Genomic DNA, 72,089 nt, shown 5'->3' with positions numbered 1-72,089 from the left:
AAGTTTGGTGCACTCCACTTTGGTGGTCCTGGTTTGGTTCCCGGGCAAGACCTATACCACTCTGTTAGCGGCCATGCTGTACTGGTGGCCCACTACTAACAAATAGAGGAAGATTGGCATGGATGTTGGCTCAGGATGAATCTTCCTCAGGAAAAAAAAAAGTATCTCCATCATACCTACCATGGAGAACTTCTGGGCGATTGTCTTTTCCTTTCAATTTTCAAACTCCAGCTATTTTCCTGGGCTCTCTCTCGGCGTCTTATCCTACCCCCCATTCCCTATTCTGGGACCTGCTATCCTCCTTCGGGGCATTGTCCTGGAAACCTAAGCCTGGGCTTGTGAGGCAAAGCAGCTTGTTTCTCTCTGCCTCACTCGGACCTCAAGTCATGCTCTATGAGGTCTTTTTACAACAAAATGGCCCGTTAAGGCATTGCACAAAACAAAGACAGATTTGCCTCTGACAAATTCTTCTGCCAATTTTGAAATTAATCTTTTTTCCCAAACACATACGTGCGTGTGTGTATTTTCTGGTGCTTATTTGATGAGCCAATTGACGGTCCTGTAGGCACAATTGCACCTTGGCTTTAGCTTGGAAGTAAACTTTCAAGAAACACCTTTGGCCAATTTTGTACTTTTGCCAGTGAGAAGAGTAAAGGCAAGGCTGGGGATAAGAACTAGAGAGTTCTAATTTTCACATCAACACCTATTTTTAAAGCAGGAAGATGGGGATGATTTAGACAAGTCTCAACTCCATTCCTGCCCTGGGGGAGCCGGGGAGGAGATGATTAGGTGACTTTTTGTTTTTCTGAACTAGTCTTGTCACCTAAGAAAAAGTCAACAGTCCCCTCTCAGGGCCCCTTTATGTCATCACCAAATCACTCCTGCCTCCATAAGAAAAACTGAGCAGGACTCCAATCTGCTGTACAGACATGACCTCACAGGGGCTCAGATATAGGGCCTCATTTTATGTTAAACGATATTCTTTTTCCTTTTTGTCTTGCCACACAAGAAATCTGCTTTTAGAATGCATGGGAGAGACTGTCTGCTCCTTCTTATTAGTGTAAGTTCTAAGAGACCTGAAAAAACACGATTACGGCCATTGTTCAAACAAAGAAAAACATCAGATCTAAAAACAGTAAAGGCAATGTTTTTGACCATGTTAACTGTTTTTAAAAAAATGTCAAAAGAGACTGAAGAGAATTGATCAGTAAGATGGCAGCTAAAAGGATTTTAAATTAAAAATGTATCCATGGATACAGCCTATGGCTTCCTAATTTTTTAATTCAGCATTTCCCTGCCTTTGGTTCTGTAGCTGATGGAGTTTCCCTAACTATGCTTTCTCAGTTACGAAGGGAAGAAGTTTGGGATTGGTTGAGGTCCATGTGTTAAACAGGTTTATTGTAGATGATAAATCAGAAGTCTGTGAGGGTTTTTTTTTTATATTTTTCTGTAATCTTTCTTGGGAGGAAAATATGCATTTTTCTACAATTTGTTTATCAGTTTTTATTTCGGAAGTAAATTCCTTGACAATTAAGAATTGCAAAAAATTCCTATGGGAAGAACCACAGACCAGAAATAGATCATGCAGCACTTGGAACTCAGCAAGGCACTATGAAAGATAGTGTAATAGGATACATAAGGGTTTGCTAATTGGACTGGGAATTCGTGAGGGAGAGGAGTTGATAACTCTGAAGTGATTTGAGAGAGAATAACATGTCAGCATTAGAACAAAATGAAAATATGAGTCAGCGTAAAATAATTTTGGAGATCATCCGTTGTGAATATGCTTATATGGGATGCTATTTTTGCCAACTATTGCTATTATTTTACCTTAATAAATATTTATAAATTGTTTCAAAAATCCTTTATCAACTGTCTGGAGTGAGTATACAATGTGAGTATTTAGTTTGGGCATATTTATGTATAAGAGTGTGTAGGAGGAGGTGTATATGGTAAGAAAAAACAGCAATGTGTCTTCATTCAAAATAAATGCCCTAGACTCTTGCAGGATTCTAAAATAAATTCTAGTACTTTAAAAATATGCTAGGAATGGAGTTCTAGATCAAAATGGTGTTAGCCAGTAGCTCTATCTTTAATATCATCTAACTTCTCAATAAATTAAACAGGAATACCAAAAAAGAGATGAAATGTAGAATGATACTGCATTTTATACCACCACTGACTCAGTCTCCAGTCTGTCCCAACCAGAAAATTGGGCATAAGTCTTTAACTCAATGACTGAACACAGCTGGATTAGTCTTCCAACTGCCTACAAACCTCTCTGCTCTATCTAACATCTTCCTACAGACAAAAAGCAAATGCCAGATATCATTTGGGTAGAAAGCATAGGTGGGAAACTTTCATTTGAGCATTGTACATGAGATAGGCAACCACCATGAGAAACCATTATAGATATGTGCAGACATAGGAAGAATGTTGATAGCCATGGTATTTATGCTTGTTCATGCATTTCATCAGTTCACAGTACCAGACAGGTGGACATCAGACATAGGGAGAGATGTCAACTTAATTGAAAAGAAACATATTAGTTGAAAGCCTCAGAATTATATTGGAAACTGTGCACATCAAGTAGCCTGCAGCTGTAGATCTGAAATTAGACCATTACATAAGCAGGGTGAAAGCAGGGCTGAGGGCAATTCACAGACCCAGTCTAGAAAGATTTCACCATCCTCACAATTCATTCATGAAACAAATGTCCATTGAACCTCTGCTGTACGCCAGGCCCTGTTCTAGGCAACGACTGAGTAAAGAGAAGAAAATCAACACTTTTTTTTTTAAGTACTGTAAAACAAAGTAAAAAAGAACAATGTAATAAAGACTCAGAAGAAAAGCATAAACCTAGGAAATATCTACTGCAAGATTCAGAATAAAATTTTAGAAAACTAACTAGCATATTCAGAAAAGTGCAAAGGGAAAAAACCCCAATAAATAGAAACAAAAAAAATCTAAAATCAAGAGAATAATATGAGATAAAAAAAGGTAACAAAATAAGAAGATATTATAGACTGCAGAGAAAAAAAAACAGTGAAAACCGTTGAAAGTCAATACATATACAGGATATGGAATGACCAATCACCATTTGAATAACAGTACTTACAGGGAAGAGATCAGAACTGTTACATAACCAGGAATATTACATACAGCAATAATCAAATATATCACCTAATACAACTTTTTCTGAGCTGAAGAAAGACCTCAAGATTAAATGAACTCACTACATTCCAAGTAAGAATTATTGAAAATTGGGCCATACCTCTTGGCAAAACTTGGAATTACAAAAATAAAGAAAAAAATCTCTGCTAGCATGAAGGAAAATCAGTTTCCTGTGATAGAACACAAATCAGTGTAGCCTCAGGCATCTCTACTATCAAATTTTAGATGACAGTGAAGCCACATCTATATATTTTTGAAGGAAAATTGTTATAACCTAAGAGTTTTATACCTGGCTAAGTTGGCTTCCATGTATCATCAACATAGCAATTTTAAGGGAGTTGAGAGTTCAAAAAATTATATGACGTATGTAGCATTTTTCTTAAAGATAATTAGTTGAAGACATACTACAACAATTTAAGAGTTGAAATAAAATGAAGTGACTAAGTTTTGAGATGTAATAGCATAAAAATTAAAATAGAGATGTCAAGTAGAGGAAACAACAAAAACAAGACCAGAAATCAATGAAGTTGAAAAGAGAAAAACAACAAAGAACATCAAGAAAACCAAAAACTGATCCTCTGAAACATTGATTATAATTATTGGTAAACTTATAGACAGATTGACAAAGAAAAAATAGAGAACACCTTAATTACTGACATCAGAAATGAAATAGGGAATATCAATATGGATCCCATAGACATTAAAAGAATAATATGAGAATACTATAAGAACCCAATGAATAAAAATTCAACGACTTAGATGAAATGGACCAATTCCTTGAAAACTATGAAATACCAAAACTCACCCACAAAAAAATAGATAATCTGTCTAGCCTTATATCTTTTAAAGAAATTGAAAATTTAGTTTAAACTCTCCCCAAGAAGAAAGCTCTAAGCCCACAGGGTTTCATTGGTAAATTCTAACAACAGTTAAAGGAGTAGTAACAGATATTCTATACTATGTCTTCCAAAAGATAGAAGAGGAGAAAAAACTTCCCAAGTCATTTCATGGAATCAGCATTATTAACCTGATAAGAAACCAGATAAAAATAGTACAAGAAAAAAAACCCTAAGAACTTATATCCCTTATGAATACAAACATAAAAATCCTTAAGAAAACATTATCAAATCAATCCCAGCAATCTATAAAAGGACATCACAAGTAATGGGTTTTATTGCAGAAATGCAAGGCTGGTTCAACACTCAAAAATCATGGGATGTAATCTACCGTATTAACGGACTTCAGAACAAAAGCCACATGATCATATATCAACTGCTGCAGAAAAAGCATTTGACAAAATTCGACACAAAAAAGACCCTAGGACTAATAAGTGAGTTTAGCAATATCACAGGATACAAGGTCAACAAACAAAGTCAATTGTTTTTCTAAATATTTGCAATCAACAATTGGAAACTGAAAATTTTTCAAAATACCATTTAAACAGCTCAAAAAGAGAACACTTAGATATAAAATTAACAAAACATGTTTAGAATCTGTACCACGAAAACTGCAAAATCCTGATAAAATATCAAGGAAGACCTAAATAAATGAAGATACCCACTGTGTACATGCATAGGAGAAGTCAACATAGTTAAGATGTAAGTTCTCCCCAAATTGATCTGTAGGTTTAACTTAATTGCAATCAAAATCTCAGCAGGATTTTTGTAGATTTAGACAGGCTGACTCTAAAATTTATATGAAAAGGCAAATGAACTAGAATAGCCAAAACAATTCTGGAAAAGAAGAATAAAGTTGGAGGACTCAAACAGAAATAGACCCACATAAATATGGTCAATTTATTTTTGATAACTAATCATCTTTTCAAAAAATCCTGTTGGAACAATTGAACATCCATATGCAAAAAAACCCCCACAAAAAACCTATAAACATTAACTCAATCATTGCTCTAAATTTAAAATCATAAAACCTTTAGAAGAAAACCCAGGAGAAAAATTTTTGTAACCTTGGGTTAATGAAGGACTTCTTGGATATAACATCAACATGATATGGAAATTTTTAATTTTTATTTATTTTTATTTTTTTTTTAAGATTGGTACCTGAGCTAACATTTGTTATCAATCTTTTCTTTTCCTTCTTCTTCTTCTTCTCCCCAAAGCCCCCAGTAAACAGTTGTATATTCTAGTTGCAGGTCCTTCTAGTTGTGCTATATGGGACACCACCTCAGCATGGCCTGATGAGCAGGGCTAGGTCTGCACCCAGGATGCGAACTGCTGAAATCCTGGGCCACCAAAGTGGAGCGTGTGAACCCAATCACTTGGCCATGGGGCTAGCCCTGGAAAGTTTTTTTAAATGATGTTAGACCTTATTAAAATTAAAATCTTTTCCTCTGCATACAATGTTAACAGAATTAAAAGAAATATTTGAAAATCATCTTTCTGACAAAGGAATTATATCCAGAATACATAAAGAACTCTCAAAACTAAAAAGTGAGAAAAGAAACTATTCAGTTTTTAAAAATGGTCAAAAATTTGGGCTGGCCCGGTAGTGCAGTGGTTGGGTTGACATGCTCCACCTCGGTGGCCTGGTGTCCACAAGTTTGGATCCTGGGTGCGGACCTACACGTTGCTCATCAAGCCACGCTGTGGCATTGTCCCACATACAAAATAGAGGAAGATCGCCACAGATATTAGCTCAGGGACAATATTCCTCAAGCAAAAAGAGGAAGATTGGCAATGGACATTAGCTCAGGGCCAATCTTCCTCACTCAAAAAAAAAAAAAAAAGGAAAGAAAGAAAAAAATGGGCAAAAATTTGAACAGACATTTAACCAAAGAAGGTACACAGATGTCAAATAAACATGTATTGAGATGCTTAATTAATATCATTAGCCATTAGTAAAATGGAAATAAAACTACAATGAGATACCTCTACACACCTATTAGAATGGCTAAATTAGAAAAAAACAAAACCTGACAATAAAAAATGCTGACAGGGATGCAAAGTAACAGGAACTCCCATTTGTTGCTGGTAGGAATGAAAAGTGGTACAGCCTCTTTGGAGGGCAGTCTAGCAGTTTTTTTAATAAAGTTAAACATACACTTACCATATGGGTCAGCAATCGCATTTCTAACTGTTTACTCTAGAGAAATGAAAACTCTGTCCACACAAAAACCTAATTACGGATGTTGATAAGCGCTTTATTCTTAATAGACAAAAACTGGAAATAATCCAAATATCCTTCAATGAGTGAATAAACAATCTGGTACATTCATAAATTTGAACACTACTCAGCAATTAAAAGGAATGAAGTACATGTAGCAACTTGGAAAGATCTGAAAAGAATAATAAGTTAAAGAAACCAGTCTCAGACAGCTATACACTGTAGCATTCTGTTTCTATGACATCCGGAAAAGGCAAAACTACAGGCATGGAGAAGAATCAGTAGTTGCCAGGGGTTAGGGGTCGGGTAGAGATTGACTACAAAGGGAAACAACAGTAAATGTTTTTAGGTGATATAACTATTCTGTCTACCGATTGTGATGACGGTTTTACAAACCTATACCTTTGTTAAAATGCATAGAACTGTACTCTAAAAAAGTTAATTTTATTGTTAATTTTTTTAAATGTTAAAAATTGAGACCAGCAAGCACTATGAAAATAAGTTAATAAATAAAATTTACACATCAAGCTTAGTCTAGAATGCAAGGATGTTTCAATGTTAGGTCATCTCTAAATGTAATCCATTTCCATTAACAGAAAAAAGTGGCAAATGCTCAAAATATATGATAAAATTTAAAACTCATTCCTAATAAAATTATTTAAAAATGTAATTCTTATAAATTGTAATAGATTTTCTTCAAGAGATAAAGAACATCTACCTAAAACCTATAGCAAACATTTTACATAACAACGAACAAGAGACATTTCTCTCAAAGTTAGAAATAAGACAGTAATGCTCACTATCGTTAATATTACTAATGTTGGACTCAAAATGATAGCCTGCCAAGGGTTGGGTCCTCTGGAAGCAGATGCCAAGTCAGGACATGGGGTACAAAATGTTGATAGGGGTCGATATCTGTGAAGAGAAAGGGGAGGAAGACGGAAAGTGCAGAGGACAAAGTACAAGGTCACAGTCCCAGAAAGCTCAGGCTGGCCTGGAAGTAGCTGTGAAGAAGTGATGCCTATAGAGTGACCCTCGTGGGTTGAAATGGACCTTTATGCCCCACCTCGCTTGGTTACCTATTTTATTTAGGGCTGCCCCAGAAGGGTTTTTCTCCCGGGAGCTGGTTACCTGCAGCTAAGAGCGACGGTGGAGGAGCCACCAACTGGAGGCTCTTTGCTGCCCGCTCGCTGTGGCTGTGTAGCTTCTTCCCCTGCAGGGGGGTCTGGAGGGTGCATTTCTGAGTTTGCGGCAAGGGTCACCAAGCTTTTTCGATAGAGGGCCAAATAGTAAATATTTTAGGCTTTGCCGCCAAGAGAGAACACGGAGGATATTATGTAGGCACCTATATAACAATCATTTTGAAATGTGAAAACCATTCCCAGTTTGTGGCTCAAGCAAAACTACATGGCGGCTGGATCGGGACCGTGGGCCATAGTTTGCCAACCCCTATTCAACAGCGTAGCCAGTGTAATAAGAGAAAGAAAGAAATAGTCACAGGAACTGAAAAGAAGAGGAAAAGTCATCATTCTTTCTGATGTTATGATTGTCTTTTAGGAAAACCCAGAGTCAAGTATGCAACTTTTAGAATTCAGGAATATGGGTAATTATAGGTAAATACCTATGTTATATAGGTGTTATGGGTAAAATACCTACAAATTATAAAATACCACGAAACATGAACCTAGAGCCATTTAAAGCCAGCAGTTCTCAAGTTTTAAAGTATATCATCTGGGAGGATTTTTAAATGTAGATTCTGGAGCTTCCACTCCAGGTTTTCTAATTCAAGAGTTCTGGGTTGCAGTTCAAGAATCTGTTATTAAAAACCAGCTCCCCAGTTGATCCTAACATTAGTCTGCAGGCCATAATTTAAGAAATACTGTTTTAATCCTTCATATTAATCTCTTCTAACTTGATGCTTCTTAACCTTTGGAGGTTTTACATACCTGTGAGAATCACATGAGAGTTGTGGACATCCTCCCAACCCCACCCAAATTCACCTGTATACCAAGGAGTGAAAGAAAAGCCTCTTACTGCAATGGGATCTTTAAAGGACAGGTTTTAGCATGGCTTCTCTTGAGTACGGGACTTGGGCTAAAATACTCGGTTATATTTGGTTGAATTTTGAAAAAAAATTAGCAGAAATTTGGGAGGGCAGTGAAGTGCAAATATAGGGAACCAGCCCACACCACATAGTTGAGTTGAAGTCTTTCTGTGTGGACCAATTTGGGTCTTCAGGAGGCAGCTTTCTCTACCTTCTCTCCTCGGCACCAGCCCTCCTCCCCTGCCCCATTCACAACCACAGTATCTGTGTCCCATCTTGTACCTTGCAATTACCTTCCCAAACTTTCTGTCCCCGGGGCACGTTCAGCCTGTGAGCAGAAGGTCCAGGAGGAGGAAGTGACAAATACAACAGGAAATCTTAGTTAGGGGTAGAAAATCAGGGGGAAGGTTTTGAACTTTATCTTAAAAATAATGGAGAACATTTAAATGATGGGGAGATTGAGGAAAGTAAAATGACAAAAGGCAAGTTTTCATGTCAATATAATGTCTTTTTAAATGAGTACAGGGACATTGCATTTTTTTATGACTATTACTTAGGACTTCGTTCACATAATCTCACAGTTGACTGAACACTCCCCTCTGACCTCTCCCTCCTCCGGGACCAACTCAGGTTTAATTGAAGCTTTTGTCTCTATCTCTGCCTTTGACAGCTGAGAGATTAGCAAGGACTTGGCTAATTAGTATTTAACTGTTTGCTAATGTTCCAGTGGATTTGTCGATCACAATCTAGTTTAAAATGGATTCAAAGTTTTCAAATTCTTGAAAAAGGATGCTGTGTCAGAACTGATTCAATTTAAGGATTAAAGGATTAAAGCAAGAATCAGATCTACCTTTATGATCTTTTCAGTCACATTTCCTAATAAAACGATATTTTGAATTGCAAATAATGCCACAGTCCTCTTTAGATGTAGGGGCTGTGGAATGAGAGTAAAGGGTGAATTGAAGGGTCTCCATGGAGACACGAGATCTTACGGGTCTCTGTTTAAAGTAACCGTCCAGTGACATGCTCCCATATGCTTCCCAGGTGGCTTAGGAGACACACGAGGAGATAAGCCTCATTATGAGATATTTAGCCCTGAGTTTACTAAAAGGTACGATTCAACTTGATTGCCTTTTATTCATTCAGGCAGTCAGTCATTCAATAAATATTTCCTTTTTTGTGTCAGGCCATGAACTAATGCTGAGAATACAGAGATGGAAAGATTTGGCCCCTAAAGAAGCTGACATTTTAGCGGAGAAACGGGCATGTAAACAATTACCATGCTGTAGGTGACATAATATCTTAGTAAGGCAGAGCAGGGAGCAATAAGAGCACAGAAGAAAGAAGACCTACATCATGAGACAGTTGTTTAGGAAAGACTTCAAAGGAGGCAGCACTTCGACTGGGTCTTAAAGGATGAATAGGAGTTTCCCAGAGGAAAAATAGGGGCAGAGAATTCTAGGCAGAGGGAACAGCATTTTCAAAAGCATGAAACAAATGTAACACTTTATTGGAGTATAGAAAAAGCAATTGATTTTTGTAAGTTGATTCTGTACCCTGCAATTTTACTGTAGTCGTTAATTATTTCTATTAGTTTCCAATGGATTTTTTTTTTTTGGTTTCTATCTATAAGATCATGTCATCCGCAAACAGCAGGAGTTTCACTTCTTCACTCCCTATTTGGATTCCTTTTATTCCTTTCTCTTGCCTAATTGCACTGGCCAAAACCTCCAGTACTATGTTGAATAAGAGTGGTGATAGTGGGCATCCTTGTCTTGTTCCTGTTCTCAGGGGGATGGCACTCAGTTTTTGCCCATTGAGTATGATGTTGGCTGTGTGTTTGTCATATATGGCCTTTATTATGTTGAGGTAATTTCCTTCTATCCTCATTTTGTTAAGAGTTTTTATCATAAATGGCTGTTGGATCTTGTCAAATGCTTTCTCTGCATCTATTGAGATGATCATGTGGTTTTTATTCCTCAATTTGTTGATGCGATGTATCACGTTGATTGATTTGCAGATGTTGAACCATCCCTATGTCCCTGGTATGAATCCCACTTGATCATGATGTATGATCCTTTTCATATATTGCTGAATTTGGGTGGCCAAAATTTCATTGAGAATTTTTGCATCTATGTTCATCAGTAATATTGGCCTGTAGCTTTCCTTTTTTGTGCTGTCCTTGTCAGGCTTTGGTATCAGGGTGATGTTGGCCTCATAGAATGTGTTAGGAAGTGTTCCATCCTCCCTAATTTTTTGGAATAGCTTGAAAAGGATAGGTATTAAATCCTCTCTGAAAGTTTGGTAGAATTCCCCAGGAAAGCTATTTGGTCCTGGGGTTTTATTCTTTGGGATGCTTTGATTGCTGTTCCAGTCTGCTTCCTTGTCAGTCTGTTCAGACTGTCTGTTTCTTCTTGACTCAGCTTTGGGAGGTTGTGAAAGTCTAAGAATTTATCCGTTTCCTCTAGGTTATCCATTTTGTTGGCATATAGTTTTTCATAGTATTCTGTTATAATCCGTTGTATTTCTGTGGAGTCTGTTGTTATTTCTCCTCTTTCATTTCTTTTTCTTCTTTTTTTATTTTTATTTTTTAAATTTTATTTATTTATTTATTTGAGGAAGATTAGCCCTGAGCTAACTGCTGCCAATCTTCCTCTTCTTGCTGTGGAAGACCGGTCCTGAGCTAACATCCATACCCATCTTCCTCTACTTTATATGTGGGATGTCTACCACAGTATGGAGTGCCAAGCAGTGCCACGTCTGCACCTGGGATCCGAACTGGCGAACCCCAGGCCACTGAAGCGGAACATGCACACTTATGCTGTACCACTGGGCCGGCCCCTCCTCTTTCATTTCTGATTTTGTTTATTTGAGGTTTCACTCTTTCTTTCTTTGTAAGTCTGGCTAGGGGTTTGTCAATTTTATTTATCTTCTCAAAGAACCAGCTCTTTGTTTCATTGATCCTTTCTACTGCCTTTTTTGTTTCGATAGCATTTATTTCTGCTCTGATTTTTATTATTTCTCTCCTTCTGCTGATTTTGGGCTTTGTTTGTTCTTCTTTTTCTAATTAAGTTAGGTATAATTTGAGATTGCTTATTTGTTAAGGTGTGCCTGTATTGCAATGAATTTCCCTCTTAATACAGCTTTTGCTGCATCCCATATGAGTTGGTATGGCATGTTATAATTTTCATTTCTCTCCAGATATTTTTTGATTTCTCCTTTAATTTCTTCAATGATCCATTGTTTGTTCAATAGCATATTGTTTAGTCTCCACATCTTTGTCCCTTTCTCAGCTTTTTTCTTGTAATTAAATTTCTAGCTTTATAGCATTATGATTGAGAAGATGATTGTTATTATTTCAATTTTTTAAAATTTATAGAGGCTTGCCTTGTTTCCCAAAATATGGTCTATCCTTGAGAATGTTTTGTGTGCACTTGAGAATAATGAGTATTCTGCTGTTTTTGGATGGAGTATTCTATATATGTCTATTAAGTCCAACTGGTTTAGCTTTTCATTTATTTCCACTGTTTCCTTGTTGATTTTCTGTCTGGATGATCTGTCCAATGATGTGAATGGGGTGTTGAGATCCCCTACTGTTATTGTGTTATTTTTAATATCTTCTTTTAGGTTTGTTAATAGTTGCTTTATGAACTTTGGTGCTCCTGTGTTGGGTGCACAGATATTTATAAGCATTATTTCTTCTTGATGGTGTCCCTTTGATAATAATATACTGCCCCTCTTTGTCTCACTTTACCTGCCTTATCTTGAAGTCTACTTTGTTTGATATAAGTATTGCAACACCTGTTTTCTTTTGTTTGCCATTAGCTTGGAGTATCGTCTTTCACCCCTTCACTCTGAACCTGTGTTTGTCATTGGAGCTGAGATGTGTTTCCTGGAGGCAGCAAATTGTTGGATCTTGTTCTTTAATCCATCTTGCCACTCTGTGTCTTTTTATTGGAAAATTCAATCCCTTTACATCGAGGGTGGCTATTGATGTATGAGGGCTTAATGCTGTCATTATATCACTCATTTTCCAGTTTTCCTGCATTTCCTTTGTTTCTTGTCCTGTGTGTTTTGGTCTACCCATTGAATTATGTAGTTTTTTATGACATGTTTCTCTATTTTTTCCCTAGTTATGTTTCGTGTCTCTGTTCTGCTTTTTAGTTTAGTGGCTACCCTGGACTTTATATTCAGAATCTCATGTATAAGATAGTCCATTTTCTGATGGCCTCTTATTTCTTTAGTCTAAACTGATTCAGTCCCTTTCCTCCTCCCCTCCTAAGTTATTTTTTTCATATCTCATTCCAACTTGTGTTGTGAGTTTGTGGTTAAAGTGACAAGGTTGTCCTTATTTTTGGTGTAGGAAAAAGTGAGTTTTTATGTCAAACACACTTGAGTTCATATCCCAGATCTGCTACTCATTCACTACATAAACTTGGGTCAGTCACTTTAAACTCTCTCGACCTCAGGTTTATCATCTATAAAAGAAAGGAAATAATGCTGACCACCCAGGCTGTAAAGTACCTGACTATGGAGGGTACCCAGTAGATGAAGATTCCCTCTCTCCCTCCATTCCTCTCTTACAAACCCAGCAGATGTGTAGGGCATCAGGTCCAAGTGCAGCTTGTCAGTCAGCTGTGCTCTTCTGTCCTTGGAAGAGAGATACCAGAGTCAGGATCTTATGGTTAAGTCAAAGCCAAAGTCAGATGGAGAGTCCAGGTTCAGCATCTGAAGCATGAAGGCAAAGAAGATAGGTCAAGGTGTAAGTCAAGAGAATGAAAACCAGAGAAATAAGAACATAGCAAGCAGGTGTGGGAGACAGAATCTAGAGACATTCCTGCCACTAAAGAAGCAGGATCTGATGTCCCATAGGGTGAAGGAACTTTAATTTTGAAATATTAAGGGGGAACGATTAAGCAATAGATAATATTAAATAAAGCCTGGAGTCTGTGTGAAATCGACCTGATGTTAAATATAATTTTTAGGTGCATGATCTGTCCAATGTAAGCTTCCTGGGATAGTGCTAGTGGCCAAACACAAAAGCATCTAATACCGGTATCTAGAGCCTGGTGACCTTGAAGAAGTCTGCAAACAGCATGGAAAATAAGCAATTTACTTCATGAACATGTTAGTCCCTGATATTTGGTCGCAAAGAATAGAAACCCACATGAAGTAGTTGAAGTAAAAGGGAACATTATCAAAAAGATGCAACTGGCAATTTCATGGCCATCCAAGATCAGAACGGACTTGGATGGTCTCTTTGGGAGCCCACAAGGCCTGGACCTTGTCAGTTAGGAACGGGGCTGCTGCCTTGTCTCTCATTTCTGCTTCTCTCTGCTCCCCTGCTTCATTTTCTGTCTCTCTGGCCACACTGCCTTTTCTGCTTACTCATAATTTGTGAGCTCTTTCTTAATCTTATCTCTATGCAGCATTTCATTGCCATGATGATGACTCAGGCTCTGACTCCACAAGTCTTTTCAGTTCAAGTGTCCATGTCTTGCAGCTGTGACTTCCGAGTCTTTTGGTTAAATTCTAGAGGTTGAAAGCCTTCTTAGCTCAGCCCAGCCTAACTATTTTTCCCCTGAGGCCAATGTCCACTCCAGTCTAATACTGCTGTGGCTACAGGGTAGGTCAGGGTCACATAGCTTTGTGAACAACCAAACATTCTTCTATTCTCCTAAATTCATGATGTGCATAAACAAGGGTAAGTTCAAAACTTAAGTTATAGTTGCGTAGTTATGATGTGCCACCCACCGCCACACCCGACAATCACCAGGACTCTTACCATCACCACCATTGCTGCTACTCCCCACTACCACTCCCTCCATCATTACAACCACCCACACCACAATCACCACCATAACCACTGCTACCATCACCACCACCTCCATCCTCATCACTGCTGTTACCACCACCACCCCCCTCACCACCATCCCTACCACAACCATTTGCCGTGATCACCATCACCACTACCACCATTACTACCACTTCCTCCATCATTAAAACTATCCACACCGTCACCACCATGACACAACCACCACTGCCATTTCTGCCACATACCTCCATCACAACTGCTATCTCCACCATCATCACTATCACTACTGTCACTACCACTGCCTATAACAATCCAGGCTGGGAAACAAGGATTCTATTGTGGATAACCTACTCTTAGAGGGGAGAGGAGGTGGAAGTAGGATAGGTGCCTAAGAATTTTCCAACTACATCAATGCCAATAATTCTCCAAAGTTATCTAGTCCTGAAAACTTACAGTCGTCTTGTGCTCCCTATCTAATCAGTGACTAGCACTATAGAATCTTATTTCTAATTTGCCTACCTCTCTTCATACTTTTCCATTCCTGATGCCATCATCCCTCATTTCACAAATGGATGATTACTGCTGTTTCCTAACTGGCCTTCTGCCTCCATTTTATCTCCCTCCAAAGCATATTTCACAACCTGCCAAATGAATCTTTCTGAAATATTGATGTCATTGCTTTTCTACTCTGCTCAAAACTAGCCAAATTTTCCCATTTAGAACTAAAAGCTCTAGATCCATATTAATTTTCACATCTTATTTCCTCTGGTTTTCCCTCTGGAACTCTGGGCTCCTGCTAGGCTGACATACTCGTTATTCTTCAAACTGAACATGGTCATACCCATCTCCACACTACCCCTCAAACGTGTCCTCTACTTGGTCTGTCTTCTACAATCCTGTTTCTATAATAATTCTACATATTTAAGCCCCCAATTGGGCTTAAATCACTCATCTTCCATGGATTTTAAGGGATTCCTCTTACTTTAAGGGATTCAGCTTCAAGACGAAAGACTAAATCCCCATGTTAGACTCTCCATCTCCTGAGCGCTCAGGAAAATGATGGTAAAGAGAAAAAAGGCACAAACTTATAACAGTAAGTGACTAGAAGGCTACTCATCGACAGACAAGACATTCCAACAAATTTTGAGATGATAAAAAGTGAGTGCAGAGGTATCAGTGGCTTGAAGTAAGCAGGGGAAACGGCGGCCTTGAATAAGCTGCAGGAAACCAAAAGCAGCAGAACCACAGAACCTCCAGACTCAGAGTGAACACACGTGAGAGTGGAAATAAGAAGCAGGCTGAAGACCAGGAAAAGGGTGAAAGGACTGTAATCAAAATAATAAATACCTCTACCCTTGTACAAAGATCAGGCAGGCAGGCATTTATCCCCAGCCAAAAAACAAGGACATTTATCTTAAGAAAAAGAAAAAAGTTACAATACACTTGACGTGAACTAAGGCAGCTACCGAAGGTGTTAGTGCCTAAAATCAAAGCAGTGCTCACCTCGGCTCTTGGGGGCCTTCAGCATAATAGTTAGCTCCCCACCTGCTCACGTTAAGGAGATGCCTGCCCACACCCGGGTGCAGATAATTCCTGACACACCCTCCCAGGCCACACTCTTAAATAGCAACAAACTCTTAAGGCATCCAGACATTGTAGGAAAAACAGTAGTTTGAAAGACAAAGTCCAAGAGAAACTGAGCATGAACATAATTCAAGTTTAGTGACTTCTATAAAATTGAGGTAACATTGGTTTATAACATAATTTTCAGGTGTACATCATTATATTTCAGTTTCTATGTAGACTACATCACATGCACCACCCAAAGTCTAATTACCATCCATCACCATACACATTTGCCCTTTTCAGTGATTTAAAAAAAAAATGGAATAGTAGGCTCAGTGAGATTTGAGGAGCTATTTAATCCACAAATCAAGAATAGGAAACTATGCAAAGGAATGATCAGGGTACAAGAAAGTAGTTTCGGAAATTAAAAATATGTTTGGTGAAATAAAAATTCAACAGAAGTGTTGAGGGAAAAGTCTAGAAAACCTCTCAGAGCATAAAAGTAAAATAGCAAAGTGATGAAAAATATGAGCAATAAAGAGAAGAGACATAGAACTTTAAACCAGGAGGTCCAACATCCAACTAAGAGAAGTACAAAATGGAAAACAACAAACAAATGCAGAGGAAACAATTGTCAAAGACAAAAACCAAAGAAATTTTCCGGAGTTAAACATAGAAGTGAATTTCAAATTGAAAAGTTCTACAAAATACAAAATGGAATGAATGAGAAGAAATTCACACCTAACATATCATTGTCAAAAATAATTATTTTCATTTACAAAGCCAGATGACCATATGACTGTTGAAAAAAATATATAGACACACATACGATACATATATATATAACATTTACTATTTATAGTCATATATATGTTTAATAAAAATATATATAGTACACGCCTTTAATAAAAATAAAACAAAGTTGATGAGAAAAGAAATGGAGGTTTAATATAATCTAATTCTACTATAAATTATGCCTACAAATAACTCCACATGGGCTGTTCTAATATCTAGTAGAGTAACTCTTCCGGCTTTGTTCTTCTTCAAGATTGTTTTGGCCATCTTTAGTTCTTTGCATTTCTTTATAAATTTTAGAATTAGCGTACAACTTCCACAAAGAAAAAATAAAAACACTGGGGTTTTGCTTGGGATTCCATTGAATCTGTAGATCATTTGGGTAGGAAAAGAACTCACATCTCCTAACAATATTTAGTTTTCCAATCCATGAACATAGTACAGTTCCATTATTTAGGTCTTCCCTAATTTCCTTCAATAATGTTTTATAGTTTTCTGGGTAATAGCCCTGAACGTTTTACATTAGATGTACTTCTCAGTATTTGATGTTATTTTTATTCTATTGTAAATGATATATTTTTAAAATTTCATTTTCTAACAATCTATACTATTAATTTTTGTAATATTTTGTAAGATTGACATTGTATGCACTGTCACTTTACTAAACTCATTGATTAATTTAAATCCATAGATTCTTTTGCATTTTCTATAGTACACAGCAGTGTAGCATCTGCTAATAATGGCTGTTTTAAATCACTTCAAATTTATTTCTTTTTCTTGCTTATTACACTGGCTTGAACCCCTAGAACAATGTTGGATAGAGGTGAGAATAGCAGTGTTTTGTTTCCTTTCCAATCTCAAAGGAAAAAATTCCAACATTGCACCATTAGGTATGATTTTGCTGCAATTTTTTGTAGATACCATTTACCAGATTAAGGAAGTTTCTTTCTATTCCTGCTAAGAGGTTTTATGTTTACGTAAACATGTTGTTGTTTATCATGAAAGGGTAGTGAAATTGTAAAATGCCTTTTTTTATCTGTACTTGTTGAAATAATGATATGGTTTTCCTCTTTTATTCTATTAATTGATTTTGAAATGATGAATTAATCCCGCATTCCTGGAACAAATCTAATTTGGTTGGAATGTATTACCCTTCTATTTATTGCTGGATTCAGTTTGCTAGTATTTAGTTAGCATCTATTTCTAATTTTTGCATCTATTTTCCAGAATGAGATTGACCTATAATTTTCCTTTCTGTACGATTTTTGTCCAATTTTGGTATCGAGGTCATGCTAGCCTCATAAAATGACTTGGGAATTGTAGCCTCTTTTTTCTTTGCCAAAAATGTTTGGGTTGATTTGTCTTATTTCTTCCTTAAATGTGTGGTAGAATTTTTCAATTTTATTTGTGGAATATTTTAAATTACGGATTCAATTTCTTTAATAGTTAATCAGATCACTCAGCAACTATGCTTGGAGTATTTCAGCTATCTTCAAAATTTTTTTTAAAAGATTTTATTTTTCCGGGGCCGGCCCGGTGGCGCAGCGGTTAAGTTCGCACGTTCCGCTTCTCGGCGGCCTGGGGTTCTCTGGTTCGGATCCCGGATGCGGACATGGCACTGCTTGGCAGCCATGCTGTGGTAGGCGTCCCACGTATAAACTAGAGGAAGATGGGCACGGATGTTAGCTCAGAGCCAGGCTTCCTCAGCAAAAAAAAAAAAGAGGAGGACTGGCAGTAGTTAGCTGAGGGCTAATCTTCCTCAAAAAAAAAAAAAAAAAAAGATTTTATTTTTCCTTTTTCTCTCCAAAGCCCCCCAGTACCTAGTTGTATATTTTAGTTGTGAGTCCTTTCAGTTGTGGTATGTGGGACACCACCTTGGCGTGAACTGACGAGTGGTGCCGTGTCCGTGCCCAGGATCCGAACAGGCGAAACCCTGGGCCAACTGAGCAGAGGGTGTGAACTTAACCACTAGGCCATGGGGCCGGCCTCCCAAATTTTCAATCTTGTTTTTAGTTTCCTTTAACTTATTAGCTTATTTATCTTAGATATAAATTCTATATCTGATAATTCTATTATCTGGATATCCTGTGGATTTGTTTCTATTATTGCAATTTCTCTTAGTTTTCACTTGTATTGTTCAGATATGCCTGGCTGTTTCTTATTGCCTGCTGCATATTATATATGAAAAACTGTAGAGACGATTTAATGTCTAAAATGATGCTATCATCCTCCAGAAAGGATTTTTTGTTTGCTTTTTGTACACAGCTGTGCTAGGTCAATCCCCATCCCAGCATTTTCATCCAATCGGGGCCTGAGGTTGTTTGAACCTGGGCTTCAGTGGGCAGCCCTCTGTTTGCCTTGCTCCTATGTATTCTCAAGGTCTCATCTTAAAGCCTTTCTGGCAGACGCTAAACTCCACTTACGTCCCCATAGCCCCATGACTCTGTTTAAAGTTCTACTAAGCTTGACAGCTTTTAGCTACCTCTTCTGAATCTGCAAAATCCTGCTACGGACTGGTCACCTGTCTGAGTTTCCTTCTTCCAGCGTCTAGCTCTGTAATTCTTCATTGAAGCCTTCAAACTACAATCATGCATCGTTTAATGATGGGGACACATTCTGAGAAATGTGTCATTAGGTGATTTCGTTGCTGTGCAATCATGGCGTGTAGTTACACAACTTAAATTCTATAGCCTGCTACACACCTAGGCTATATGGTCTTAATCTTATGGGACCACCGTTGTATATGTGATGTGTCATTGACCAAAGCGTCATTATGCAGTACATGACTGTATTTTTAACATCATTTTGCCCAATTTTCCTAGTTGTTCTCAGAGGCAGTGTTGTTCTGAATCTAGCTGCCATTATTGCAAGTAGAGAGCCTCCGCATCGTCTGATTTTTAAACTCTACACGTGCACTATTTTGATTTAAATCAGTAACAAACAAAATGGGGAATAGATTTACAGAATGAGAATCCCTCTGGATAAAAAGGCCTAGAAATTTACCTTTTTAAAACAAACATCCTAAGCGATCTTTGTATACAGTAAAATTTCAGAATCACTACCTTAAACCATCATTATCCACCAATAGCTAAACACTGTGTTTGTTTATCAGATATAATCATCTGAGCTGAGAGTTCCAAAACTGGCTCAGGTCACAAGAGAGTTAGTTTGGGGGTAGTGATGAGGTGTGTGGACTCTCCTCAGAAAAAATGAGGATTGGGGTGTGGGTGAGGGGTCACAATGAAAAGTTCTAGTCATGAGGAAAGACCTGAGTGTCTAGAAGTGTGTGGAAGTGTAGATGTGTGTAAAGAGATGCAAACAGCTGCGTTTGTGTGGAAATGCCCCAAAAGATCCGAGTCATGTAAGCAGGTCCTGTTCCTAGGGACGTGAAATCTGCTTCCTGCTACACTTCCTACAAAAGTCTGCAGGGCGGTAGTTTGCGCAGCAATCTACACTGAACAGACAGATCAGTCCTCTCCAGTGAGCCGTAATCCCATCCATGTATATTTATTTAGTGGCTCCAATAAAATGTCCATGACAGTTGAAGATAAAATAGGTCCCCGTTAGTGACAGTAACTCATACCTCATGGTTGAGACGCTGTAGTGATGATGTCTGGTAGAGAGTGGGAACCACCCCAAAACAAGACAAAACAGCAAGCCGAAACCCAAAATAAGTGTTGGATACCTTAATGAACAGAATAGAGGGGATTTTTTGTTGACAGCCCCCAGAGCAAAGCTCACGGTTGCTGAGATGGAAACGACTATTTATTCACTGCTTCCTGGGCTATGTGTCATATTTGGAGCCAGCCCATCAGTTCCCCTGCTCTTTAAAGAAATCAAAATCCATAAACAAAGAGTTCTGCTTTCTCTTGCATGTTTGTTTTTCCTATGACCGTGTTTGAGACTGGCTGGGAGAGGCAGGACATCGCTGGACTGTAGCTCACAAGCACAGCATTGCTCTGACTTGGCTTAGTCCTTACTGCTTGAGATCGGGGAGAAGAGGGAAGAGTTGCTTTGATGTTGCCTTGAGCAAGAATTGAGTGCAGTCACATTTGGCTTTCCTTTTTCTTTTCTTTCTTTCTTTTTTTTTTCTACCAGAATTACACAGGGAAGAGGTATAAGGATAAGGTAAATAACTATCCTAAAAAATACAATTGCATTTTTTAGCTGGTAGTTTTCATCCATTTGCAAGTTGCATTCTCATGCCCAGTGACTGAGAGAGAAGGAACTTGCTCCGTCTGCCACACAGCAGCTGGCCTGTTCCAGCAACTTACTTGAGAACCCATGGACTTGCGGAGGCCTCATGGGATGTCTGAGGGTAACGGACACAATATCCTAACTGATTTCACTAATGCTCTATGGTGCACAATCCTGGACTAAGTGTTGGAATGCCTGGGCTGCAGCTCGAGCAAGTCCCTTTACTTCTCTTCCTTAATTAGCTAATATTCCTATTTTGCCCACCTACACAGAATTGTGAGGGTAAATAGTATTACTATACTAAAGCAGCATCTTAAGCTCTATCTAAAGCCTGACTGAGAAGAACAGAATTTATGGAGTACTGCATGAAGAATATGCACCCTATTTATTCTTCCGGATCGTCTTTAATTAATCCTTGAATTAAGCCATCTCATTAAAGAAAGCATCAGAGCATTACTATAAAACTCCTTTGCCCCACCTAACCCCTACAGAACTCTTCTTGCTGAAGTATGCTTTGGTGTGCAATGATACCACTGGTGAAGGCCATAATGAGGAGAGAGTATCAAAAATGGCATATAAAGTGTGGTTCGGTCTCTTCTCCAAGGATGATGTTCATTAAGTAACACCACATTCTATTTGTGTGGTGTTCAGAAGAAATTTTTTCTGGCTTTAGTATCAGGAATAGCTTATACTAAATTGTATTATTCTCCTGTTACAAACATTGAATTGAGTAACTGATCTGGTTTCCATTTTGATGTTGGTTACTAGAAAGCTTGGGGCTGAATCTGAGGCAGCACAAGATAGAGGATAAAAGCAGGGATTTCTAGGGGCCCGCCCGGTGGTGCAGCGGTTAAGTGCACAAGTTCTGCTTCGGTGGCCTGGGGTTCACTGGTTCAGATGGGTGTGGACATGGCACCGCTTGGCACGCCATGCTATGGCAGGCATCCCACATATAAAGTAGGGGAAGATGGGCACGGATGTTAGCTCAGGGCCAATCTTTCTCAGCAAAAAGAGGAGGATTGGCAGCAGATATTAACTCAGGGCTAATCTTCTTCAAAATTAATTAATTAATTAATTAAATAAAAGTAGGGATTTCTGGAGCTAGACAGCTGAATGAGAATTGCGGCTCCACTACTTACCAGCTCTGTGATTTGGGGCCGGTTACCTAACCTGTCTGCACTCTTCCATCAGCCATAAATGGAAATGATTATGCAATCAACCTCATAGGGTTGTTATAAAGATTAAATGGCTTAGTTTTCATAAAGAGCTTAGAACAGTGACTGGTACATACTAGAGTTTGTTAATAAAATAAATTCTTCAATTTGCCTTTTTGTGTTAACCTCACTTGTAGCTCCATTGTATGTCATTAACTTTGTTTTATCCTTTTCCTTTTTCACTCCATTTCATCATTTCAATGGCTAACATGCCATTACAGATACTCAGTGATTTTTAAAAATAATTTCTCTCTTGTTGGAGCTTTAAGTTGTTAGTAATGCTTTCCTATTATATGTTTCATTGCAAATGGCATTTTTGTGCATAATACCTTTATATTTCTGGTAATTTCCTTGGAATAGAATGCTCAGGGACTCCATGGCCGAGTGGTTAAGTTCACACGCTCTGCTTCAGCGGCCCAGGGTTTTGCTGGTTCACATCCTGGGTGCAGACCTAGCACCACTCGTCAAGCCATGCTGAGGCAGCGTCCCACGTAGCAGGCCTGGAAGGACTTACAGCTAAAATATACAACTATGTACTGGGAGGCTTTGGGGAGAAGAAAGAAAATAAAAAGGAAGATTGGCAACAGATGTTAGCTCAGGTGCCAATCTTAAAAAAAAAAAAAGAATGCTCAGAATCAGGATTACTGTATCAAAGGGTATGAATACATTAAAGGCTTTTGATTAATATTGCCAAAACGATTTCCAAAAAAAGTTGTATCCACTTTTTATTCTTCTATCAGCAATAAATAAAAGTGCTGACAGTGCTCTTTCATGGATGGAAATGATACCCATTCTGTAATGCATGTGGTGAAGTGTTTCACAGATTTGTAATAAAGATGTTTGTATCAAGCTACTTAAAAACAAATAAATAAAATAAAAGTGCTGATTTCATCACAGTCCCATCAACATCGAGAATTATCTTTAAAAAAATAATATAAAATCAGAAGCTGTTTTAAAATGAGACTTTCTTCTTGTATGGTCAGTGTTGGTCCTCGACTTTGGAGATTCCAAGGACCTAAGGATTTCAGAACTTTTTTGCTCACCTAAGAAGATACCTGTAATGCAAGAATACTTCCAAAGAGCTGGAAACTCAAACACAGTGTTATCAACTGTCTGTTTATATAACTTTCGTATGCTGCTCTTTTCTGATAACATTAGCATATTAGCATTTTTCCAGATTATTATAAGCATTTTGAAAAACAAATCATTGGCACAAATGGTATAATATCCCACCAGGTGAATATATCATATTTTGCTTAGTCATTCTCATGCTGTTAGTCATTAAAGTTTTTCCAATTTTTTGATATTATAAATAATACTGCAATAGACATCTTTGTGCATAACGCTCTTCCACAATCTAGATACTTTTCTTAGACTAGATTGCCAAAGTGGAATTACCGGGACAAAGCATGAATATTTTCAGTTCTTGATACATTGTCAAATTGCGTGAAGATCATTTGAAAAGCATGTTCATAAACATAAAGTAATGTGGTTTGGGGGACAGGAAGGATGTGTTTCATTTCCCCAAGAGGAAAACCTTCCTGCAGAGGCAACTTTACAGTGAAGTGCAGGGCCCCCCATTTGCACAGGCTCCTTCCTGGGCCTTGGACAGTCACCAGCAACGTGCTCACAGGGTCATATGCTGTTTGATTTTTAAGTTGCTAAAGTAGGACATTTTAACCCACTTTGCAAGACTGCTGTCTCTTTCCACTTTGTCTTCTACTTCATCACACCTCTCATCAGTTTGGTGGTTTTGAAATGTCATGGGCATTTTTTGCGGTACGCCTCAGAGGAAATTGAGTACCTAATTTTGTTTTTATAACATTATACAATTTTTCTTAAAAAGAGCTCCTAAAAATTCTACAAGCTTTCAAGTCTTACAAAACCTGTATCTGCCCCTGAATTTCTACTTAAGATACACAAGTTGAAAAATGCCAGTATCCATATACTAAACCCTATGAAGTTCAGATTCCCAGCCAAATAGAGTTGGTTTTGAGAAAAGCCAAGAGCTGTGCTCTGGGCCAGCTCTTGGATGTAAGAGCAGGATAAAAGCCCTTAAAACTCTATTTGTTGAAAGCTGGCTTTCCTGGACAGATGGAAAAGAAGTCTGCCAGAGGTTGGGGCTTTGAGAGAAAGACAAAGTCTCCATCAGGATCCTTGCTCTGGATTCCAGGAACAGGATCTGAGTTCCTTTTGTCTGGGTGTCTGTGCTCAGAGCCCTCGGCACCATTCCAATGATCAGCCAGAAGGCAGGGCTCACCACAGCACCATGCCAGGGCCAGGGTTCAGTGGTACTAAGGGTGCCAAACAGAGATCAGAGAACTGCCCTAGAAGTGGCTGGGATGCTCAAGACTCAAGATATGGTCCACTGGCACCCTCCAACTCCATCCTTTAGGCCTTGAACAGGGAAAGGAATTGGAAAAGAGAAAAAAAAATTATATTCTCACACACAACTCTATCCTCCATCCAAAGTCTTTTGTTTTCTCTTTGCTCTAATAGGAAAGTAGGTATAGGGACAAAGACTTAATTCTTAATGTTCCCTCCTATCACTTTGATTTGGGATTCTGAACTGATGGAGCAGGTCTCTCTCCTTCACAGAGCTCCATCTGTGCTATTGGAAAGAAGGGCCATAAAAGAGAGAAGATAGGATCTGAGTCTGAGAGGGAGGAGTAGTGAGGGGAGAAAGAGGAGGCTGAGGGCACAGGAAAGAGGTCACTGTCTTCACAGAGTGTAGTGAGAAAGCCACGCCTTCTAATTCTTGAATCTTGATTCATAAATTAAAGCAAAAAGAGACTTCAACTCTTTTAAGTCAAAACTTTGCTTATACAGTAATAGTTAATATATAAACAAGCTAAAGCTTTCCAGGGGCTGATTTCAAAACCCCATGGGAGACCAGTCTCCCTTGTCTCCTGCAGCCAGCTCAGCCCGTGACCCCAAGAGCTGGACTATAACACTCCAATGCCACGTCTAAGGGAGACTTTAACCCCAGACTTGAAGAGCGCTAAATCTCTCCCAGACCTTGGAATGTAGTTACCATTAAGGTTGAAAAATGAGGGCGATGAACAGTGGTGGCAGGTTTTTTCAAGTTTATGTAAACACTGGCTACGGGGAGACGGCTGGAACATTGGAATCAAAGCATCCTTGTCACATCAGTGCTTTAAATCTCCAAGCAACTCCTTGAAGATCATCTGGCCTCTGTGAACACAGCAGCTGATAACAGGCCCCTCTAAGCTCACTTCTTATCTGCTCGTACAAGCACAGACTGCCCTAAAGTGGCATCCTGGAGAACTCAGCCGCCCAATGGTGTCTGGGAAGTGCTTTTGAGCCACTAGACAGGGACAGGCTTCTGGGGAAGTCCCTGCAGGTGTACCAGGCTCAGGAAGGACTCCAGACTATGGAGTTCTCCCAGGGCAAATCACACTTCAATTTGCTCCTGGGCCACATTTATTATATCTGGTGAAATGAACTCCCAGGACTAACATCAAGAAGTAAGAGAGCTGCAGGCTGCCTGTGGAGAGTGAGGAGAAAGAGGAGGATTGGATCTGTGTCCTTTGTCTTCAAGATCATGAATTGCTGCCTTGAATAAAAGCAAAAACTGGACCAAGAGGTCTTCCCCAGGTCTTGCCCACCAGGGAATTCTCTGAAGTGCTTTGACTTTGGGGTAGTAAGTATTGACCAGAGCCCAGCATTTCCTGTGGGCCTTACTTGGTAGCTAAGCCCTTTGGCACTGCTCTTGAGTACAATGTTAAATCATGAAGAAAAACACCAAAGAGGAGGAGGAGTTCCTTATCCTTAAATCAGCAAGCAACTAAGGACCAGTATCCATGTAGATAGTTCAAGTGAGTGATTTCAGCCAGCTAATCCAATTTTCCCTCAAATGGAAGCCATTTCAGACAAAACAACCAATGTAAATTGCCTAGTACAGTGCCAAGAATGTCATATTCCGTCAATAAATGTTGGTTCTCATTTAACACCTGTCCTGCATTTCTTTAGCATGGATGACTCTTGAATCACCTACGCTCAAGGGAAGACATGACATATAGAGAAGTTGGGTCAAGAGGCAGTGTTTTACTCCAGCTATCAAGATAGGTATTGTTAGATCAGTTACTAAAATTAACCTTAGGAAAATTTCTAAAAATGAGAAAAAGTAAAAATCAGAAGCAATTAGTTTACAATGGTGTGTTGTCTATTATTCATAATGAAAAAATGTGAAAAGTTTCTGATGACACTAGAAAAGCAGAATATGGATGACATTAGGTTTGTTTGTGAATCTGAGATTAGGACTTGATAGATTCCATTTTTGCACCGTGATATTCATCTTTGACTTGGAGATATTAAATCGGCAGTCATGTGAGGAGTCTTCCTTGGGCCATCTTCTTACTTCTTTAAGAATTACACCAAAACCATACTAATCAAGTGGACTGCAAACACCCTTAAGCAAAGCAACCATTCTAACTCAACCCACTAAATTAATCAAAAAGCAATGATCATAAACATAATTTTGAACTGACTTGTCTAGTCAAAGCAGGCAACCATTGATTTATTTATTCATCTTCTGATTTATTCATTTAATGTTTTAGGAATTGTTTCAGCTCTTGGACACAAAGATAAATAAGACGCAGTCTCTAACCCACTATCCCTCACAACCTCTCACACAAACACACACATACAAACACACATAGGATCCTATAGTCAAAAGGCGAGACATTCATATAAGGGAAGAATGACAACACTAATCAGATCAATAGCTTTTCAGAGATTTGCCCAAAGTTCTCCAAGATGACGGGAGAAAGGATTGTCAACCCATTCAATCAGGAAGGCTTTACAGAAGAGGTGACCTTTCTGCTGGTCCTTAAAGCAGTCAATCTTTAAGCAGTGTCTAAACACCCAGCCGATTAGCCAACCAAGCAGGCAAAGGCCTGATGTCCAGAGGGAAGCTCACCTCTTAGTGTCATGAGATTATGACAACAAAAAGAAGGAAGGAAAATGAGAGGAAGGGAAATAAAAGACAAAGTCTTATCATTTTTTCCACTTCTTTGGAGATTCACCAAAAAGGAAAGAAGAATCTATTGATGGATAGAGGAATGGATACATATGAGATAAAGCAATTTTCAAAAGAATTGCTATACAATTCTGTCAACTTTTCCGTATGTTAAAATTTCTTGTAATATAATGCTAGGAAAAGGTCATCTTGCATACAGTTTTCCTGGATGATATGTGCAGTTTTAGATTTTATTTATCTTTCCTAAGTTGTCCATTATATTAAGTAGTGCATCAAAAAATATTTTTAAAGGGCTTTATTCTAGTCGTTTCTCCTGAAGTCCCCTAGAGAATGGATTAGGACCTATTTAGGAACACCAGGGGTAATTGATCCCTAGGGATGCATGGACCCTAGGATAAGAATTCCTGCTTTAGAGATTTCACTTAGAAACTGAAAGATAATTTAAACTAGAATCTACATACTGGTGACAGATTCTACTTGATTAGTCTGTAGAACCTTAACTCTGGATAAAAAATAGGTGAAGACTTCCATTTCAATATGGCAGGCTAAGCACACACATTTACCTCCTCTCTCTACCAAAAATCTATTTAAAATCAAAGTATATAATAAAAAAATAAATTTATAACACCCTGGGAAACAGGAGAGGGTACCCCCAGTAGACCATATATTTGGGGGAATTTATAGAAACTAGAAAACTAATGAGATCAGATTGATAGAGAAACTAGAGTAAAACAAACTACAACACAAAACAGAAGGGGAAAAAAGTTGCTGCAGAGAAAAGAGCTGTTCTTCCCAAGAGTCCTAGAATCTTCAAACTCAGAGAACACAAACAAGAACCGGAGGAGACTCTGGCCATGGGGCAGTCCTCAGGACAACTGAGTAAGGGAGTGCCAGCTGAACAAGTGGGTCTTTTGTCCCCAGCCACGCCTGCGTATGGATGGGGAGGCTAGCCATGGTGTTTGCCTCTAGGACAAAGCCTTGAGGACACTTCCCATGATAACCAGTCTCCCTTTGGAGGCTGGGGAGAGAAAGTGTCCTAAAGTTTTTTGAGTTTGGATACATACAAAAAAAGGAAATCCACATCAACCTCAATGACAGATCATTCCAATCTTTCATTTATAAATATAAAGGAGCAATTAAAGATCACCCGATATGCAAGAAAAACCAACAGCAACAAAGAAAGAGCCAGGCAGAACAATTGATATCAAAGAAAAAAAAAGATACAAAAAAGTGGGAGAGAAATTTAAAAATTCTAATTAGCTTCTTCCAAAACTTTCAGGAGGGTGTTTCATTCAGGAAACAAGAACAAGGTGCTATTTTTAAAGAAGCCAAAGAATAAGAAGCAGTTGCTCAAAAGAAATGTTAAAAATTGAAGTAATTAAAATGGACCACCCAATACCAAATGAGAAATCTGGAATATAAAGCGCAGAAATTTCCCATAAAATAGAACAAAAAACAAAGAAATGAAAGACCTAGTGGATAAATTTTAGAAGACCCAGTATCTCTTAAAAGAAAAGGAAGAAAGAGAAAACAGGCTGGAGGATGGGGAAACAATAAAAGAAATCATAGAGGATAATTTTATTGAGGTGAACAAAGACCTGGGACTTCACCATTGACCACTGAGCAAAAATAATGAATAAAGATGTATATCCTAGAAAATTTCTTAACTCATTCTGAAAACAAAGGAATGAGCTATTTATAAAGGAACTATCATTTGGTCAACACCCAATTTTATTTTTGCAACACAAAATGCCAGAAGACAATGACATTATCACTTTCTGTTTAAGGTAAAACAAATGTATCTTCAATTTTCAAAAAAGTTATTCAAGGAAATTCTTCAGCAAAACAAAAAGGAAAAAGAAAAAAGATGAAGGCTTGAAATAAAAGGCTTGGTGATAAGCAAAGATAATAGCAAAACAAATAATTAAGGCTAAAGGATTATAATATGGTTGTGACTTGGATGCAATTGATAGGAAATACTGAAGCAAAATGTGAAACAAAAAGCAAACAGTTCTGAACAAAAGTTAGATAGGATTTCAACTAAAAAATTGTGGTGGCAGAGAGGGAAAGTAAAATAAATTTATATTATTCCATAGGTATAGTATAATCATATTTATATAGAAAACCATATGTGTACTTATTTATGAATCAATAAATCTGAAAGTGTAGTAATTGTTAATAATTTTTCCACAGGGATGAATGGATTTTTATCATTTAGACTTCCATTCTAATGGAATTTTTATAACAAGTTTGGTTGCTTTTATAATTTAAAAAAGTACTAAATACATTTCCAAAGATGTTCATAAAAATTTAAGAACAGTCACTAGAATAATAAAATAGTACTCACCAAAAGAGATATACAGATGACAAGCATATTAAAAGATGCACCATATCATATGTCATTAGGGAATGCAAATTAAAACAATAATGAGATACCAGTATGCATCTTTTAGAATGGCCGAAACCCAAAACACTGACAACACCAAATGCTGGTGAGGACGTGGAACATCAGGAATTCTCATTCATTGCTTATAGGAATGCAAAATGGTATAACCGTTTTGAAAGATAGTTTGGCAGTTTCTTACAAAACTAAACATACTCCTCCCATATGATCCAGCAGTCATGTTCCTTGGTATTTACCAAAATGAGATGAAAACATATGTCCACACAAAAACTTGCACATGGATATTTATAGCAGTTTTATTCATAATTGACAAAACTTGGCAGCAATCAAATTGTCCTTCAGTAAGTGAGTGGATAAATAAATTGTGGCAGATCCGGACAATGGAATATTATTCAGCATTAAAAATAAATGAGCTATTGAGTCATGAAAAGACATAGAGGAAACTTAAATGCATATTACCAAGTGAAAGAAGCCAATCTGAAGGCTAGATACTGTATGATTCCAACTATACGACGTTCTGGAAAAGGCAAAACTATGGAGACAGTAAAAAGATAAGTGGTTGCCAGGGGTTAGGAGGGAAGAATAAAACAAACTTGAAATTATAAACTATTTAGCAATAAATGGCAATGAAAACACTACATTTGGATATCTATGAAATGTAGTCAAAGACTACTCAGAGAAAAATTAACACCGTGAAAAGAAATAAACCAAGCATTCAATGAATGAAGCTAAAAAATTAAATAAGGAAGAAACTAATTAAAAATAAGAATGTAAATTAATAAAGTAGAAAACAAACTACCAAAAAGAGTAGATAATTATAAAACTCAAAAGCTGGGTTTTTTTTGTTTTTTTTTTTTTTTTTGAGGAAGATTAGCCCTGAGCTAACTACCACCAATCCTCCTCCTTTTTCTGAGGAAGGCTGGCCCTGAGCTAACATCCGTGCCCATCTTCCTCTGCTTTATATGTGGGACACCTGCCACAGCATGGCTTTTGCCAAACGGTGCCATGTCTGAACTGGCGAACCCCAGGCCGCCGAGGAGAAGACATGGGAACTTAACCGCTGCATCACCGGGCTGGCCCCAAAAGCTGTTATTTTTAAGGTCAATTAAAAAGTTAAACTTCTCAGAGAAAAACAAATACTGTGAGATCTCACTTATATGTAGAATCTAAAAATACAAACTTATAGATACAGATAACAGATTGGTAGGAGTAGGTAAAATGGATGTAGGTGGTCAAAAGGTACAAACTTCCAGTTACAAGATAAATAAGTCCCAGGGATGTAATGTACAACATGGTGACTACAGCTAGTAATACTGTATCGCATATTTGAAAGTTGCTAAGAAAGTAAATCTTAAAAGTTCTCATCACAAGAAAAAAAAATGTGTAACTATGTGTGGTGATGGATGTTAACTAAACTTATTTTGGTAATCATTTCACTATATGCATATATAACCATTGTGTTGTACACCTAAAACTAATATAATGTTATATGTAAATTATATCTCAACTTAAAAAAAGAATAAATTTTTAAAAAGTTAAAGTTCTGATATGTCCAATCAGTAAGGAGACAGAGAGAGCATATGTTGCAGAAAACTAGGAATGAAAAAAGGAATGCAACTACAGATAGAAAGGAGGTTAAATTTATTAGTAAATACTACGTACAAATACCATGTGAAATTCTATATAAAAATGCAAATTACTAAAATTGTTGCAAGTATTAGAGAGGCCCTAGATAGTGCATGAATATAAGAACAACTAAAAAGTGTATCAGTTTGGAAGAGGGCGAGAGACAAAGTGTTTTTTTAAACAGAAGTTACAATTGTTACCTAGAACATCCAAGAAACCAGTGAAAAAGCTGTTAGAAATAAAACAAAATTTCAAATAAATACCTGGATACAAGAACAAAGTGGAAAAATTAATAACTTTCCTATACACCAACTCAAAAATGTAAGATTTAAAAACTTTAAAAAAATCTCAATACCCTAACCAGACAAAAACATTATGGTCTATATCTTTCATGAACATAGATGCAAAAATTCTCAACAAAATATTAACAAATCAAATCTAGTACTATATAAACTGGATAATGCAGCATGACCAAGTGGAGGTTCTTCTCAGGAATGCAAGGCTGGTTCAACATTTGGAAGTCAATCAATCAATCAATCTGATTCATTTTATTAATAGACTAAATAGGAAAAACCATATGATCATATCACTAGATTGACAATTGAGCATTGGACAAAATTCAATATCTATTTATAATAAAAATTCTCAGCAGGGGCCGGCTTGGTGGTGCAGCGGTTAAGTTTGCACTAGTTAAGTTCCAGTGGTTAAGTTCCACTCTGGCAGCCCAGGGTTCACCAGTTCGGATCCCAGGTGCAGACCTATGCACCGCTTGTCAAGCCATGCTGCGGCAGGTGTCCCACATATAAAGTAGAGGAAGATGGGCACAGATGTTAGCTCAGGGCTAATCTTCCTCAAAAAAAAAGAGGAAAAACTCTCAGCAAACTAGGAAAAGAGAACTTCTTTGACTTGGTGAAAAGCATCTACAAAAATCCTACAACTCACATTATACTTGATGAAAAATTGAATGCTTTTCCCCAAAACTCTGGAACAAAGTAAGGATATTGGCTTTCACCACTCTTGTTCAATATAATACTGAAAGTCTCAGCCAGTGCAATAAGTCAGGGAAAGGAATGAAAAGGCACACAGGTTGGAAAGGAAGAAATAAATCTTTCCTTATTTGCAGATGACATGATTGCCTACATAGAAAACCCCAAGAATTCTCTGAAAAAAATAATACTAGAACTAATTAAGAAATTTCAGGAAGGTTGCAGAATACAAGATCAAAAAACAAACCATATTTCTATAGCAGTAAATATGTGAAAACTGAAGCTAAACACACAATACCTTATAAAGTCATCCTCCAAAATGAAATAGTTACATATAAATCTAACAAAAAACATACAGGATCTGTATGCTGAAAATTATGAAAAGTTGATGAAAGAAATCAAAGATCTAAATAAATAGATATACCATTTTCATGGATTGGAAGTCTCAGTATAGTAAAGATGTCCTTTCTCCCCAAACTGATTCATAGCTTTAATGTAATTCCTACCAAAATTGCAGCAAGATTTTTGTAGGTATAGACAAGTTTATTCTAAAATTTATATGAAAAGACAAAGGAACTAAAACAACTTTGAAAATGAAGAACAAAATAGGAGAAATTCCACTTTATAGACTTACTACATAGTTACAGAAATCAATAGCATCTCCCTGTTAAGGTTATTTAAGGATTATAAAAGATAATACATGTTAAGAATTTAGACGAGTATCTTGCACATAGCAAGTGCTTACCACATGAGCTATTAATCAAACATTTTACAGCTCAGGAAGTAATATTTAAGAAATGTAAAGTAAAATGCGCACAGTCATACAGATAGTAAGTGTTGGAGCCAGAATTCGAGCAAAGTCTTGCTGATTCAAAGTCCCAGGTGACTTTTCCACCGCAATACTATAAACATTACCAAAAAGAAATTACCTTTCCAAAGGCCCCTCCAACCTTCCCACTCATGAGTCTTATTTGCTTACGGATGATAAAATTCTTAGATCTCTTCAGAATATCCCAATTTACAAATATCAGAATCATTTGTGGCCCCAACTGGTCTGGCTATTCTAGTCATTTTATTTGTCTTCGTAATTTCCTTGGCCAGAGGTCAAGCCAATGGTTATCCTTGACTCCTTTAGTAACGGGACTCTGATACATATTTAAGGATCCAAAAGTCCTATTCTGTAAAACATCAAATGCCTTGTCCCCTTCCTATAAATGATTCATCACAAGTATTATTATCCCAACAAGCCCATGATCGATAGGAACATCTTCATTTGTGTGTAAATGACACCCGTCTTCTCGGGCCAGTGCTTTCTCTCACTCCTACACCTGCAGAGACTAAAAGAGATTAAGTGGGTCTCCTCAATACATCCCATGAAATATTGATTAAAGGTCTAGTTGAAATAAGTGTATTAATGTAGCCTTAAAGCACTCAAGTGAGTAAGAACACCCCAAGGGGAAGCATTTCTACAGAGCAAGTGAGACAAAAACTGGATACTTTGGAAATGGTGAGAATGTTCCTGGGTACACAGATCCTTTTTGCAATGTCACACAGCAAAGTAGGACTTTTATCAAATGATCCCAGTGATAAAAGCCTGGCTCTTAGAGGGAAGGCTGAGGTGGGAGAAGGGAGGGAAAGTTAAAAATGAAATAAACGGAGGCAAGCAATGACATTATAAATTATTTCTCATCAGACTCACTTAACATCATGAAACTTTTTTCTTCCCCTTTTTATTTGATCCCCTTTCCATTCCCACCCAATACAAGTAGAAAGGAGCCACAGTTTTCTGGGGAAACACATAAGAAGGGAACAAGATTCTCACCAGTCCTGGAGGACTTGAAATGCCTGCAATTCACTGCCTACGTTTAGTCTCTTTGGGGAAAATCATCTCAGACTTAGCTTTGTCCTGTGGTTTTGGGGGTACACTTAGTCTCTTTTTAGAATCCAAGGAAGCCATTCATATTTCTTCTACTTAGAAATTATAGATTCAGAGGATATAAGAGCCAGAAGAGATCTTATCAAACTTCCAATCCTTTTAATTTTCCAGATTAGGAAAGTAAGATTTATATAAGTAAAAAGACTTCTCCAGAGACTCACAGTATGGTAACAGCAAAGCCCGATTTAGATTCTGGATTTTTGAACATCTACCAGTGGCCCTCAATGGTGGACAGTATTTTCCCCCTAGGGAGTATTTATGAGTATGTAGGGGCATATTTGATTCTTACTCAGTGACTGGGGGTTGCTACTGTGCTGAGAATTAGGCATACTAAATGTCCCATACTGTTCAGGGCGCTTCTCCCAAGAACGACTGTTCTCCCAAAGAGGCCAATGGGGTTCCCATGGAGAAACACTCATATTAGTAACTCTCCCTTCACCACACTATGCTGATTTCTTGTGACCTTTTTCTCTGAGTACATTCATGGGCACCACCGTTATCAATATCTTTATCACCCTGTTGCTTCTCTGTAATGCTCTCTTAATATCTCAGTGCCCAAGAGCAATTCACTTTTCTTCTCTAACCCAAGAATGAATTCCCTTCCTCTAAGCATCAGAAGAGAACACTAACTCCAAAATAGTTCTTGTGGCTCAAATAGCCTCAGTTCCATATCAGGTAGGAAGCCCTTGAGAATATTTTCAAACTTTATCAAACATGGGATAGTTTTTATTCTGCCTCCTGTGCCTTGCCTTAGAACATATAAAGACATTCCAGATTTGTTTTTTTGCTTCAAGCATGAAGATGTGACATAAGCATATATTATACTAGAACTGAGTCCTCAACGTCTACCAGCCTCCCATTAACTCATGAATTAGAATGAGGATTCCATATACCCAAAACCCAGAGCACATCTCAAATGATCACCAATAATCTCATGACTGCCTCAGAAGCATTAGTTAGAAAGAGTTGCCTGTGTCCATTCGGTCCCCAGTAGTCCTTCCCCCTTTGCCAAGCAGCTGTCTTCATCTGGGCAGAGTCCCCAAGGATTCTGTGATTGTTTCAGTTGAGGGGGCACAAGTCTAACTTTAGAATTTAAATAGTTGGGGGCTGGCCTGCTGGCATAGTAATTGAGTTCACAGGCTCCACTTTAGTGGCCTGGGGTTTGCCAGCTTTCATCCCAGGCACAGACCTACATGCTGCTCATCAAGCCATGCTGTGGAGGCATCTCACGTACAAAATAGAGGAAGATTGGCACAGATGTTAGCTCAGGGGCAATATTCCTCCAGCAAAGAGAGGAGGATTGGCAACGGATGTTAGCTCAGGGCTAATGTTCCTCACCAAAAAAACTCCCCAAAACAATAAAAAAGAATTTAAATAGTTGGGGGGGTATGTTGAATTTCTTCCATGTTCAAAGCAATGCTGGGCAATTGTTATACAGCTTTTAGTGTTACTATAGATGATATAATCTTGCTTTAAAGTAGTTTATATCTTAAAAGATATTTAGCTCCTACCAGGAAGGATGAACCAAGCCCCAAGGGCTCCGGCTCATTGGTAATACATTCTTCTGCTGAAAACTGAACATGGAGGAGAGGGTTAGACTCTAACAGGTACAAATCAGGCAGCTGCCATATTGAGTAATTATCACATGCCACCTGCCCCTTCCCCCGCAACTCCTCTCACAAGAAGCAAAAACACCAAGAACTACTGGAGAGAATTTGATGAAAAATAAGGATTTGCGTTACAAACTGAGGACAAAAAGAAGGCATCACTTTGAACTTGAAGTTATAAATAATAATTAAGTGTGTCTTATCTCTTAATAGCAATAAATTAAGAATAAAGAAAAGGGTTTTAAGTAGGTATGAAAGAACATTTTCTCTCATATTACTGAGTGTTATTACTCTAACACTTCCACACTCACCAATAAAATAGCTACTACACAGATTATTTATTTAATTTTCATGTCCCCATCATTTAACAAAATGCTTACTATGTGCCAGAATATAAGGGAGATCAAAGATGAACAAGTGGATGCTTATTCATGGTGCTCACGGCCTGTGCGCAAGAGACAGATTACCAGGCATAATGTGATATAAACAGTCAGGACTACACAGGCAGCTCTATCAGCCCTAAGTATCAACAGGCTACTAAATGAGGCCTTGGAGTCATGTCACCAGGTTTTCCAATCTGGGATAGAGGGGGAAAGATGTTGTCAGCCTTCAGAAGGAAATTCTCCTTGGATAAACCCCAAAGTAGGAAGACTCCTCTCCCACATCACAGCCTCAGCTCTGCACAGAAGGTTGAGAATCTGCACATGGCCACTTTTCTCCCAGGTGCAGTGGATAGAGAAGGAACGGAACACCCCTCAGGGCATCCTGAACGTCAGGATGATCTGGCTCTGGCCCTGGCATTTGTAGTGTGTAAGGAGCCAGGGCAGGTGGGGCTGAACTGACTGGTCAGGCAGGTCACCCCTGCCTCCCGTCTCCTGTGTTCTGTCAGAGCACTCTCAGAGACAAAAAGGAATGTCTCAGAGGACCCTGTCCGTCTTTGACTTATTCAGTTACCATCCAGAGACACAGGAAGGACTTTCCTAACCAGAAGCTACAAATAAGTCTCACCGTCTACAAGCCCAAAGCCAAGCTGCTAAAATGTGTCTAAATTTTTTATAAATTTAGTCCTATTACTCTATTATAATACCTCTCACTGCATAAATGGATGAAATATTCCAATTAATAGACATAGATTGTCAGACCGGGTTTGAGAAAAAACTATATATGGTTTAAAAGATATATACCTAAAACATAGGGAACAAAAAAGGTAGGAAATAAAAAACAATCGTATATATAACATTTTATATATAATATTTATATATAGTCTATGAAAACAGAAACCCGGGGCCAGCCCCGTGGCCCAGTGCTTAAGTTCGTGCACTTCGCTTCGGCAGCCCAGGGTTTCACTGGTTCGGATCCTGGGCGTGGACATGGCACCACTCATCAAGCCATGCTGAGGTGGCATCCCACATGCCACAACTACAAGGACCCACAACTAAAAATACACAACTATGTACCAGGGGACTTTGGGGAGAAAAAGGAAAAATAAAATCTTTTAAAAAAAAACAAACAGCAACCAAATGAAAGCTGGTGTGGCTATATTAATATTAAAGTAGGTAGATGTTAGGTCAAAAAACCCCTACAAACTAAAAACTACACTGTATGATGATAAAAGGTTTGTTTCACCAATGTGTATACACATAAAAATGTGGCCTCGAAATATATAAAGAGAAATTTCGAGAGAGCTACAAGGAGAACTAGACAAATCCAAACTCATCTTTCTCAGAAATAACTAATAGTTATTTGTAATCATGTTGTTGGAATCTTCTGTATCCTTACTGACAGGCAAAGGTCAGGAAGAACATAAAAGACATTAACAACACGATTATAGACTTTAACCAATTGACATAGGTAGAACACAGACAAATACATGTCTTTCAAGTACAAATGGAATGTTAAAAAAAAAAAGGGCGTATACTAGATCATAAAGAAAGTCTCATCAGATTTCAAGTGATTGAAATCATGAGGAGAAAGATCTCTGATCATAATGAAATAAACCTAAAAATTAGAAAATACACTTATGTTTGGAAACTAAGAAATACACTCCTCAATAATCTATGGGTCAAAGAAGAAATCATAAAGTAATTAGAAATTAAGTCTGAATGTAATGCTAACAACAACAACAACAAAATACATTTAAAACCTTGTAGGCTACAGCCAAAAGAGTTTTTAAGAGGAAAAATTATAGCCTTAAAATGATTATATTAGAAAATAAGAGAAACCTCTCTTGTTTTTCTTGATCAGTTTTGCCAATTTATTTCTTGATCAATTTTAGTAGTCCTTTCAAAAAATGAGCTTTTGATTTTGTTGCTCTCTATTGTATCTATGTTTTCTGTTTTATTAATTTCTGTTCTCATCTTTATTCCCTTCCTTCTACTTTATTTGATTTTATTTTGCTGTTCCTTTTTCTAACTTCTTCAAATAGATTTTGGTTTAGGTCAAATTTCTTCCTAATCGTCCCTGAAAATTATGCTGCAGTCTCTGGAGGAAGCCAATCATAGCTCATCTAGCTGGGGACTGGACAACATGTTAATTGGTTCAACTCAAGTTAAAAGTGTTCATCAAGAATTTTATTCTTTCCCAAAAGTTATATTTTTCTAAGAAAGTTGTGTAAGATAAATGATACAAGAAGTCTAAAAGTAAATTATCCTTCATCCCAGTCTGAAAAAAATTTTAAATCAGAAAGAAATAACAAGGACAAAAAAAAGTCTTACAGGAAACATCACTAAAAAGTTTGACATTCCCAACTAAGGAACAGAATTCACCCTTTTTGGCACAGTGGGGTATGTCAATGAGTCTACACAGTGGCTTGAAGAAGCAAACACGTTCTCCATCTCTCTGCCAGCATGAAAGTGAGGTGATCTGTGGCCTCACTTGTGAATCTGTGGAGACAAGCCATCCACAGCTTAATGAGTTCAATGTTCAATCAACAAGCCAGAGAGTCAAGTGGAACATTACCCACCCATGGCCTTCTTAATCATTTTGTAAGCTAATGATAAGAATAAAAGACATCGCTAAAAGCGGATGAGACCTTCTTCCCTAAGCAGATTGAGTCATTTCCCTTGACTCCTGAGAAGTTTCCAGAGGTGCCTAAGCATTGCTAAGTTCCTTCATGTTTTCTAAGCAATCAAAAGAAGCACAGTTCTTTCCCATTGGATAATTGCCCAACTACCCATCAGCTGTATCTGAAAAAATGAAAATACATGCCATTGTGGGAGAAACTGAGAACTCTCAAGTGTAACCGTGTCCACAGCTTGTCACTTCAGCTTTGCAAAAGTTAAACGTCTCCTCTTCTGGAAGGTATTCAATAAGAAAAACATTCCTTGGGAGTCTGTGGAGACAAATAGTTTCTGCCTAAAGGATGACATGTAATTGAGAGCAAGGACAGGAACTTAGAAATCTTGTGTTAAGCTTTGACACCACCAAATTACACCATCGATGTATTAGTCAGGATAATTCCTCTAGCTGCTGTAACAGACAACTCTCCAAATCTTAGCAGCCTAACACTATATTTCTCACCTACATCATAGTCCAATGAGGTGTCTAGCCTTTGATGTGATATTTAGGGATTCTAGTTCTTTTCATCTTGCCATGCTTTCATCTTCTAGGATTTCCTGAGTCCACCACAGGATCATTTGCATTTAAGTAACAAGTGAGGAAGAAGATTGTGGCAAGCCTAGAATGGCGCATACCACTTGTGCTCACATCCCGTGGGTAGTCACATAGCTCTAATCTTACCACAAATTTGGTAATGCAGTCTTCTTAAGGACCCAGGACAAAGAAATGGGACAGCACCTAGGTAGCCTGTCATAGTGAGCAAGCACGTCAATCAAGCACTCTGGCACTCCCTTTATAATGATATATACAATGAGCTGGTGGAACAATAGGATTTCTACATTCACACCCAGTTCTGGCATTCTGTGATTCACAAATAGGAGCCTATCCCTAGCTTAGGTTCATAGACATGGTCTGCACATAAGAGAAGGTGTATCACCACTCTGCTATTATCTGAGACTTTTCTTCAACTTCTTATATGGCATTTGTCTTTAGCACTTTCAATTATGTCCAAAAAAGTAAGGGAATTTACATGAAAAAGCTGACTGACGTATCAACATCAAATCAGGGTGCCTTCTAGCCCTAATAGTCTATGATCCATTGAGTCATGCTCCTCATTTAGCAGAGATGTCCAAGATCTCCTGGGAGTGGAAAAACCAGGTGGGTGTTTTCCCATGGCTTCAGCAGCAGAGCTTCTACACAGGCTGAGCTCCATGGTTATTGCTATGGTTCTAAAGGAAATTAAGAGGCTAATGATGTTACTGGACTTAGTGTATGTGTTTTTCTGAAGATCTCCAAAGTCTGATTATCTCCCTGGTTGGGAAACATTGCTGAAACGAGCGTAAATTAATAATCCATCATTGATGTGTATCTGAGTATTACTATCAAGATTTGAGTAAGCATTTAGATCAATAATAAATTTGAAATAAACTCCTTAACTACCAAATAAGTCAGCCCAATGCCATTTCCCTTGGTGTTTTATTTTCTTTGTTTTGTTTTACATTATTAAGAGAAGAGATGTAAAGTATCAGTCCTGATGATTTTTTCCACTTCATCATAATAATTAGTCTAGCTCTATTGTTCACACATTTCTAAAAGTCAATCAGAAAAAGCTTAGATAAGATACTGCATTTTTAGCTAAGATCTTGTGACAAGAAACAGGTAAGTGTATTTGTTAATAGAGATCAGATGTGGTGTTTTCACAGCTAGAACTGTAACTGTGTATGAGAAAACAATTTTTATGTACCAACATTTTGTTAAACAGGGTTAAAAAGGAGAATTTGCTACAGATAATTGCTAACATATCTTTTAAAAATCCCTTTATCGTCTTATTTTATAATTTGACCTTAAAAGAAATTCTTTACATACTATTTGTTATTCCTACAACTAATGTATATAAACTGAGATTTGCAGGACAGAATTTTCTTTAGAAGACCCTCTCTGTAGATTGTCTGTGTTTCATCAAATTCTATGCATGCATTACTGAATATTCCAGTAGATTAAGAGTTGACTGACATCTCCTTGAACCAGAACTGGGCAGTTTGATTATGTAAGGGAACTAAAGGACCCTGGTATAACTTGGTGAAATCCTCAATACCACAAATCTGTTTTAAGTGTTTTTGTAATATATGCATCTAATTACACTCAGCTAAAAGTCAGCAACTACATTCAGTTGAAATTCTGAAATAAAAAACACACCTCATAATATCATGATGAAGTTACCCTTATCCTAAGAATGTAAGGGTAATTTTATCAATTAATAGAATTTATTAGATTAATAACTCAAAGGCTCAAATATCGTATGAATATTCCTATAGAAGCAAAAAGGATTTTGTTGAAAGTCAACAGCCCTTCCTGTTAAAAACTCTCTTCCTGTTAAAAACTCTCTAAAAGCTAGAAATAAAAAGGTATTTCCTTAACACAGTAAAGGACAGTTTTCTCGGATCAATAGCCAACATCAAATTAATAGTGAAACTCTATAATGTGTTCATTAAAGTCAAAAGCAAGCCAATGATTCTCACTATCACCATTATTATTCAACATTGTCCGATGATGTTTTGCTAAAGAAATAGGACAAGAAAAAGAAAAGAACTAGGTTTAAATATTAGCAGTGAAGAGAAAAATATCAAGCGGGAGAACATAAGTCCAATGAATGCCGTCTCCTTTCTGTTTGTCCCTGGTATTGAACTACCCTCTGGATCAGTGGTTTAAGTCACAAGTCTAACCCACAGTCTCCAAAGATTTTATACCTGGGAATTTTTTTTAATGTTGTAGTTTTATTTTTAAGTCATCAAGTATTGGAGTTGGAAATAAAGAGATAAAGCACTTGGGCATGAGTCACCAAGGGTGGATTCTTAGGAGCACGAGCATTAATGAGTGTGCTGTGGAAATGGAGTTTTGTGGCTAAATGAGTTGGGTGAATTCTACATAAAACAGACTTTTTTCCTGCAGGACTTCTCAGAACCTGCAATGTGCAGCTCTGGGTTATGAATACACAGGAGGGAGTATCGTGTTCCCAAATGTATCTGACCATAGAGACACGTCTTTCCCTTTTTCTGAGAAGTGTCTCAAGGGATGAGTATTCCATGAAACATATTTTAGGAAACACTCTTCTAGGCTTACCCCTCATCTCACAGATGAGAAAACTGATGTCCAGAGAGAGGAAGTGACTTGCTGAAGGCTATTTAGTGACTCGATAGCCAGCAGGGACTGAAAGCCATGCTTCCTCCTCTCAGTCCTGTGTTCACTCCACTACATCCTGCTGCCTCTCTGTTTGAGATGCTCCTGTTACAGCTTTCTTTCCCCCATCCCATGGGTGTTGTATTAGTTCACTAGGGATGTCATAACAAAATACCAGACTGGATGGCTTAAACAACAGAGACTTGTTTTCTCACAGTTCTGGAGGCTAGAAGTCTGAGATCAAGGTGTCGGCACTTTTGGTTTCCTCCAAGGCCTCTCTCCTTGGCTTATAGATGGCTGCCTTCTCACTGTGCCCTCACATGGTCTTTCCTCTGCGCACACACACATCTATAGCCAATCTCCTCTTCTTATAAGGACACAAGTCATATTGTATTAAGGCTCAACCATATGACCTTATTTTAACTTAATTACATCTCTGAAAGCCCTATCTCCACATGCAGTCACGTCTGAAGTACTGGGAGTTAGGACTTCAACATGTGAATTTTGATGCAATTCAGCTCATAACAGGGGCTATTTCTCAGTATCTACATTGCCCTGTGCTTCTCTCAATCAGAGCATGCATTTCATGAATATATATAAGTATGATATGTGTCTCATCTACTGATCTGTGGACAATTTGAGAACAAAATTCTGTTTGTATTACTATCCAATAGTACCACTCCTAGAATACTCCAGATGCTCAATGAATGTTTGTTGGGTACATGAATTACGAAGTCAAAGGACTCAACTCCAAGCCTGTGCTCTACCACTTACCACCAGTGCAATCGCTGAGACAAATGGAGATAATAAGCACCTCCCATGGATTTGGTGAGAATTCAATAAAACATGTCCCTGGCAAAGTGCCTAGCGTATAAAAGGAGCTCCATAAATGTTAATTGAATCTGAGATTGTATCTTCTTCCCAGATATCTATAAAAAACTAATTAATGATAGTGATTACTAATGCTCAGTAATGAAATTGCTTTATAAGAACAATAATCATGAAGAGCGCTAATCCAGGCCACATAGATATGTAAAGGATTGCCATCAACAACAATATTCCATAAATTTTATCTCATAAGTTGAAGCCAATTTCAAATCTAGATAATTAAAAGCGTTTTAGAAAGGAACTGTGTTTCCTCCTGGCATGCCATGGAGGACACTGTGTGACATCTTCTTGGGCAAAACAATGAACAAAATAATGCCCTCTAGTCAGGTGGAATGTTGAGTCTGTCGCATTTTTGTCAGTACATTCTAGGTCTCAGTGTTGCAATTGGCAAAGAACATTTTAAAACTTTGATGTTATTCAAGGAAAAGATTCTACTCCAGTTTTAGTCAAAGAGATATGTTTGGGGGTGAAAAGAGGTCAAGCTCAGGACACAACAAAAACCTCCGGAGGCACGGAAACCTATTTGCCCCATGTATTAGCTATCTGTAGCCCCAATAATGTTGCATAACAAACCAACCTATGCCACTCAGATGTCCTCCTGTGGGGACTGTAACCAAATAATGGCCCCAGCTGCTGCCTTTTGGATCCATCCCCAAGTCAGTGAGGCCACACTTCCAATGACTGAGCACAGTGGGGATACTAATGAAGGCCCACTTCTGTGATGCATAGGGTTCCTTTCACAGTGACTTTGTCTCAAGGACTCCCCATCAGGCTGAGCAGAACTTTCTTGGCCCTGTACTGCAATTTGAGACTCTACCTACTCAGTCCTTCCTTCCCTCTTTCTGCCACAGAGGTCAGACCTGCATCTCAGTATGAAGGCTTTCCCCAGCCTCTCTGTCTTCCTCCTCTTTATCCTTCAACAGCATTTCATCCAATAAATCTCCTATACACCTAAATCCATCTTGGCATTTGCTTCTCAGAGCATTTGAACTAACATACATCCCAAAGTTTAATCAGTTAAAACAAGAAGCATTTTCTTTTGCTCCAAGTCCACAGATTGGCTGGGCAGTACTTGCCTAAGTCAGGCTAGGTTGACCTTGGCTGGACTTGCTCATACATCACAGTCAGGGGGGTGGGTCAGTTGGGTACAGAATGATCGAGGATGGCCTCATCTGGGATGCTTCAGCCTTGCTTCACGTGACCTCTCATCTGTCCACTGGTATATGTGGTACTTTCTCAAGAGATAGAGTGTAAGTGCTCATGCCTCTCAAGATCTGGGCTTGGAACTGACATAAACTCACTTCCACTGCATTTAACTGGTCAATGCAAGTCCAAAGGCCAGCCCAGATTTCAGGATGGGGAAACAAACCTCACCTCTTGATAGGAGAAACATTTCAAAGGGCATGGCTATAGGGAGGGGTAAAGAATTGCAGCCATTCTTGCAATCAATCTCTTACACCCCATTTCCCGGTGTTATTTGCAAACACATTGCCATGTCTGCACCAATAACTGCCTTGGCCTTTGGAGAACTATCCAAGCAGACTTGGCCAATGAGCATCTCTGGTCTGTTCACTTGGGCTTAGCTGTCCATCACAGAGGCTAGCGCTCTCCTGGGCAGAACTCCCAGCTGGTGTGAGCCATGTTAATTGATAAACACAGCCTTTAGAAGCTGCTCCCAGTGGCCCAGTCTTCTTAGTGGGGAACTTGAAAAGGTTTACTCTGAGTGCAATGAGGAGTCTCTTTCCCGTCTGTTCCCTGTCACCCCGCATCAGTTTCAGGTCAGGAATGCTAAAAGAAAACAGGGCACATAAGCATTTGAACTCAACCTTACTTTCCTGAGGAGCAAACTGACAATTAGGACCAGGACTTGCATCAAAAAAGAGCAACCCAGCATGAAGTCTGTCTAATTAGTCATATGAACGGAGAGCTTCCCCTCCACTTCCTCTAGAACATACGCTTGTCAGATCTTATAAGGGAGGCTTTGCTTCCTGACATGCTATTGAAAGGGGATTGGGTACAGGTAGTTTCACATTAATACCATGAGTGCCCCTTTCCAGGCCACAAAATGTTCCTCTGAAAATCACTTTTAGATTTCTTTTTGGCCTCTTGAGCTGCAAATGAATTTGTGAAGTGAGGCTTTTAATTATGCTGCAAAGATAGACCCACAAAGAAAACCAAACACACCATCTCTGGTTCAAAACCCCGACCTTTTTAATACCTTGTCTCGTGTTAATGGGAAACTGAACAAGATGAAGAATTCAAGGTGAAGGCTGGACATGGTCTGCTAACCCTGGGCACTGGATTGTTTAGGCTTCTGTACTTTATAATTTTTTTCCCTTAAAAAGTTTGTGTGCCACTAAAGGTCACCAGGGCTGTCATCAGAAAAGATTAGAGACGACATCCATACAGGACCTTGCAGCAGGCATTGCAGAAACGATTCTTCTACTTATGAGGGGACATTCAGACCAGACTGTGAGGAAGACAAGCCCTGACTGAGTATGATATCTTGTTACTGCCTGGATTCTCACAGTGGGATGGCCCGGCTTTCCACTGTGTGTCTGCATTTTATTCATTTCAAGTGTTAGCTTTTTGGGCAAGTCACAACTCTCTCTGCAGGCAGCTCCTGGCCCAAGCACACTGGGCCCACATGACTATTAATGTGATTCAAGTCACTTATTTTCCTGTTTGGAGTTCATGCCCACATGTATTAAATGACTCTCTACCATAGCCACATGCACACAAGCATGCTTTTATTTTCTCTTCAAATCGTTAAGCAAAGATGTGTACGGCGTGTATAATAGTTTGGAGAATGAGAGTTGGAACATAAGCACGGCATCCTCTGGACTCCCTTCACTTTCCCAACTCTCCCTTTCCCTTCTGAGAAAGAAACTCTCGTTAGATCAATCCTAGCCAGCTTCGTTACTTAGCTGGGTTGCAAAGTCCTACCCACATTTCAAGACCTTCCCTAGGAAGCTTTCCCAGGCACCGTTCCCACATCTCCTGGAGGCCTCTAGTACGTATTACCTTGCTGTGACCACTTCCCTTCATGCCAAACTCACCTGTGTGCCCCAAGAGACAGAGCCTCTGTTGAGCCAGCTGTGCAGCCAGAACACCTGGAGCCACTTATTATACCTGTGCACATGGAAGGAAGAGAAGGAAGCTGCTACACATAGATGAGACTGAATTATTGCTACAAAGGAACAGAAATCATATACCCTGAAGCTTTTCCGTAGCACTGCCCAATATATAATAAAAGGTAGGCCACTGTAGACCTGCCCAAAGGAGATGAGTTACCCAAGTCTGAAAGGCTTTCATCATAAAGTAGCCTGGTGGCAGGGGCTCCTTGGGACAGCATTAAAATGGAGCTCCAGGGTATCAGCATGACTTTCTGCATTCTGCGCCTGACGCCTCACCTGCCCCAGGAGAATGATCCACGTTGGGGATGGAACTTCTCAAAGAGGCCATTCACACTCACTCCTCCCATTTGCCAGCCACTCAGCTTCACACTCACCCCTGCCATCTGGCTTCAGCCCCAACTACACTCACAGACTGTTCTCCCAAAGGTCACCAATTACCAGCCAAATCACCAAATCCAATGACCCTTTTCTTTGGCGAGTTTGCTGCTGTTGGGCCTCCTTTACTGTCTTGAAATGCTCTCATCTCATGTGTGTGTCCTCTAGTAGCCCCTGTCCCTCAGCGGGAGCTGCTGCACATGTGGTTTCAGCCTTTGTCTCTTTGGGACTGCCTCTCTGTGCAGTCGTTTACTTTAAAATACTTCTGCATGTGGGGGGTGTGTGTGAGTTAAGTTTAGTCTACACTCTAGGCGCTGGCTAGCTGGCAGGTGAAGAACCCTAATCAGGAGTCCACACCCCTGGTGTGTGTGTGTGTGTGTGACAAGCATTTCTAATATTGTCATTTAAATCTACAATTGAGGGAGTGTTATTTTGCACAAGGGCTGTTAAAAATCAATTTAAATAAGTAAAAAGAGTGGCATACATGATACTTGGTTGGCTAGAGAGGTTTTATGGGCTCCGCTGCCCTTGCAGGAAGAGGTGCAGTGAGCTCTCTGACTGATCCTCAGTTGACCACTCTGCCCACCCTGCACTGCCCCCAACTCCACCCCACACCTAATGGGTGACTCTGCTGCCTGATATGACTGGAAGGTTGGCTGCTCCGGCATCAGAATACCATTGCATCCACCTCATAAAAAATCTTTTAGGCAAGGCTGGCCCCGTGGCGCAGCCGTTAAGTTCGCATGTTCCGCTTCTCGGTGGCCCAGGGTTTGCCGGTTCGGATCTCAGGTGCAGACATAGCACCACTTGGTAAAAGCCATACTGTGGTAGGCGTCCCACATATAAAGTAGAGGAAGATGGGCATGGATGTTAGCTCAGGGCCAGTCTTCCTCAGCAAAAAGAGGAGGATTGGCAGTAGTTAGCTCAGGGCTAATCTTCCTCAAAAAAAAAGAAAAATAAAAATCTTTTAGGCAAGGTGCTTGTCAAAGGGCCAGGAACAGAACAGATCTTTTCCAAACTTGCAGGAACAGGTTGTATAGTGGTTTTGCACCTGCTTGAAATGAATGTTCATACAAGTGTGTGATATGAATGTTCATTCAAGCGTATCTGAGGCTTCACTTTCATTGTGCCATTCCATCTTATAGAAGGTTGTGTGGAGGAGAGAAGGGACTGTACCCTTTACCTAGCACTAATCCCTAAAGATTACCCCCAAACACCAACAGTTGTTATCTCAACTCCTGTTTACTTTGTCTTGCTCCATTCCCACTCCGGCTTGTGGGTCATTTGCATACAGACATTCTGATAATCACACACTCTCAAACCAAACTCACCATCTTTTCCTGGACTTTCATGTTTCTATGCATAGTAAAGTCATGCTTCCATTTAACGAGGTATAAACACAGGGAATTGTCTCGAACTTCTTCCTCTCCCCCTTCTCTCTCCTTTCCAAACCTCACCCACTCTCCACAAAGACATCTTTGTAACCAACAGCTATCAGGTCTGTTGGCCCTTCTTCAGAAAATTCTCTCTCATCTGTCCCTCGTGTGGCCCCAGGACCTCACATCTAGACCACCAACGGCCACTGTGTTTTCCATCCACTGTGCCTGCTCTGTCTCTCCCTCCTGTCACCATGGCTGGGTTTTCTTGAAACCTGCAAAGTTCACATCTCTCCACTCCTACAGAATCAAACTCTCTGCATGAAAGAACCTCCTTCCTTGATCTGTCCTCAGCCTGACTTTTCAGCCTTCTGGTGCTTATGTCATTCTTCTCCTCTGGAATTGCATTTCTCTTCATTCATATAAATCCTATTCACCCATCATTTCCAACTGGATCCCACTTAGGACCTCCCAGGCCCCTCTGAACTCCTACAATTTAGTCACATTCTACTTTTATACTGCGAGGTGTTCAATCACACATCCCCCAAGGGCTGGGGCCCTTCTTTGCATCCCCAGGTACCTAGCACATTTGTAAGTTGTTGATTATTTACTCAGCAAAAATTTACTGAATACAAACCATGTGCCGGTACTTGAGATGCAGGATTCTGGGGTGAGGTTTGATTTTATATAATTCATGTGATTCCAGATTCATAGAATTCATATAATTCCTCAAATGTTGGCACTGCACAACTCTGGATTATCTGGAGGGCATGTCTTACACTGTAACAAAAGTTTCATGCTGTAAGGCTGCTATCACTTTCCTCACTTGTTAATAAGCCACTGCTAATCATCTGACAGAAAGAGATGGAATGGAGTCATCTCCTTGTGATAGACATCTTGTGGCCAACTTGTCACCATGAACTCAAGAGACACGCACATCCAGGAGAACTTCCTTAACACCAATTAGCAGCATTTGTGGCATTACACCGACTGTCCTAAGAGAGTATCATCCCAGGGAATGTTAAATAAAAGGAAGGGAAAACTCCTGATGTCAGAAATTCATTCTGAAGCACAGCTGGTCTGCTTCACTATAGACACTATAGATAGTATCTATGAAGCCACAATGGACAGTAATAAAATATTTTAGATACTGGAAGAATACTATATATGTAATAAACAAATAGCATAAGCCATATTTATCTTATGAATAATATTATAACAATTATTGTCAGTATTAATGGTTCCCACTTATAGAGCATCTATTGGATGGCAGGTACTTTATACATATTATGTAATTTTACTCATCACCACAACTCTGTGAGAAAAGTCTTATTATCCTCATTGTACGGGTAATACAACTGAAGTTCAGAGAGATTAAGTAATTTAGTCACTAAGGTTCCACAGCTATCAAGAAATGGATCCAGGATTCAAGCTCCATGGGATCTGACTTCATGTTCTTTTGAGTGTGTTGTTTGTCATTGCTAATTATTGTATTTTCACATTATAATATGAAGGTATATTGAATGTCGGGGGGGTCCAGCTGGAACATTTATTGTCCTGTTGATCAGTACGGTTGATTCATATAAGTAAGTTATATTGTTACTTAACGCAAGCTTGTTTTACAAAATACCTTCCTTGGCCACCAGAGTTGATTTAAATTATTTATTTACCGTGACCATGATTATATTATTTGTTTACCATGACCATGTTATTAAAAAAAAACATCAGACTGCATTAGGTCAGTTTACAAGTCATATAAAAACAATGATTCCTTTAATTCATAATTACATCTTTTACAATTTACTGATACTTACTGTTGGTTGTAGAAGGGAGGTCTAGATCCAAGTTGGCAGACTCACTATATTAGCAAGACTTGCCTTTGAATGATGTTTAAAAAAAAAACTGGGGGGAAATAGAATATGTATATAGTACACTGCATAAATCATACATGTATAGCTCAATTAATTTTACATGATTATACACCCATGTAATCATCACACAGATCAATATATAGAACATTTCTAGTACCTCGGAAGCATTCCTTATGCCCTTTCCCAATCAATACACCCCCTATCCCCCTCAAAGAAATCCTACTCAGACTTCTATTACCATAAGAACAACAGGGGACTTAGCCTGACTTTTCACCAAAAACCATGGATGCCAGAAGATAATGGAATGACATCTTGAAAGTGTTAAATGAAAAAAAAACCATGCCAACCTAGTGAAAACAACCTTCAAAAAATAACAAAAAAGCTGTCAGAGCCATGTGGAGACTAAGAATTGTGACTAAATAAAGTGTGGTATCTTGGATGGGGTCCTGAATAGAAAAAGGACATTCGGCAAAATCTAAGGAAATCTGGATAAGACTTTAGTTCAATAAAATGATGATGATGATGTATCAATATTGGTTAATTATTTGTAACAAATGTACCATATTAATATAAGGTACTAATAGCAGAGGAAACTTTATGTGGTACATTTGGGAACTCTGTACTATCTTTGCAATATTTCTGTAAATCTGAACACTGTTCTAAAAACTAAAGTTTGTTAAGAAAATTAAATAAGCGGCCAGTTCCATGGCCGAGTGGTTAGGTTCGTGTGCTCCGCTTCAGCGGCCCAGGGTTTCATCAGTTCGGATCCTAGGTGCGACGTGGCACCGCTCATCAGGTCACGTTGAGGCGGCGTCCCACATGCCACAACTAGAAGGACCCACAACTAAAATATACAGCTATGTACTGGGGGAATTTGGGGAGAAAAAGCAATAAAAAAAAGAAAATTAAATAAAGATGACATAAAGACATTTTTAGTCAAACAAAAGCTAAGAAAATTTATTGTCAGCAGACCTGACCTACAAAAAATGCCAAAGCAAGTTCTTCAGACTAAAGAAGAGTAATTCCATGTTATAAGTGTTAAATCTGTGCGTCAAGGAGGCAATACCATATCAGATCCACGTTCATACTGATGTCCAATCAACTTATCACTAAGATCTGCTCTGATCAGAAACGCATACTGTGCAGGCTTCATCTCATGCATATGGGCATTGTGGCTACTCTGTTCAAGCTTAAAGGTATAAATAATGAGTTTTTAAAGTGAATTCCATAAATGCATAGTGCAAAAAATTAAAAAAATAAAGGAAAGTAATTCCAGATGAAAGCGTAGAACTTCAGGGTAGAATGGAAAGCACTGTAAGGTAAATGTGTGGATAAGTTTTTAAAATATTAATTGCTTAAAACAGTAACAATAATAAAACAATAACAAAAACAAAAATAATAATGTCTTGTCTTTATATTTACATATAAAATATGTAAAGTAAAATATATGATAACGATAGCACAAATGGTTGGAAGGGGATAGATGAAGTTAAATAGTTATAAAGTTTTTGCATTTTTCAGGAAAATCTCCACTGCTGGTAGGAAATGGAATACTGACAATACGTGGCATAGGACGACAACCAGGTTACTTCAATTATTATGTGCGGTTGAAGGCAAGGCTTAAAGATATCAAACGGCTGCAGTATCTGACCATTATGATATAAATAAATACAGCAAGACTGTGGAATGGGTTGAGTATTTCTAACAGTGCTGGAGAACTAACAGAAATAAATTATAAGCTCATGGTCAGAGGATCAGAGAGATTCTATAGCAGCCTTAAAAAATTTAATTTCTTATTGCCACAGGACACACATAGCCAATGATCAGATTTGAACCTAATTGTGCTAGGTTACTGAAAGCTGAATGTACAGCATCAGCAAATCTCTTATATTAAGGTTAAGATCATATTTTCCCTGTTTGGAGTTGCTTTGCAAGGGGATACCTTGTCTTCGCAAGACCATTCCCCAATTCCCTCATTGTCTCCAGACCTAAAGATAAAGTCAGATCCCAGCATATCATGGGAGGAGAATTGTAAAGTCTATTTGGGGTAGATATAGCTTATATATCAAAACATTTTCAAGTTATTGGTAATTTATACAGGTAAGAACCTGGGGAGCATGTATGGGAATGAACAATTATTATACCAATATGGTATAGGTTCATTTATCAATATGGGTACACTTACCCAACTTTCTGAATTTAATATGCCAGCTTACCTGGCTGCAAATGGTTCTAACATTTTGCTTGTTTGAACCTATAGGCTGATGACCTACATCCAACAAGATCAAGATGTTAGAACTTCTCTGGTATAACGTGCACAAGAGGAAATTCAAAAGCCTAGACAGATGTAAATATCACAGTGAATTTATTATAGGCAAGCTACCTCTGTGTATCTTGGGAGGTATTAGGGTATAGTTCATTATGGAATTTAAAACTGCACTGGGGAGGGAAGAACCAACATCTTGAAAAGTTCTGTGATGGCTCTCCTCTGTAGACTGGGAGATGCTACCCCTGAAACAGGTGTGCTGATTTCAGTGGGAATGAGGGGACCTCAGGGAAGCAGTAGCCAAGTGGCAGCATGGTGGATGCAATTATATAACGGGGAGCTGGCTGAGTGGCGATCAGATTGTGTAGACACATAAGAATCTATGACAGTGGTTAACAGATTACAGTTAACCACTAGGAATGAGATAGACTGCCTAGCAAAATATTATTTGATTTCTATTATCAGAAAAGTTGTAGGTTTAGTGAGCATAATTCTGACTTTAGTGGCCACAACAGGAGATAAAGAAAGACCTTTCACCCAATTTCCAAATCTAAGCCACTTGACAGACCCAGAGTCTTTGATTTGAGGGGAAATCAGGCCCTGTTGCTGTAATTATATATTGTGAATTTCTCCACACCTTCTCCAAAGGGGCCTATAACCATTTAATTAAGAGAAAATGCACCAGGAAGAGAAAAAACCAATAATAACAAAATTTTTGGAAGCTACTAGACACTAGCTTTGACTTTAAGTTTCATTGTGATCTACTGGTCATAATGGGAGGTCTTTGGAAGTCTAAGGTGATAAATGGAGTTTGAGTCCTAGTCAGTCTTAGCCTAGGCCTGGAGGGCTTGCTTCCCCACCCATGTGGTTATTTCTCAGTGATTGCAGAGTTGGAAAAGAGATAATACTAGAGAACTGCAAGAATATCTTCATTGGCTCCCTGACTTAGTGTGAGGGCTATTATGGCAGGAAGGGCCAAGTTGAAGACCCTGGAACTATCCCTTTCTCCCAAAATAGTAAACCAAAAGTAATATCACCTATCTGGAGGAACTGTAGAGATTAATGCTAGCATCAAGGATTTGAAATATGCAGGGGTGGTGATTCCTATACATCTCCATTTTAACACATCTTTTGTTGGCCTGGGCAAAAACCAGATAGAGAATGACTTCATTTGGAGAACAACAGGAATTACTGTTAAATTAATTAAGTTGTGTATCAATTGCAATTGGTGTTTCAGATGTGTATATATTTACTGGAAATATTTAACAGAGCCTCTGGCACTTAGTATGCAACTAATGATTTGACAAATGCTTTTTCTTCTATATCAATTAGCAAATTCGATCAGAAGCAGTAGGTGATAGGAACAGCAGCACAACTTCACTATCTTGCCTCAGGGCTATATCAGCTCTCTTGCTCTTTGTCATAGCATTGCTCACTAGGTCCCTGATCATTCTGACATTCCAGAGAACATCACGCTGGCCCACCACATTGATAACATCATGTTGACTGGACCTGATGAGCAGTAAGAGCAAGTATCTTAGATGCCTTAGTAAAAAAGATGCATTCTAGCAGGTAGAAGATAAATCCCATAAAAATTCATGGGCCTGCTGCTTGATAAAGTTTTTAGATGTTTAGGAACATGTTGGTGAAAGATACATGGAATATTTGGTAAAAATTAAAGACAAATTGCTTTACCCCGCTTTGTGATACAATGCTTGGTGGCCTCTGTACATTTTGAAGGCAATAGGCTCCTCATTGGAATTTGCTGCTTCAAGTCTTTTACTAAATGCCCATAAGACTGCTAGTATTTAGAGACTCTTTTGTTTCCCCAAACTGTGATACAAGCTGCTCCAAAACTCAGGTCTTCTGACCTCGCAGATCTAATAGTGCTTGGAGCATCTGTTGCAAATCAGGCTGCTGTATGGGCCCTATGGCAAGCGACAATAGAAAGACCCTGTACACACCCCTAAATTTTGGAACATAGCCATGTTCTATTCTGCTGATAATTCTTTTCCTTTTGAAACAGCTTCTGGAAGAGACTGAAAACTTAAGCACAGGACACCAAATGACTATGCTACAGAGCCACTCATATTGAACTGGGGTGTTATCTGAGCCATCAAGCCATAAATCAGGGTAGACGTGAAAATAATGCAACTTCAAGTGGGAATGATTTATATAGGTTTGCTCTTGAGCAGGTCTGGAAGGCTCAAGTGAAATGATTGAACAGGTAGATGACTTAGACTATCTGGGCACTTTCTTCAAAGCATCACCACTTCCCCCTCAGACCAATCCTATGGAACACATGGGAAATTCCCTGTGACCAGTTGTTGAAGGAAGAAAACAGTTGGGCCTGGTTTATATATAAATTTGCATGACAAGCTGGTTCCAACTGGAAAGTCCAGCTGTCACACTAAAGTTCCACTCTCGGGCAGCCTTATAAACAATGGAGAAGGGAACTCTCAGTGAAAAAATCTTTAAGCAGTTTATCTGGTTGTCCACCACACCTGGAAGGAGAGATGACCTAAGGTATGGATCTACTCTTATTCATAGGCAGTGGTTAAGTTGTCCAGTTGATCAAAGGCTTGGAAAGAATGAGGTTGACTCTAAGAAGGTATATGGAATACGTGGTTGAATTGCCTCAAATGACTGCAGAGTGTGAAGTTATCCCATGTAAATGCTCTTCAAAGGGCATCCACGACACAGAAGATTCAACATTCAGGTGGACAAGACAGTGTGTTCAACGGATGAAAGGTGTCCTCTTTCCTCAGCCACCCCAGTGCTTGCTTGCCCAGTGGGCCCATATGCAAAACTGCCATGGGCCCATGTACAAAATGGCTATGGTGGTATAGGGAGAAACTACTCATGGGACTTACCCTCATCCAGTCTGTTCTGGATACTCCACAGATTTACCTTCTCTGTCCACAATGTTTCTGCCAACACCACCATCTTTGGAATTACAAAATGCTTAATTCACCACTATATTTCTAACCAAGAAGCTCATTTTATAGAGAGAAAAATCTGGCAGTGGAATCACTCTTACAGAACTTACTGATCTTACAACACAGCCCATCACTTAGAAGCATCTGGCCCAATAAAATGGTAGAATGGCTTACTGCAGATTCAGCTACAGTACTAGCTGGGAGATAAACACCTTGTAAGACTGAGGTACTATATTAGTTTTTTCTTGCTGCTGTAAAAAAACATTATTACAAACTTAATGGCTTAGGCAATGCAAATTTATCATCTTATAGTTCTATAGATCAGAAGTGTGACACAGGTCTCACTTGTGTTAAGTCTTTGGTAGGGCTGTATTCCTTTCTGCAGGCTCTGGGTAGGATCAGTTCCCTTGCCTTTTTCTGGCTTTTGGAAGCTGTCTGCATTCCTTGGCTCACGGTTTCCTTCCTCCTTCTTCAACGTTATTAAAGGAGAGTTGAGTCTTTCTCACATCTCATTACTCTGACCTTGCTTCTGTCATTACACCTACTTCTCTGATTCTCTTCTGCCTCTCTCTTCTACTTTTAGGGACTCTTTTGATTACATTGGGCCCATCTGGATAATTCAGGACAATCGCTCTATTTTAAGATGAGCTTATTAGCAACTTTAACTCCTTCTATAATGTTAATTCTCCTTTACTATAAAGGCTAACATATTCATAGATTCCAGTGATTAGGATGTGGGCATCTTTGGGAGGGAGGGGCATTATTCTACCCACCTCAGATACTATCCTACAGGATGTAATACATACTCTGTACCACAACCAATATATGGTGCTGTTTCTCTAATAGTCGTAATACAGAGGTCCAGATAGAAAGGAATGGAAGTAGGAGTGGTCCCTCTACACTTAATGACCCCCTTGAAGAATATTAGCTTCCTAATCCCAGGACCTTGGGCTATGATTATTTATAGGCCTTGGTTCCCTAGGGAGGAATGCTTCCACTAGGAGACACAACAATGATTCTGCTGAATCTGTGCTCCTCATGGCATTGAACCAACAGGAAAAGAAGGGGTACAGTGCTGGTTGAGGGATCAGATCCTAATTACCAAGTGGAAGTTGGGTTGCTGCTACACACTGGGGGCATGGAGAACTCTCTAGAATTGAAATTCACTAGGACACCTCTTATTTCTTTTATGTAAGTTTAATGGAAGACTACAGTAATTCAATAAAGGCAATAGCACTAAGACCTCAGAAACCTCAAGAAAGAAACTTTGGATATTCCCACCAAATAAAAATCTCTAACTGAGATACAAGCTGAGGGCACAGGGAACATGAAATGGGTGGTAGAAGAAGAAAGTAATAAATATTAACAGAAATGAGGACTGTAAGAATAATGTGTATTTTGTTATTCTATACAGACACAACATATAATAACGTTATATAATATACAATGGATACACACTGATTTCTTTTCCTTCCCCCCCTTTATTCCTCTGTTATTTGTGAGGGAATTTTGGTGGTTCCTTACTTATAGGCTACCAGACAATAATGAGCCATATCTGATCCTAAAAGGGAGAATTGTTATTGTCTGGTGATTATGGACCTTGGAATGGGTAGAAAAGGACTTGAAATGACTGATGGGACTTTGAGTCTCCCCTTCATAGGAGGGTGAGAGTCTTCATTTGCATGAATGATAGAAGCATGAAGGTGATATTGTTTGGGAAATAAATATGGATAGGAACAGATGTTGAGTAGCAAAAGAGGTGGACTGTGTTAGCCATTTGACTGTTTGCTCTCAGATCTATGCCCCACCCTTCCCATGCTCTGTTTCACAAAGGGACAACTCTGGCAAATTATATTTTCAAGGTTCTGCTTCTCAACAGATTCTGGTTAGGTCAGCCAGTGGTGGGACTGGTAGACCAGGAAGGCTAGCTGAGGGGGCAGAGCCACAGCATTTCTCCCCATCTCTCTCTACTTAGGGCAGCATCTCCAGCAGTGACTGCTGCTTCTCTGTGGTTTCAGCTTTGGCCATGTAGCCTTCATTGTTGTTGCAGTCCCTGGCACATGACCCACCTCCTGGTTTCTCCAGTCATGGGGGTGATGGCAGCTTCTTGTTATTGCTAATGTGAGTTGCTTTCTCATTTCCTTTTTGGCTCTTTATTCTCTCAATCTCTGTGACTGGATCCCCAACTTATGTTCCCTCTACTGAGCTCTCTGGCATGGGCTATTTTTCTGACTAAAGCCTGACTAAACTGTGTTGCTTCCCAGTGAATTCATCTTCTTCTTATGCTTCACAGTTGCCTCAAAAGCGTGCTATGATGGGTCAAGGGCAACATCAACATCAAAACACACTTCATTAGATTAAACCAGTATATACTGACACTTTGCCTCTCAAATCTGAAGGAAATGTGTGCCAAACAGGCTTTCTTGGTCAAGTTCTCTCTAGTTAAAAGAATTCATCATCTGCATCTCTGTCATTTTTTCTTCCATGTTAAAATCTGTACAAGTTATCTATTGCTGCGTAACAAATTACCCCAAAACCTTTGCTGTTAGTGCCCTCGAATCAATTCTGACTCCTAGTGACCCTGTGTACAGCAGAGAAGAACCCTGCCCAGTCTTTTTGCACCATCCTCTCACCTTCTGGTACTATATCAGCCAATTCTCTGCTGCTATTCATAGGGTTTTCATGGCCAATTTTTTCAGAAGTGGGTGGCCAGGTCCTTTTTCCTAGTCTTAGAAAAGTTTGGAAGCTCCGCTAAAACCTGTCCACCATGGGTAACCTTACTGGTATTTGACATACTAGGGGCATAGCTTGTAGCATCACCACAATGTGTAGCTTCCACAGTATGACAATCAACAGACAGATGGTGTGGTTCCTTGACCAGGAAATGAACCTATGCCACAGTGGTGACAGTGCCAAATCTTAACCACTCGACCACCAGGGCTGGCTATCCCAAAACTTAGCATCTTAAATTAACAAATATTTATTATTTCACACTGTGTCCAAGGGTAGAAAATTCAGGAGCAGCTTGCCTGGGTGATTCTAGCTCAGGATCTCTGATGGAGTTGCCGTCAAGCTGTTGGGCAAGATGGAAATCATCTAGAAGCTTGACTTGAGTTACACGATTTGTGTCTAAGCTTGATTGTTGGCAGGAGACTTCAGTTCCTAGCCACATGGGTTTCTGTACAGGGCTGCTCGTAACATGGCAGCTTGCTTCCCCCAGAGAGAGAGAGATGTCAGAAAGAAAAAAAGAGACAGAGACATGAAAGCTTCAGTATTTTATAAGCTAATCCTGGAAGTTATAGGCCATCTCCTCTGTTGTGTTCTAATGGTCACCCAGGGCAACCTTGGTACAATATAGGAGGAGACTGCACAAGGATGTGATACCAGGAGCTGGGTCCATTGGGGGCCATCTTGGAGGCTGGCTACCACAGAACCTATGATCAATCATCAAGAAAGATCAGTTTCTTTCCCTTTCTGATATTTTGTATATAATTTTTACCTCAAGAAAGAAGGCTGGGAGTGGAGAGAGAAAAATGGAACATGATTTGATGTTAAAATAGTCATGTGCATGTTGTTACAGTCTCAACCTATTTCAACCTTCCAAAACAGAATTTATAATTTTCAAAGGGAAATTTCATATCCTTTATTTCATTTGTGCCTCACAAAAGTACTGTGAACTTTACTGCAATTAGCTAAAAGAAAAAAAATACCATGAAGAATGCGGGCCAGACATTTTTCTTTCATAGACAAAAAAGTGTGAGGCTCATAGGCCTGCTGAGGTGACTCAGAAGGAGTCAGGAGAATTTGGTTTTCTAGCTCCTAGTCTGGCAGGCTCTTCACTACACTTTGCTACTTTATCTTTGAAATGTAAACAGATTCCAAATTCATTGGGTTTTTGTTTTAAAACAACACCTTGTGAAGGACACAAGGGGGTTATTTTTACTGGTATAAAATCACTAATGTAAAATAAGACTGGTAATTGGCCTCATGGATTCTCTTTCCAAAGTGATAGTTAGAGTGGTTATCTCCCTTTTAAGAGGGCCAGGCTGTGTACTTAGCAAATCCACATAATTTATTCTAAGAAGTCTAAAGGGATTTTCATTTTCAGGTTTCTTTCGACTCTGCAGCCTTTTAAGCTAGAAGGCTAATCATTCTGCATTATAGAAAGCATCCAGTCAAGAATGGAAGGCTCTCTGTACTCACTGCCCCTAACCTTGACAAGTTAGTTTTCTAGGGTTTTGTTTTGTTTTTTGTAGGAGAATATTGCTTTTCTCTGTCACCATGGCTTGGTTAAATAAGAGTTTAGCTATTGAAGAACGTTCAAGATAGCCCTTCCTAAAATTATCATTGTTAACTTTCATCTACTTTATTTTCTCTTTTCCTAAGAAATTCTGCTATTTTAAGTGAAAATAAAAATACCCATGGGGTCCAATGTGAAGCAAGTAAAACTTAAATTAATGATGGATTAGTAGTTCCTCAAGATGCCCTAGACTTCTCTGCAGCCTTTACATGGAATGTTCGTTTCCACCCACCTCTTCATTCTCCAAGGTCCTAGCCCTCTCCTACAAGAAGCAGACAACATAAGACTGACAGGCCTAGCCTACATGACCAAGGGCACAGATTGAATTATAAAGCCGGCTTTGAGTCGTTAGCAAGTATGAAAGAGAAGAAAACAAGTAGTGCTTTTCCACTCGTTCCACTGCAGTGTCGTGAATGCTGTTTGAACAGTGTGTCTGACACACTATACATCACAAGCAGATTGCCCACTCAGTCAGGAGCAAGAGTGTTCTATTTCCACAGCTGCTCAGCCTCCGTGCTTCAGGGTTCTCCTGTTGACTGCTCCTCACTGTCCAGTACCAGTGTTTTGATTCACGTTCTGTAAGCCCCAAATCCCACATCTGGTGCCGGTTCCCCATTCTTTTCTTTCTTAGCTCTAATATAAAAGCTGCATGTTTTTGGATGGTTAATTCTTCAGAAGTTTACTAAAGTTGGAAATAAAGATAAAAAATTCAAGATGGATGGCCATTAAGGAAAGGAAAGAACAGAGGGAGGAAGACAAGAGGCAGTCAACAAAGAAAGAGTTTAATGAGGTTTTATAGAAAGTTTGCCTTGCTTCTACATGAAGAATAGATCCAAACCCAGTCCTTGCTCTTAATGGGAAAAATAGAAGAGGTGCCAGTTCACTAATAATCAATATGCCTGAATCACTGCCTTCATGTGAAATCGAGGTGCCATAAGCAGCATTCACTCCCTGGTGATTAACCAACAAATAAATAATCCTTATGCTATAATAATTAGATGATTAATGACATTTTAAAAATATAATATTTATCCTTTGTTGAACAAAAATACATCAAAATCCCATGAGCTCTGAGGTCAGTTGCTTGGCTAATACTCAATCCTCAATGAATTTATCATCAAATCTCTGTTCGAGCATCTACATCAATGGTTCTCAGAAAGAATCACAGAGTAAGAATCTGTTTATTTAATATGCAGATCCTTATCCCCCTGCAAAAATGATTCTAATGCAACAAGTGGAGGTGGAGTGGGAAATGAGTTTGTCTGATGTTCCTGATAAAGGATGTCTTAAGAATGGTTGAAAACTCCTCCAAATGAGGTCCATTTTGGTTTTTTTAGCTGTTTTTTTGTTTTATTTTGCTTTGTTTTTGCCAAGGAAGATTAGCCCTGGGCTAACATCTATGCCAATCTTCCTCTACTTTATATGTGGTTCACCACCACAGCACGGCTGATGAGTGGTGTAGGTCTGCACCTGGGATCCAAATCTGTGAACCTGGGCCACTAAAGAGGAACACGCCAAACTTCACCACCACGCCCTGGGGCCAGACCCTTGTTTTATTGGCCACTTTGCAGTACGGGTATTCTGCATTTCAACTGTCCTAGTTCCAAAGTTCTGGATTGCCTCAGACTTACAGAATCAGAATCTGCATTTTAATAAGATCCCCAGGTGCTTGGTATACAAATTAAAATTTGAGAAGTACCATTCTAGAGTAAGGGTCAGCAAGCTTTGTCCGAAAAGGACCAAGTAGTAAATATTTTAGACTTTGTGAGCCATGTGGTCTCTGTCACAGCTACTCAGCTCTGCCCCTGTACTGCAAAGGCAGCCAATAAAACAGGGGTCTGCAAAGTGTGGCCCGTGAGCCAGACCTGGCCACTCACCTATTTTTATACAGTCCACTAGCCAAGAATGGTCTTTACATTTTTAAATGGTTGAAAAAAGATCAAAGGAAGAATAATATTTTGTGATGTGAAAATTATATGAAATTCAAATTTCAGTGTCCATAAATTTTATCAGAACACAGCCACAATCATTTGTTTACATATTGTCTATGGCTGCTATTATGTTATGATGGCAGAGCTGAATAATTGTGACAGAGACCACATGGCCTGCAAGCCTAAATATTTACTATCTGGCCCTTCACAGAAAAAGTTTGCCAACCCCTGCAATAAAACTTTATTTGTGGACACTGAAATTTGAATTTCATATACTTTCCACATGTCACAAAATACTATTCTTTTTTTGATTTTTTCCCAAGCATTTGAAAAGGTAAAAACCATTCTTAACTCTTGGGATGTACAAAAACAGGCAACATGGGAAGCAACCTGGCTTCTGCAGAGCTTCATTGGGAAACACATTCCAGGCTTCCTGAAAAGAAAAAACATCTCCTTAAGCAAGGCTTCACAAGCTTGAGTATGGCCAATAGCAATCTCATTTCTCCTTAATGAAGTCACCTCTTTCCTGGTCTCACTCACATGGTTTGGGAGGATTCCCACTACGCCCAAACTCCATGTGTGGAGCCCTGATTTGGTTAAGCCAATCACTGTACCCCGATCCTTTGATCATGGTTTTGGGTTCAAGGCAAATGATCCTAAACCAAGACCAATGAGATGTAAAGACATTTCTTGGACTCATTTCTCTGCAGGTGCTACTGAAGGAGTGAGACTATTTCCTAACGGGTGCAAACAAGGAAGAATGTAGCCATCTTGTGAGCCCAAGGGAAAGCCTGCCTAAAAATAGCACCAACACCAAGAAGCCAAACATGAGAAATAGAGATTTCCTTTGAGCCTTGGATCACACTTCACCTGAAGCTATACCTAAACTATTTAAGTGGGTGGGCCAACAAATTCCTTTTATTGTTTAAACTAGATTGAAAAGAATTTCCCATTATTTGTAACATAGAATCCTAATTGAATACACATTATCTCCATCCCCCTTCCTTAAAATTTTCTTTCAAATACTTGCATTTTATCTGGTCATATGTAAATCCTCCTCTCCTCTGCCCCCTCAAAAAGAGCAAATTAATCTTGCAGGTCTGCCAAACTTAATATCCAAAGATGACTGTTGTATTCTCCCAATGACAAGGAAATCTTCTGAATGTAAAATCCTTGATGCCAAGGGCAGGACTCCAAGTCTTCTTTGCCGCTCATGGCCAAATGAGGCTGTGCTGCAAAATTCAGGTTCAGTTCTTAGAGTAGTTGTGTGGTCTTCATGACCATCACCAGAAAGCCCAGTATGTGTGGGCCATGACTCAGAGATTGTAGCTGCATAATTTAGGAAACCAATGATAGCTAATGAGAAGGCTTTCTTACTCCTAAGAGAGCTCTTGTCAAAGGGGTCAGCATTAATTCAAAGTCAGTCAGCCTGGGTTCAAAGACATGACCAGCAGCGTGACTTTGGGCATGTCACTTCCTGACACAGGCTTCAAATTTCAATTTCCTCATCTATAAGTTGGGGAGGAAGGTGGATTTTAGTGACTTTGCCAGTCTTTTCAAACATTCTGAAGTGTCTTGTTCCCTGCTGTAGTAATCCAAGCTAAGGACCTCACCTGCAGCAGCGCCCTCTAGGAAACATGTTTGTGTATGGTGGGGGTGAGGGTGGAGGAGGGGGTAGGGTGGGTGGGACTTGCTGGTGGCTTTTCTTTTCTCAAGTTGCACAGAGTCACTCATGTTCGTCTAGTATTTACCCATGAAAGAAAAAACAGACGTATCAGAACCAGAAGCCATCCTTTCTGCTGAAGGGTGGGAAATTTTATGAAAGTTAAAGGTTTCAGTGTGGGACCTTCTGATTAATCACACATGGCTTCTCCAAAGAGGTAGGAAGTTCTTGTTTCTCTTTTGCTCTGATCAAATCCAAAGCTAAAGGCGGCTAATAGGAAGACTGCAGTGCCGTGAGGGGACTGGGAGTTCAGGAGCCTCTCGGGGTTCTTAGTGCTACAGCATATTCCTTCTCCCACCCCACTCCCCAACCCCTGCCCCAGTTAGGAACCAGGGGCCCTAGGTCCAGTCACTCTGGGTGGAACTAAGAAATACACAAAATCCTTAGGTGCTTTGGACTCAGGTAGATTTCAAACCATACACTGAAAAATCTCTGTCCAAAGAAATATATTTTTTTCAGAATGTTTAAAATAAACAATAGTCCTTTCTAATAAAGTCACTTTTTAATACTTCCAAATAATTTGGCTCATTGGACCATCACAAAAGCCCTGTGAAGTAGACAGTATTTATTATAAAATAAAATTTATAGCAGGCCAGCCCGGTGGCATGGTGGTTAAGTTCAGTGGGCTTGGCTTCCTTGGCCCTTCTTCACAGGCATGGATCCCAGGGGTGCAGACCTATACCACTCTTTGGCCATGTTGTGGTGGCAACCCACACACATAAAGTGGAGGAAGATTGGCACAGATGTTAGCTCAGGGTTGATCTTGCTCAGCAAAAAAAAAAAAAAAAAAAAAAATTTATAAAATTTATTTTACAATGAAGTAATGTATATAAAAGCACCTACCACAAGCTTTGACATACATTAGGTCTCACTAAATGTTAGTTATACAATACACAATGTATATAGTTATATTGTAGTTATATATACAATATAACTAGTACTTACACAATATAAGGAGCATGCAATCATTTTACAAAAGAGTAAATTGTGGCACAAAGGAGAAGTGACTGACAAGAAGTCACCCTGACTAGTAATAGCCCTCAGATCCCTGCCAGGTATTGTAGACTCTCCCCTAGGTGCCTCTTAGAAGCAGAGAGCTTTCTGAGGTTTTTTCTTTGCTTGCTTTCCTCCAGACTCATTGAGTTACCATCAGTTGAAAGTATTTTTGGAGTTGCAGAAGAGTAGGGGCTAAAAGTGCTGGGAGATGAGGGCACAGGAGCCTTGGAGAAAGGCAGACAAGAATTCAAACCTATGTTCCATGACCTATTAGTTGTGGGATTTATACTAAGTTATATAGCTTCTCTGTTCCTTATCTATAAAATGGGGAAGATCCAATGAGATAAAATAGGTAAACTGCTTAGGACATTGCCGGGTACATACAAGCCCTTGAAATAAGTTAACCATTATTACGTGCCATTTGCTTCACATGGCAGAAGAAGGTCAATCCAAAAGCAGGACTAGGGCTAGGGAAGCAGGAGAGCAGCGGCCAGTGCTGACTGAAGCTGAGCACAGTCCTCAAGGATTGGGCTGTGTGCCCAGCACATCCCACATAAGGACCTTTCACAAACATTCACTACTTAGAAGGTCACTTCAAGAATTAGTCGTGCTTTGCTAATTACACTTTACTGATTAGAAACTGCTACTGGGGGTGCTGTGAGAGCTCATTTTTTAGCAGCCATCTGAAAATAAGGGTGAGTGATTTTGCCGTTGGGCTTTTATCTTTAAATGGACCGTGTCATTAGAGCATTGTGATGGGAATGCAAAGAGGAAACTCTGGAGGCCTGAAGACACTGCTGGGTGATCCAAGCTCACTTTACTGGGCATTTCTAGGCCTGACATTCTGCTCCAAAGCTGAGCTTCTTCACCTCACCTGGACCCAAGCAGGCCTTAGGATCAGGAGACAGTTGCCTGCTTGTAGGGAGGTTTTTAAAAAAAATCTGAAGTCTATGGTTTGTAAAAACATTTTGCTAATAACAAATAAACAGCCTGTGTTTAAGGAGAGCCTACTCTGCGCTCAGTGTTCTACAGGCGTCATCTTATTTAATGTCCGCGACAGTCTGATAATGCAGGTGCCAGCAGTCCATCCATTTTACAGCTTAAGGCAAATGAGGCACAGAGCCATGAAAGGAAGTGCCCAAAGTCACACAGGTAGCAAGTGGCAGAGGTGAAACTCGAACCCAGTCAGTCGTGAATAAAACCAAGTCTGTAAGTAATCTTTGGACTTCTTTGAAACATTCAACGTTGGTCCTTCTCTTCCCCTCCTTTTTAATTTTTTTTTAAAAGGCCTTTTTTAAAAGGGCAGATACAATTCCAGCGTAATAATAGTAGTAACATCATTTATGAGTGCCAGGTCATCTCCATAACACTTAAGATGCATCATCTCAGTTAATCATCACAACCTCGTATCTATCCAGACCCATTTTACAGATGAGAAACTGAGGTTCAGAGAAATTCAGTGATTGGCCCCAAGACCAGAGAGCTAGTAAGAGTTAAGATGGGAGCTAGGAAACAGAAGTCTAATAAACTGTCAGCCTCAGAAGGGCTGGGTTTAGACGGCCCAAGCCGCCGCCAGACCGCGCGCATCGGCCTTTCTCAAAGCGCCCCAGAAGCGCTGCAGCTGCGGCCAGGACAGGCGGCGGTCTGGGAACCCAGCCCCCACCCTGCCCTGAGCTAATGTGGGTAAAGCTCGGCCGGCGCCATCCTGCAAGCCCAGTCTGATAATAGCCCTGATTAAATGGCGGGGCAGCCAAGGGAAGGCCCCCGCCGCCGCCAGCGCCACCGTCCCCGCGCCGACTAAGCAGGGACCGGCAGCGGCGGGGCTCTGACTTGGACGCCTGCGTCCCAGCCCCAGAAACGGCGGAGGCCAGAGCCGGGGGCAGCGTCTCTGGCCTCGGGTCCCGAGTGGGAGCCGCTTGTGTCCGAGGATGGCTTGAGTGCTGTGAGCGGAGGAGTGGGTTTGGGTCTGCCTCTCCGCCATTCAGTCGTTCGCAGGGACCCGGAGAGTGTCGCCCTGGCAGGAATCTTTAGGAGTCAGAGTCCACTTCCAGAGTCATCAAGCGGTGGAACCCAGTGGAGCCGGACGTACGGCGCCATTGTCCCCTCTACTTTGGGCTGCCCGTGGCCTCTCCAAGGTGGAGGTCTGGGACCGACGACGGTCGCTCAGGATGGGGTGGGATGGGGGGAGAAAACCAGCGGATCTCAGACCCACGAGGTGAGAGTGCGCCTTGCAAGCCTCTGGGCTCCGTGCGTCCCCGCCGCTCAGCTGCGGGAGGTATTCGCTTCCCGCCATCGCATCGCCCTAACTGGCGTAGCCGCTCCCGGTGCGCTCAGCCGGCGCCGGGCACTGTGCGAGCCTCCCTCTTCACAGGTGGGGAAACTAAGGCTCAGAGCAGACCAGACAGCCCAGGGTCACACGGCCGGCCAAGGACAAAGCTGACTGAAATTCCAAAACTTGGCAGTCTGCTTCCAAAACCTGGGGGTACGCGGGCGGTGAGCCTGCACTGAGTCGCGCCAGGCAGTACAGAATCCCGGGGGTCGGCCCTGCCTCCATCCCCACCCACCTCGCTGCCTCCCGGGAACCTGCACATTACTCGGTAGTTACTCCAGAAAAGAAAAAGAATTAGAAAGGCTGCCTGGGCCCGCAGTCCACATGCGACTCAGAAAGACCTTAACTTGGCCCGCCTTCTGCTTTGCGCGCCGGAACGAACGGCGGACGGTGGGCATTCGAGTCACATCTGCCCGCATTTGGAGGAACAAAGTCCAGGGTCCTGGTGGGCAGGGAACAGACACGTATGTGTTTCTGGGTTCTGGGGCTGCTATTTACAAACAGATCAAGAAAATCTAGCTCTCTCCTCTGAACTGCCTCTGCTTCCAGAACAGGAAAACAACCAAGTTAGTGATACAATTCCATATGGGGTGGAGGTCGTGGAGCGAAAAGACTTGGGTCACACAGCCCAGGGTCGCAGCCTGCTCTAACAGGAAACTATCCAATCCGTGTGCCATTGAGCAAGTGAGTTACTTAGCCTTCGGAGCCTCATTTTCTGCAACTTTAAAATGCACGTGATAATGCTACCTGTCTGATATTATTATCAACATTATATATTTCATGGAAAGCCTAGCGCAGCGCCTGGTATATTTTAAGTGCACAAAAGAAGCTCTTTGTAATGCATTGAAAAACTAGCATCCAGGACTTGAAATGTACACAAAATGCCTTCAAACTATGTGAGTTAATGGAAGAAAATGCAGCGGAGAGGCTGACTCTGGGCCTCTGGCCTTTCTAGCCAGTGTGTTCACAGCAGAGAGGCAGCATGTTTGAGCATCTTCAGGGACCCAGCCCCTTCCTCGTGGTGACGTATGGGTTTCTCTTCCACCATAGAACCCCTGAGTAAGACCCAGAGCCTCTCACAGACCTCAGAGAGAAAGCTGTTTCTTACATTCCTTCAATGCAGGGGGGAAATTGGGGCTCATGAACACACTTCTTGATTACACCTAATTTGTATCACCCCTAAATCTAAAAGGACGCTTTTTCCAAGTTCCAGAGTTGGCCAATAGTAATAACTGCAAAGTCCTTCGTCCTTACACAGACATTACTCCATTTAAACTTCACAGCAAACTCTTGATGTAGGTAGTATCATCAGTAACCACATTTTACAGATGTGGAAACAGGCAGCCCAGCTTGCTCCAAACCAATGTTTTTGACGCCAGATTCCAACACCTTCTTCTGCAAGGGTTTTTATTAATGTTGTTCATTCTGCCTTATTTGTATTTAACATTAAGCCATCATGCCCCTACTTTTAGTTCAATGTTACGGAGAATTTAATGTATAATTTTCATATCGGTGCTCTTTTATACATGCCCAGCTAGGCTTGGAACCCTTGACAGCAGGGATCTTATGCAAATTGTTCTCTCCACCCCCAGCCCCATAAGCCAGTGCCTGGCCCACAATGAGTGAATGCCCACAAATAGGTTGTATTCCCTATCTCTGTTCCTTGTTTCCTCAAGTCTTTATCACAATTTCTATTTCTTGTTGTTTTTATGTGCTTATTATCGGTGTCTCCCACCAGACTGTGAGGTGCAAGAGGCAAGAATTTTAGGGTTCTGATCACGGGTCTATTCCTGGAACCTAGCGCAGTGCTCAGGTAAGTACTAGGTAATATCCGATGAATGAACAAATGCTCTGCACTCGTTATCTTTTATTAGATGTATACGTCTTTATTCCCTTACATAATCCAGGCTTCAAGTCGTCTGGGTGTATTTTGTCCTCCGCAGGGAAGCTGATGAGCTTCGACCCATGGCTTCTGAGGTGCCTTGCAATGGGAGCTGGCGCCAGAGACCTTGGAGGACTACTTCCTGCCTGTGTCTTCCCCATCTTGATCTCCCAACCTTTTCCATAAGGACGTGGATAGGTTGTCACCAAACAGCAGGCTCTGGCTCCTGAAGAGCAAGGCAGGACATGCTCCAGCAATCACCAGAGGGGACAGGGCGCACTTGACTGGTGGAAGGCTGGATCACCTTCCGAAACGCGGCAATCGCTATAAGTTTAATTAGGTGACATATCCAAAACTGGTGCTACTTTGCTAGAGGAAGGGCACTGGCAAGACAGCTGTGGTTGCTGTTCTACGGAAGTGGTCTCATTTAGTTTCAAAATTGTTTTTAAACACCTAAGGAACCGCACCTCGGGAAGTGCGCCCAGGCCGCCTGTTTGGCTGTGGCGTGCGCTATCCTTGCAGGCCCCAGGCGTCCGCACCCGCGGGCTGGGGCACCTGGCCAACAAGACCCTCAGTCCGCAGCAGGGGACCGTCCTCTATCCGCGCTCCTCCTCCTAGCGGAGTTTCCGCTTAATCCGTCCAGGGTGCGCGGTAAGGGCAGGAGCAGCGCTTTCCAAGCTGGAGGTTACCCTGCTCTGCTGCTTATCATCAGTGTCATTTCGATCAAATTGTTAACCTTCCTGACAGGGCGGGGACTCGGGTGAGAGAGCAAAACTTAAGGGGGCGCCAAAAAACTCAGTGATCAAGAAATAATGTTTTAATGCAGTAATTTTTAAAAAATCAAAATTCATGATGTACAAAACATCGACGCTTTAAGTGAAGACAAGATCCGTCATCCGCCTGGCTGTTGGGCGGGGGAAGGGGCGACTTCCCACGAGGAGGGGTGGAAAGGAAGGCAGGAGGAGGAGGGAGGGTGGAGGGGTGGAGGGGTGGAGGGGTGGAGGGGTCGGGGAGAGTCGATCTGATTCCTTGCCCAAAGGGTCAGAAGACATCTTTCTTTGCTGCTCTTGGGATCACACTGCCAGTTTCGCCCCCAACTCCAGCGCAAGGCTTCTACCCTGGTCGGGAGGCCTGGAGCGCCGAGGAGGACCGGTGCCTGCGGTCGCGAGTTCCTGGGGGACGAGCCGGGAAGCGAGGAGGATCGCGGCGCAGAGAGAGCATCCTTTGAGGAGGCTCCGAGGCTCACGTCTGACCTCTGCCCCCAGGCCCAGGGGAGCGGCGTGGTGCGGACCGGTGGCGGCCCGCGGGGCACCAGTGGCCGGGCCGCGGAGGCTGCGCGCACCGACACCGTAGGCCTCCGTGAGCCTGAGGCCCAGCCGGCTAACGTCGCGGTACCGCGGCTCTGGCCCCCGATGACCTTTCCCTTCCCCACCTGAGGACACGGGCCCTGGAGATGGGCGCAAGCTGCCTAGGCCCACGCGACATCCTTTCCCGTGGTCCCACAGCTGGGCGCGAGCGTGAGGTCCGGGGCCGAACGTGCGCACATACACATGACCCAGGACAGTCAGAAGACGAGCTGCGGCCGCGCCCCTCGGGGAGCCGATCTCGCCCTTAGAGCCTGAACTGGGCCAGGCGCTTCGAATGGGAGCGGCCGGGCCAGGGCTTCCGCGGTGGGCCCGAGGCCTGGACGTCCCGGGCCCGGTCTTGCAGCCTGGGCTGGAGGGGGCTCTTCTCAGGGACCACCTGGGTTCAAGAAAACTCATCCCGCCAGGTTGCGCGTCGAGCCTCGGCCGGGGCTCCTCGGAGGAGAGGCTGGGACCCGCCCTCTCGCCGCGCGGTGATTTTCGAGGCCGCGCTGCGCGCTCCCTACCCGGCGCGGGGACGCGCGCTGCTCTCGGTGCGCCCCGGGACCAGCAGCTGCAGCCTCCGAGAGGCTGCGGCCGCCGTCTCCGCGCTGCTTGGCGTGTCTTTCCTGTTCGGTAAACCGAATTTGGGAATCCAAAGCACCGGGGCCCATTACTGTTGCTTTTAAAGCATTTACCAGAAAGAGCAGAACAGAGGATGGAGACGGGATCTCGGGCCACGTTCGGGAGTAGCTGCCCGGGTGCCGAGAAGCGGGTCTCCTTTCTCACCTTTTCTGCTGCGATCCTCCTCTGGTGCCGGGCGGCGACCTGCGTCTGGAACTCGGTCCCGCCGCCGCGGAACAGCTCTGGCCCCCGGTGCAGGCGGCCGGTTGAGTGACCAGCCGGGGACCGGTGCCTGCCGCTGTCAGCGGAGGGTTCTGCGTTAGCGTGCGTTAAGCCAGGAACCACTGGGCACAAGCGGGAAGCCGCTTACTTCCCGGACTGCTCTCGAGGTCGACTAACTTTTGAGTTCCGGAAGCTACAAATTAGAATTTTGAAAGAGTGGCGTGTTTAAGGAGACATCTTCCAGTCCTTCATATAATCAAACTCCGTATAACCAAACAGACGTACACCCAAAATTTTTAAATTCTTAGGCTCCAAAGTTTAACAGAATGTAAATAATGATCCATTACTACCATGTAACCCCAGTCCTCTGCGTGCGTGCCAAAACTGTCCACAAAGATATGTCTCTGCGATCGCGAAATTACAGTTCAAAAATTAAATATAATAAAATTCTTATGTTTTACTTATATTGGGGTAACTATTAAGGTTACTTATGGTTCAGGCGCTTTACGAACGTCATCTCCTTAATCCACAGAGCCATCTTCCAGGTAGGAATAAATTACTGGCCTTATTTTAATGTAATGATGAAACGGAGGCTTTGAGAGATTTCAGGCTAAAGCGGGCTAAAGTCAGGATTCAAAGCCTTCTCCGACTCCAGTGAACTCTCTGGTATCCGAAAGCAGCGCCCGCCCGCCTGTCTTCAGCCTGAGAAGGGCCTGGAGCGGAATGTTAATGTGATTGCTTTGTTCCAACACCTTCGGTAGCTTTACCTGTTAACCCGCGCTAACAGTGAAGGGACCTCAGACTAGGCGCTCTCGGCTTCGGGACGGCTTTGAATCACCCTTTGACAGCACCTTTCTGTCAAGCAACCGTTCTCCGTTTTTATAGCACCATATTGATTTGCAAAGGCAATAAATCTAAGACAAGGAACAGTGTGCCCCCGATAATTATGTTCTAGTATACATTTTACTGCTGCCGTTTCAACACCAACAAGATGCATAGCTTCTTAGGGAGTCCCAAATGGCTCACCTTTCGAGCCCGGATTTGTTTTGAGTGGCCTTTTCAATTCCTCTGGTTTGCCGCCTGCCTCCGCGCGCGCTCGCTTAGCTTTCTCCGTTTTTTTTTGTTTTTTTTTTTTAACCTTTAGTAGGATGAATAGTCGGAGTTCTCTGCCCACAAGAGACCCAGAACTGGGCTAAGGCCGTGTGGGCAATTGAAAAAGGAAGTGGAAACTGACTGGGGGCAAGTCTGTTTTCCCCTTGCTCTCCCAATTTTTCTAAAAATGTCCTTCTCGTGAAATTATTCAAATTTCAGTTTAAATCATTAAGATAATTAAGAAAAGATATAGTGTTTCCTCTGTGTAGAAAGGCAATGACCGGCTTTTTAAAATCGAGGTAGAATTCCACAATTAAGTTTTGAAAACTAAAACCAGTACACAGGATCTTTGACACCCAGTTGAAGCATATATTAAGTTCTAGACTAACCAGGACATCACCCCGCCCCCCAAAACAAACAAACAAACAAACAAAGCTCTTGGCAGAAATTTTCCTTCCTGGCCAAACCTTCAGCAAGCATTTGAGACAGGAAAGGAGCCAGTGTGTGCCTTACTGTTGCATTGAGGTAGAGGGGGCGGGGACCTTAATAATTGAACGGTCTGGGTTGTCCAAAAACAGCAGCGGACTAAAGACTCAGAATGAAAACTGATCCTTAGGCGCATCCAGTGGTTTAGCCTCTATTCTTACCGAGGTTTATTCTGAAAGCCTGCTCTCAGCTGGCGTTAGCTCTACGATCGATCTCCCGCCACGAACAGCCCAGGCACAGCTGGAGGGCCAGGGAGGGATCAAGGCCGTGGCCTGGAGGGCGGGTACTGCGTCCTGATGACCTCTAGCCTCCCGGGCAGACCCGAGGGGAGATGCGCCACTCCGCTACACCAGATTCGGTTTTACTCTCTCAAAAGCATAAGGAGATGATGGGTTAGCCTACGGTGGAAACCCCTTCCAGCAAAAAGTCATTTGTTTTACGAATTTTCCCAAACATTTACACATACACACTTTGTACATCGACGCTGATATCAGAATACGTTTCTCAGTCACCTTCATGCAGCACCTTGTTAGAAACTATTGATACACGATGACAAGACAGGTTTAAATCATGACTCTCCCAGAAGGCA

At 40.5% G+C, this 72,089-nt stretch overlaps 1 protein-coding gene across 5 annotated transcripts; it reads right to left on the bottom strand.

The window, feature by feature from the left end:
• Positions 1-11,959: 11,959 nt before the first annotated feature.
• Positions 11,960-71,752, bottom strand: LOC139082872 (uncharacterized). 5 transcript variants are annotated; one of them, XR_011539209.1, is made up of 3 exons: positions 71,662-71,752; positions 69,866-70,115; positions 11,960-13,066 (listed from the first exon to the last, which is right to left on the bottom strand). XR_011539209.1 is itself a non-coding variant. In XM_070616229.1 (2 exons), exon 2 carries the CDS (start codon positions 69,494-69,496, stop codon positions 68,807-68,809), a length of 690 nt encoding a protein of 229 aa, XP_070472330.1. In that variant the 5' UTR covers positions 69,497-70,115; positions 71,662-71,732; the 3' UTR covers positions 68,529-68,806. The 5 variants fall into 5 exon arrangements, 3 of the variants coding, with proteins under 3 accessions (XP_070472330.1, XP_070472329.1, XP_070472328.1); XR_011539208.1 differs by lacking the exon at positions 71,662-71,752 and adding an exon at positions 70,949-71,034; XM_070616229.1 differs by lacking the exon at positions 11,960-13,066 and having other exon boundaries at positions 68,529-70,115; positions 71,662-71,732.
• Positions 71,753-72,089: the final 337 nt, after the last annotated feature.

Source organism: Equus przewalskii, chromosome 4, assembly GCF_037783145.1.
Source record: "Equus przewalskii isolate Varuska chromosome 4, EquPr2, whole genome shotgun sequence".
Classification (NCBI taxonomy): Eukaryota; Metazoa; Chordata; class Mammalia; order Perissodactyla; family Equidae; genus Equus; species Equus przewalskii.
Note: the sequence above shows the minus strand (reverse complement) of the source record. Positions and strands in the feature narration are given on the sequence as shown.

Bases quoted from the DNA above. Each gene is read 5' to 3' on its own strand.
- LOC139082872 (XM_070616229.1), bottom strand. From the start codon at position 69,496: ATGAGTTTTCTTGAACCCAGGTGGTCCCTGAGAAGAGCCCCCTCCAGC.